The sequence below is a fragment of the Hyperolius riggenbachi genome, chromosome 3 (genome assembly GCF_040937935.1).
Source record: "Hyperolius riggenbachi isolate aHypRig1 chromosome 3, aHypRig1.pri, whole genome shotgun sequence".
In the NCBI taxonomy this organism is placed as follows: Eukaryota; Metazoa; Chordata; class Amphibia; order Anura; family Hyperoliidae; genus Hyperolius; species Hyperolius riggenbachi.
Genome location: NC_090648.1, coordinates 292,118,221 through 292,190,309, shown reverse-complemented (window position 1 = coordinate 292,190,309; position 72,089 = coordinate 292,118,221). Strand labels below are relative to the sequence as shown.

At 43.9% G+C, this 72,089-nt stretch overlaps 2 protein-coding genes across 3 annotated transcripts in view; one reads left to right on the top strand and one right to left on the bottom strand.

The window, feature by feature from the left end:
- The window catches only part of LOC137563701 (uncharacterized), a 103,184-nt gene extending 91,030 nt beyond the window's left edge, over window positions 1-12,154 (bottom strand). The window contains exons 1-4 of the mRNA XM_068276504.1: window positions 12,119-12,154; window positions 11,638-11,861; window positions 9,024-9,158; window positions 8,869-8,931 (exon numbers count right to left, since the gene is read on the bottom strand). Coding sequence (XP_068132605.1) covers window positions 8,869-8,931; window positions 9,024-9,158; window positions 11,638-11,856 — 417 coding nt within the window. The 5' untranslated portion in view covers window positions 11,857-11,861; window positions 12,119-12,154. The remainder of the gene's footprint in view (window positions 1-8,868; window positions 8,932-9,023; window positions 9,159-11,637; window positions 11,862-12,118) is intronic.
- A 17,815-nt stretch (window positions 12,155-29,969) lies between these two features.
- IFRD1 (interferon related developmental regulator 1) lies at window positions 29,970-67,546 on the top strand. Of its 2 annotated transcripts, none has more exons than XM_068276507.1 (12): window positions 29,970-30,283; window positions 49,120-49,221; window positions 49,302-49,383; window positions 50,799-50,923; window positions 51,966-52,123; window positions 55,145-55,195; window positions 55,288-55,451; window positions 59,399-59,507; window positions 61,001-61,135; window positions 61,807-61,935; window positions 64,816-64,911; window positions 66,588-67,546. In XM_068276507.1, the coding sequence occupies exons 1-12, from the start codon at window positions 30,247-30,249 to the stop codon at window positions 66,675-66,677; spliced, it is 1,278 nt and encodes a 425-aa protein (XP_068132608.1). In that variant the 5' UTR covers window positions 29,970-30,246; the 3' UTR covers window positions 66,678-67,546. The 2 variants fall into 2 exon arrangements, with proteins under 2 accessions (XP_068132608.1, XP_068132609.1); XM_068276508.1 differs by lacking the exon at window positions 29,970-30,283 and adding an exon at window positions 30,458-30,528.
- The last annotated feature ends 4,543 nt before the right edge of the window (window positions 67,547-72,089 follow it).

Sequence of the window (72,089 nt, the reverse complement as noted above, 5' to 3'; positions counted from 1 at the left end):
TTGTTTGAGCAGTTTCAAAGTAACGAATCTCTAGATTCATCTCCGTGTGCTTAAAAATTTAAGGTGGCCATACATCATGTGACTTGGCGATCGATTGGCCATCCGATTCAATGATTGTAATTGGATCTGATGAAAATCAGTGCCGCTAAGAGCATGCCCGATCGACGATGCCACTAATTTTGGGACGTAATTGTTCACATGTATCGATCGGACATGCTGCAAGATGCTTGATTGGGTGCACAGCGGTAGTGGCATGCAATATAGGGATGAGCGAGGAAAGTGATTGAACCCCTGGCACTGTAACCCTGGTGTAAAATATGCCCCCCTCCCGGTGCCCGTGCATCAATACTTTACCTGCCTGTGTCAGCCGCCCTCCGTTTCCATCCTCTTCCCACACACTTCACACTCTTCACACACACACACACACGCTGCACATAGTTACCAGAGTAACGTGGCTGCATGAGATGTCACGTGCATGTGAGAGTAAGAGCACAGAGACAACAGTGGACACCGATAGGTGAAGTATTCATGCACTGGGGAGACACATTTTACATTAGGGCACAGTGCTGGAGGTGGTGTCACTAGGCCGATACCTTAAATATTTCATGTTGAGGTCAATCGGGAATCGGCCTGCGGTTTATGGCGGCCACAGGTCTCTCTCTGAACAGTTCCGACCAGAGGAAGATCTGTCTCTTGATCGATCGACCACCAAAATCGCTAGATGTATGGGCACCTTCATTCTAATAAATTCCCAAATACGATATATGTACTGTTACCTTGTGATTGTAAGCAAACAATGAGTAACGAGGAGAACGAGTGTAGGATGTCCACTATCCCTTATTGAATTTAGTTTTGGTCAGATCATGATATAGTTATTTTGAGCAAGAAAAGCTATTTCGGTTTATTTTGCATTCTTGTGTTTGGTGTACATTATACAGGGAATAACGGAAACAGAGAGATGCATAACTGGAAAACGGTCCATAAACTTCAAAATATAATGAAAGAAGGAGTACTCTACAATCTCATCAGTATTTCTTGTGGCTTGGACTTTTGCGGTCATGTTATGATTCTGGGCCTGTTTAAAGGGAGATACCTGTATATACAGTATACTCAAGTATTTGGTTCGTTGATTGTATGAGTAATCGTCATTAACGAACAAACTGTATACACGTACTGTTCCAGCATAGTGAATCAGAAAATATTTAAGGGAAAATTATGTAATTTTTTTTCAAGTTGCTATAAAAATGGCTTAGGATGTGGTGGTCAGGCTTCCCATTAGTTTGGAGCTTGTTTTGAACACGGAACATCATGGGGCAAGGAAAGGAAAGAAAGATCTGGAGAGGTCAGAAGATGGCTTCAATTAATTATTATTATTATTATTATTATTATTATTATTATTATTATTATTATTATTATTATTATTATTATTATGTACAGTATTTATATAGCGTCTTGTCACTTAAAGCGGAATATAACCCTGCATTTCAACTTTGCTCTAAAACATTATTTACAGCATATTATATGCAAAAAGCATTTTTTTTTACTAGACCAGCATTGGAAGGGTTAAACACAGAGGTTTTAAGTTCCGTGCAGACGTTCAGATAGTTACATTCTATTTAGTTAGATGTATCTATTGATAAACAGTTACACACTCTTTGGCTGTCCTCCAAGCTCCTTCTCAGTGAGAGAGATGAGTCACAATAAACACTTAAAAGATACATATTTGTAAACAAAAAGTATCTAACTGAAGTTCGGATGCGTCTGCAGAAATCTCTAGGGACTTTAAAGCCCTGTGTAACCCTTCCAATGCTGGTCTAGTAAAAAAAAAAATGCTGATTGCATATAATATACTGTAAATAATGTTTTAGAGCAAAGTTGAAATGCAGGGTTATATTCCGCTTTAACTGTCTCTCAGAGGGGCTTACAATCTAATACCTTCCATAGTCATATGTCTATGTATGTATCATAGTCTAGGGCCAATTTATGTATGTGTCTGGGGGAAGCCATTTAACTTATCTGTATGTTTTTTGGATGTGAGAGGAAACTGGAGTACCCAGAGGAAACCCATGCAGACAAGGGGAGAACATACAAACTCCTTGCAGATAGTGCCCTGGCTGGGATTTAAACCAGAGACCCAGCGCTGCAAGGCAAGAGTGCTAACAACCCACCGTACTGTCCCATATCAACAATGTAAGATACTCCAAGCAAGAATTAAAAGACCAGGGTGTATCATTTAGATCTGTTAGAGGATGAAAATGACACTTATGGGTTCCTGGACAGAAAAATTCCAAAGGTAACATTAACACACTGGAAGACGACAGAGGCCCAAATAAACGTGTTTTTAAAGCCAGTGTGTTTTAGGTAAAGAGTACAATCTTTGGTGTGGGTGATTTTTATTTCTTCACTTGGGGAGGGTGAGTACATAAGGTCTTGTAAAGACCCCTCTACCACTGACCAGTGACTTATGTGGGGGCTATGTGGCATGCACAGAGCACATAAGCTACCCTCCCACCAGCTCTCTTTGCTCCAAAACACATATACCTAGGTACAATACTGTTTAACTGATATAGAAGAACCAAAACTGTATTGTAAATACAAATGTAAAAAATAGAAAATTCCTCATTACCAAATATGTGTGAAGGGTTCATCAAAAATTCAGTACTTCGGAGAGCTCCCACTGTGCAGTAACTGGGCTTATAAATTCAGACTGCCCTATCAGATTACTAGCAGTACACATCTTTTATTATGGCTGCTCACAAGTGGGATAATTATCACTTAAATTTTTTAATTGCATGCCCATTAAAGAGCATTGCCATGCGCTAATTAAATGTGCAGGGCATTGCTTTCTTTTGAAAAGTTAATGATGTAAATTCGACTTTGGAAATAACACATTTATTTAGTTTCCCAGCTCTTTTTAAAACTAATCACTTTTTACTTTCTCGCATATAAGGAATTAATGCCTTCTACCCGCCATACTTTCTGTGTAACCTTTTTAGCCTGCAATTATTAAGGCAGATATTTTTTCCTGATCTTTTTTTTATCAGTTCTGTTAGGGAAAAGCAAATAAGAGTGTTTATTAACAATTAGATAGGAATAAAGCTGCTTGACTAATGTTGGACGAGGCGGCTGATAATGACCGCCTCAGCCTCCTGACCAGAGACTGCTTCACGACAAGCTATTTGCCCAGCAGATCAACTTGGTGGCAGCCAACTTCTCCTTCTCCCGTTGTGTGACTTCACGCACACACCGTTCCATTGTCCCTCTGCCCCCCTCGCATAGCATCAGGACGCATTGTCCGCTACACAGCTGACATGCATCTGTACAGGACAGCCAAGCAATGGCACCCAAGGGGATCGGGTCCTGATCCCTTACGGGTGACATCAGTTGTTAGTTTTGTATGCTCCTTAATGCCTGGTGCACACCATGCAATTTCCATAAAGATAGACGTGTCGAAAATAATCGATTTGATCCATCAATCTGACGGGGAAGTTACGAGAAAGATATTTTGAGGATTACAATTTGACAGTTTATCAGCAATCAGTCTTTCTTCAAGAATGAAAGAGATGGGCCCATATGCAAATAACTTTTTTTTCCTGACTTTTCTCCTAGGACAGTGATGGCTAACCTTTCAGAGGCCGAGTGCCCAAACTGCGACCTAACACCGACTTATTTACCTCCGAGTGCCAATGGGGGGCGGGGATGCGGCGTGAACTATGGGCGTGGCCATGATATTGTATGGGCGGAGCTAACGTAATGATGTAACAGCGAGGCATAAGAAAGCAGTGTTTCCGCCATGATGTGGTGAAACGAGGATTCGCATCATGGGTGTGCAGAAACTGTATGATGCTATTTATACCCGCCGTAACCACCAAAGCAGCAAATATAGCCAACTATGACCATTAAGGGCTCATTCACCCTATGTGCTGCGCTGTCAGTTTTGACGCAACGCACATAATGTAAGATTCATATGGTAACATGAAAGTCAATAGACTTCCATGTTACCATTCACACTACAGGTGTACATTCCCATGCGTTACGTTGTAACGCATCTGGGAACATTTTAACGCATAAGTTTCCCCGATGGGTACAGCTGCCGACGTCCACGCTTTAGCGCACCACAACATGCATTCCGTGCGATCCCTGTGCGTTGGCAGCGCATGCATGAAATCGCATTCGTGCATACGTTCTGTACTGTGAATGAGCCCTTAATAATAAATGCAGCAACAGTTACCCCAGACACCAGAAAATAAACGCAATGTGTGCAACATTTCAGCAGAAAATCTTGCAATGTGGGCCACATTTCACCAGAAAACAAACGCAGTGGGCCACATTTCACCAGAAAACAAACGCAGTGGGCCACATTTCACCAGAAAACAAACGCAGCGGGCAGCATTTCACCAGAAAATAAACACAGTGGGCCACATTTCCCCAGAAAACAAACGCAACGGGCAGCATTTCCCCAGAAAACAAACGCAGCGGGCAGCATTTCAACAGAAAACAAACGCAGCGGGCAGCATTTCACCAGAAAACAAACGCAGCGGACAGCATTTCACCAGAAAACAAACGCAGCGGGCAGCATTTCACCAGAAAATAAACGCAGTGGGCCACATTTCACCAGAAAATAAACGCAGTGGGCCACATTTCACCAGAAAATAAACGCAGCAGGCAGCATTTCACCAGAAAACAGACGTAGTGGACCACATTTCACCAGAAAAGAAACGCAGTGGGCAGCATTTCACCAGAAAATAAACGCAGTGGGCCACAATTCACCAGAAAACAAACGCAGTGGGCAGCATTTCACCAGAAAACAAACGCAGTGGGCCACATTTCACCAGAAAACAAACACAACGGCAGCATTTCTCCAGAAAATAAACGCAGTGGGCCACATTTCACCAGAAAACAAACGCAACGGGCAGCATTTCCCCAGAAAACAAACGCAGCGGGCCACATTTCACCAGAAAACAAACGCAGCGGGCAGCATTTCACCAGAAAATAAACGCAGTGGGCCAGATTTCAAGAGAAAATAAACGCAGTGGGCCACATTTCACCAGAAAACAAACGCAGCGGGCAGCATTTCACCAGAAAACAAATGCAGTGGGCCACATTTCACCAGAAAACAAACGCAGCGGGCAGCATTTCACCAGAAAATAAACGCAGTGGGCCACATTTCACCATAAAACAAACGCAGCGGGCAGCATTTCACCAGAAAACAAACGCAGCGGACAGCATTTCACCAGAAAATAAACGCAGTGGGCCACATTTCACCAGAAAATAAACGCAGCAGGCAGCATTTCACCAGAAAACAGACGTAGTGGGCCACATTTCACCAGAAAATAAACGCAGTGGGCAGCATTTCACCAGAAAATAAACGCAGTGGGCCACAATTCACCAGAAAACAAACGCAGCGGGCAGCATTTCACCAGAAAACAAACGCAGTGGGACACATTTCACCAGAAAACAAACGCAGCGGGCAGCATTTCACCAGAAAACAAACGCAGCGGGCCGCATTTCACCAGAAAATAAACGCAGTGGGCCACATTTCACCAGAAAACAAACACAACGGGCAGCATTTCTCCAGAAAATAAACGCAGTGGGCCACATTTCACTAGAAAACAAACGCAACGGACAGCATTTCCCCAGAAAACAAACGCAGCGGGCAGCATTTCACCGGAAAATAAACGCAGCAGGCAGCATTTCACCAGAAAACAGACGTAGTGGGCCACATTTCACCAGAAAATAAACGCAGTGAGCCACATTTCACCAGAAAATAAACGCAGTGGGCCACAATTCACCAGAAAACAAACGCAGCGGGCAGCATTTCACCAGAAAACAAACACAGCGGGCAGCATTTCACCAGAAAACAAACGCAGTGGGCCACAATTCACCAGAAAACAAACACAGTGGGCCACAATTCACCAGAAAACAAATGCAGTGGGCAGCATTTCACCAGAAAACAGACGCAGTGGGCTACATTTCACCAGAAAATAAACGCAGTGGGCCACATTTCACCAGAAAACAAACGCAGTGGGCCACATTTCACCAGAAAACAAACGCAGCGGGCAGCATTTCACCAGAAGACAAACGCAGCGGGCAGCATTTCACCAGAAAACAAACGCAGTGGGCCACAATTCACCAGAAAACAAACGCAGTGGGCCACAATTCACCAGAAAACAAACGCAGTGGGCAGCATTTCACCAGAAAACAAACGCAGCAGGCAGCATTTCACCAGAAAACAAACGCAGCGGGCAGCATTTCACCAGAAAACAAACGCAGTGGGCCACAATTCACCAGAAAACAAACACAGTGGGCCACAATTCACCAGAAAACAAACGCAGTGGGCAGCATTTCACCAGAAAACAGACGCAGTGGGCCACATTTCACCAGAAAACAAACGCAGTGGGCCACATTTCACCAGAAAATAAACGCAGTGGGCCACATTTCACCAGAAAACAAACGCAGTGGGCCACATTTCACCAGAAAACAAACGCAGCGGGCAGCATTTCACCAGAAGACAAACGTAGCGGGCAGCATTTCACCAGAAAACAGACGTAGTGGGCCACATTTCACCAGAAAATAAACGCAGTGGGCAGCATTTCACCAGAAAATAAACGCAGTGGGCCACAATTCACCAGAAAACAAACGCAGCGGGCAGCATTTCACCAGAAAACAAACGCAGTGGGACACATTTCACCAGAAAACAAACGCAGCGGGCAGCATTTCACCAGAAAACAAACGCAGCGGGCCGCATTTCACCAGAAAATAAACGCAGTGGGCCACATTTCACCAGAAAACAAACACAACGGGCAGCATTTCTCCAGAAAATAAACGCAGTGGGCCACATTTCACTAGAAAACAAACGCAACGGACAGCATTTCCCCAGAAAACAAACGCAGCGGGCAGCATTTCACCGGAAAATAAACGCAGCAGGCAGCATTTCACCAGAAAACAGACGTAGTGGGCCACATTTCACCAGAAAATAAACGCAGTGAGCCACATTTCACCAGAAAATAAACGCAGTGGGCCACAATTCACCAGAAAACAAACGCAGCGGGCAGCATTTCACCAGAAAACAAACGCAGTGGGCCACAATTCACCAGAAAACAAACGCAGTGGGCCACAATTCACCAGAAAACAAATGCAGTGGGCAGCATTTCACCAGAAAACAAACGCAGTGGGCTACATTTCACCAGAAAATAAACGCAGTGGGCCACATTTCACCAGAAAACAAACGCAGTGGGCCACATTTCACCAGAAAACAAACGCAGCGGGCAGCATTTCACCAGAAGACAAACGCAGCGGGCAGCATTTCACCAGAAAACAAACGCAGTGGGCCACAATTCACCAGAAAACAAACGCAGTGGGCCACAATTCACCAGAAAACAAACGCAGTGGGCAGCATTTCACCAGAAAACAAACGCAGCAGGCAGCATTTCACCAGAAAATAAACGCAGCGGGCAGCATTTCACCAGAAAACAAACGCAGTGGGCCACAATTCACCAGAAAACAAACACAGTGGGCCACAATTCACCAGAAAACAAACGCAGTGGGCAGCATTTCACCAGAAAACAGACGCAGTGGGCCACATTTCACCAGAAAACAAACGCAGTGGGCCACATTTCACCAGAAAATAAACGCAGTGGGCCACATTTCACCAGAAAACAAACGCAGTGGGCCACATTTCACCAGAAAACAAACGCAGCGGGCAGCATTTCACCAGAAGACAAACGTAGCGGGCAGCATTTTACCAGAAAACAAACGCAGTGGGCCACAATTCACCAGAAAACAAACGCAGTGGGCCACAATTCACCAGAAAACAAACGCAGCGGGCAGCATTTCACCAGAAAACAAACGCAGTGGGCCACAATTCACCAGAAAACAAACACAGTGGGCCATAATTCACCAGAAAACAAACGCAGTGGGCAGCATTTCACAGTAAATAAACACAATGTGGGAAACATAGCATTTAGCAGAAAATAACACAGTGGGCCGCATTTCACCTGCAAAAAAAGTAATGTACTCACCTGACAGAAGTCTTCTCTCTCTGCTGGGCTCTGGCGCGCATCTCCCCCGGACGTTCCTTCTGCAGCTGAGTCTCCTGCGCTGCCGCTGACAGGCAGAGTGCAGGGCTACGGGAAGATGGCGCCCGAAGCCCTGTACTGGAGACAAATAGTCTCCAGTACAGGGCTTCGGCGGCCATCTTGCCGTAGCCCTGGTCTGCCTCCCGGGAGACTGCGGGGCTGCGGGCTATGAACTGTCATGGCGGCGTTCAATAGACGCTGCGGCCAGTTCATAAGCAGCGGTGGCGTGCCAGCAAATTAGGCTACGTGTGCCGGGCCTGGCACGCGTGCCATAGGTTCGCCACCGCTGTCCTAGGAGATACATTTTTGTCCTCTATTTAATATAACTTTTCTGCACTCTGCAATTGAAAAAGTATCAAAAAGTAGATGGAAAAGTACCATCAAAATTATTTTGAGAATTTTCTTGCCTGTTGATGGCTTAAAAGACAATTTATTGACAAGTTTGAAAATTTCCCCCAGGAGAAAACTCAGGAGAAAAGGTTAATTGCATATGGGCCATGGAATCAATGGAGGAGTGTAGCGATACTAAACTAAAATGTCCAAGAAGACAAGGTTTTATCCTTAAAATTGAGACAACAAGCAGAAAAGCTTTGGTCCCTTGATAAGGGGGTTGTCGGTGTTTATCATGAGACTTTACAATAGGGCACTATAGTCATTATTTCAATTTTTAAAACTGGATGTAGAAACTATCTAGGAAAATATGACAAAACTAACAATTACAGCCAATGGTAGCATTGAAGCAAACACCTACATAGAAATAGGTAAAACCATAATGATATAGAAATGTTACCTCATGGAGAGTATGGATGAATTTCCCTTGGCTGTAGAGTTCTTCAGGGAAGGGAACAATTCCCTACATTTTGAAAAAAAAGAACGTATTATTGTTATACTCAAAATAAAAATATGTACATAGAGAAAATGAATGGATACTCATAGAGTATTCACCTGTTCATCATCAAAGTACATCCTGATGCCATTCTGCGTAAAACATGTGTAGAGCGTTCCATTCTTGTGCTGAAAACTTTCAAAGGTTAGGGACACATCTTCTGTTTCCAGACCCCCATTTATGGTATGCTCATTCTTCTCACAGAGGAAAGATAAGTAAATGTCAATGATGTATCATGTACTGTATATATCCTGATGAATATCCTTTTAATATTTACAAGTTGATACAAGAATACTCAATACATACAATGAAGCATATTTATACAACTCTAGAAAGACTTGGGCACCAATGGATAGCAATTTTTCATCAGTTTTCTTTTTATATCTATAAATGTATAGTTTAACATATAAAGATTGTAAACATTTTCAGGACTTTGATTATTTAAATCCACTTCTAATCTAGAGGTTGGTACACCCCATGTACCACAGTAATTGTAATATTTAACTTCAATATGCTGTATCAATGACAAATTTATTGATAAATATTGCAAAGAAAAGGTTTCTAAAGAGTATAGTTATTTGGGGCAAAGTTAATGCGGATTGATAACCCAATCAATTTAACAAGAACTAAGAAAATATGTATTAGACATTCTTGTACTCTTATTTTCCAGTTCCCCTTGAAGCTTAAGCTTTTGCTCAGTGGAGTTTAAAACTTATTTCAGTTTGAAGAGTTGGATTGGCAGCTGGCACATACAGTGGGCAGTGTGTGGGTTTGTAAATCTCAAGATGTGTGCCATGTATTATGATGTGCAAGAGCATATGCATGCATACACCAATTGGTGCACAAAGGCTTATCTAAACTTGGTGATTCCCTGTGGCCAGTGCTGACGATATACCTTCATTGTCTAACTACCCAATTTGCTATTAACCCTAGCATTTTCTAATTACTTGATCTTCTGCATATCTTGCATTGCTTGCCTACCCAAGCAACTGCATACACTAGCCTATGCCACCCCATACACCACTGTCATTTTATGTATCTATTCAAACCATCAGGGTTTTACTGTCAGCTAACCTCATCACTCTTAACTTCCCAGGCCTGTGACCGTAAATACAACCAAATTATGTGCACTTCTGTGGCAGCCTATATAACTGGAACTCGGTACAAGCAAGTGGTATTTCTTTCACACTCTGTTTCTCCCAGCCGGAATAGACTGAAAGACAGTCCACTACTTCAACCACTACCTTCTTTGAGATAATGTCCAGCTTATATGATGTCCTACAGCAAACTGTCACTATTGTGTCAATGTTACCTAGTCTTTAGTACAGGCATTGCAAAGTCGAAGAAACAACTCTGCTTTAAAATACAATTTTGTTGTCAAAAGCACTGAATGATAGAACAAGCTAGGAATCCCAAAAACCCTGCTTTGTGGAGACCACAATTGCCACCCAGTAACATATCACCTTGCAATGTAGAGCACACACACTTTATATACACATAGCCAATGGATCTTTTAAAAGTTATTTTTGGAAACCATTCCATTTCCACATATACTATGTTCAGCCATCAGGAACTATCAAGACTGGGCATTGTTTCTTCTCCTCTGTACCCAATCATCCGGGGTTTATTCTGATTCAAGACTCTTAACATAACTATCAACTGGACCACTGATGAAATTAACATGTCAACTGTTAATTGCCAGCAAAACTGCATTGCCACAGAAGACACCACCCAGAAGTTCCTGAACTTATCACTTGCTTATTTTTATTTTATATAGAGCTTACAGATTCATTGCTCTCTGTATCAGTCCTATGACTTCCTGATGGAACTAATGCTTGGGGAGGAGGTCCTGTTTGATAGCCTTTCCCTTTATTCAAACCAGACATTATGTATATTACAGAGGACTCAATAAAATGGCTATTAAATATTACTATGCTTTACAGTTGGTCCTGGATTTTTTTTTTAGATATTACGTGATACCAATATTTTGTTTCCCATGTTAGTCCTACGTAGAGCCTATAATTTAATCAGCATTAGAGAGGTTTTTGATTGAAAGACTGTGTAATTAATGAATATTCTGCTTTTCCTGTGTCTGTTGAAGTTTTAGAGAAAATAAGAACAAGTTATAGCCTTTGTTTTGAATTGTGAGCTGCAAGAGATGCTGGCCTCATCACTCAGGTCTCCAATCTTCCAGGTACATATCCGAAAGGGTGAAATTAGGGGTACTATGTCCACCAAAAGTTATTATTATTGATTTATAAAGCACCAACATATCCCGTGGTGCTCAATAATTGGTGTAAGGTTTCAATGAATTCACATACCTCTGTGTAGCCAGAAAATGGTGGTCTTAATATTACCCTAAGAATCCACATTAATGTATTCTCATCTGCTTTTGAACATTTTTTTTCATTATATTGGTGTTTTTCACTATTTTTAAAGGCATAAGTGGCCTGCGGGTAGCAGGGAATAGGATATTATGAGAACACTTTCTTTTATAGCTTGGACTGTTAAATTGATTTTCTGAAAAACCACTTAAGACAAACTAGTAACACTAACATACTTGGCAAATTTGATACTGGTTGCATGTTTGAAGGCTTTGCAAATGATTCAAAAATAACCTAGCCAACGACAGATTTTAATATGCATTGATAGCATATACATTTGATAACGTACCTCCTCAGCATGGTTTTGTATTTGAATAGGTTGTGCCATCTGCTCAATGTCTTCTAAAACCTCATCATCCTCCAGTTTCAAGTGTTCAACCTGTGGTCTAATTGAAGTTGTATCAGGGAGGGTAGAGGCTGAACAATTCTCTACCACAGTGGATCTGGCCACATTATCTGTTTCATTTGGCTTTTCCACTGAATGTTTTTTTGAAGCTCCAGTACCCATTATTTCTAAAAAGCAAATAGTAAATGTTGATATGAAACCATTTCAACAATATTTTTTATTATTATTTATTTATTATTATAATTTATTATTTATTTATAATTTATTATTATTTATTATTATAATTGTTGACAAAAGTAAGTACATACAAATAGATCTGTAATTCATTACAAAGTTTATATAGAAAGGACAAATAAGAAGTACGTTTTTTTTCCTGAGTAAAATTAGCCATAAATTACTTCTCACCTATGTTGTTGTCACTTACTGTAGGTAGTAGAAATCTGACTGAAGCGACAGGTTTTGGACTAGTCCATCTCTTCTTAACCTCCTTGCCGGTTATCCCGAGCTCAGCTCGGGGTAACCTGCGCAGGAGGATATCTCAGGCCCCGCTGGGCCGATTTGCATAATTTTTTTTTTGTTACAAGCAGCTAGCACTTTGCTAGCTGCTTGTAACTTCCGATCGCCGCCGCTCGCCGCCGATCCGCCGCAATCCGCCGCGCCGAGTCGCTCCCCCCCGCCCCAGAGCCCTGCGCTGCCTGGCCAATCAGTGCCAGGCAGCGTTGAGGGGCGGATCGGGATTCCCTATGACGTCCCGACGTCCATGACGTCGGTGACGTCATCCCGCCCCGTCGCCATGGCGACCGGGGAAGCCCTGCAGGAAATCCCGTTCTCAACGGGATTCCCTGCATACTCTGATCGCCGAAGGCAATCGGAGTGGGTGGGGGGATGCCGCCGCTTAGCGGCTATCATGTAGCGAGCCCTTGGCTCGCTACATGATTTAAAAAAAAAAAAAATTAAAAAAATGTGCGCCGCTGCCTCCTTGCCGGATTTTTTAGACCGGCAAGGAGGTTAAGGGATTCTCAGCAAGGCTTTTGTTCTTTATAAAGATACTAGTAGACCCAAGCCTGTTTAAAAACGGGCTCTAGATCTTTTTCTGGCTGCCGTCGCCACTGCGCATGCGTGGGCCCGCCTCGCACGCACCCACCCATCTTGCTCGCCCGTCCGCACCTGCCCACCTTGCTCGCCCGCCTCGCTCCCTGGTCCCGTCCAGCTGTCCTTTACAGCGCACATGCACAGTAACAAAAAACCTGGGACACGGACAGCTGCTGGACGCAGTGACAGTTGGGGTTTTATTATAGAGGATTCCCTAAAAAGGTTTTAAACAATGATGCTGGCCACCCTCACTGCTCGCTACACAGTTTTTTGGCAGTTGAACAGAGCAACTGCCATTCACTAAGTGCTTTTGGAAATAAATAAATCCCTGAGAACCCCCTATGAAGAGATGGACTAGTCCAAAACCTGCAGACATCCAGCATTTAACATCAGAAGACAAATTAGGTTATTGCTGGGTGTTTGTTAATCTGGAAAATATATTGCATATGTATGGGTATTAGGTAGGACTTAATTTGCTTTATAAAGCTGCTATATTGAAATCTGCAGATATGTCTGTGAGTTTATATCTTGTCACAAACCATGACAGTATTGCTTTCCATGGGGTGTATACACTAAACTGCGTTAAGCAGAATAACATGCATAAAGTCTTGCGCACAATGAGTAGATCATAATGCATTCCATGTAATTTATTATTACTGCTCTAGTCCTCATGTGGTAAGACTTTATGCATGTCATTCTGCTTAACACAGTTTAGTGCATACATGCGTGCATACATACATAATACGGCTTAAGCTTACAGAAAAAGAAAAAAAATCAGTAGCTAGATGGGGTAAAGAAACAGTTTTCAGAATTCTTGTGAGATAATCCAATTGGTACTGGAACACCAAAGTAGAATTTAGAATTTTGTGAATTAATCTCATATATACACTACATGATGTAGTGAGCACAGCAGGAGACCTTGGCCTCAATTCACTAAGCTTATCTCCTGTCTTTAATAACTCTTCTAGAGTTGTTACCATGGTGATAAGGCATGTAGTATTCAGGAAACATTTTACCTCAGGCAAACCTAAAGTTAACTCTTCTGTCTTTAAGTTAACTCTTCAATCCTTAAAATAACTCCAGAGTTAAAGAAAGGCTGTTTATTAACTGCGTGTGAAAATAACTACAGAGGAGGTAAATTAACTACAGAGGAGGTAAAATAACTACAGAGGAGGTAAATTAACTACAGAGGAGGAAACTTAAGAAATGAAGAGATAAGATAACTCTCTCTTATGTTGAGGTAAGTTTTCTCTTGCCTTATTATCTCCAGCATGATCTTAGTGAATTGAGGCCATTGGCAGCGCTTCTAGACAGAGGCTGTACCTGAATTAACTACCTGCAAAGATGTGCAGATCTCCAGAATATGGACAAAATTACACAACTTGCATTCAAAACAGGTACAGTAAAGGAGGGCGTTAGCTTCAGTATAAATGATATGTGCACAAATTCTTCCCTACTAGACTTCTCCACGGCGATGACGGGCCCTCACAGGGAAGGCCTACTGCTAGTCTAACAATACATGATGTAATGAGACAGGGAAGCAGAGGTAGAAAAATCTGGCAAACTGTCCATACACTTTAAACCTCCAAACTCCAGTTTCCAACAAATGGACAAGGCTTTCCTGTTCAAAAAAATGATTTTGTACTTATTATTTTCTATTTAAGTGTGTGGGTGATCTGTTGCATGTGGTAAATACACCAAATTTTATGCAACAGCCACGATGAAGGGGTCATAGGGCTTTTCCAATGTTTTGCAATCAGGCATCTATTGGCAGCACAAAGTAGGGATATAAGCTTTTTTTGATATTTGTGAAGGCCGGGACAGCTAAACAAGGCAGCACCAATATCTTGACAGATCTATTTTTAAAGAAAATATTAAGCCTGTCGCTCCCCTTCATCTGGGGCATTTCTGACTGTGACTCCATCTTAAAGTGCAATCTTCCTCAGTACTGTTGTCAGAAATGATCTGTAGCCACCCAGTGCAAAAACAGCTTGACAGGTGACCACCACCAAACCAGCACAATGGTTCAGATCACATTTACACCAATTTTAATCCAATAAACATCTACATTAAAACAACAGGTAACATATACTCACATCCTGGGTCCTTGCACAAAGGACCCAGATGGATATATACACTTTCAAATAGTGTGCACATAAAGTGCTAAGTGCAACCGTCCTTGGAGAGTATTTGCCTATGTCTCCACTCGTGGAGACGTGGGCAAATACTCTCCAAGGACAATAGAAAAAGTCAAATACATACAGATAAAATGTACTTTTCTTCCAGCGTAAAATGCACTATAAATTACTTATTTCCTGTGTCACTGTCATTTACAGTAGACAGGAAGAATCTAAAGGGTTTTGGACTAGTTCATATCTACATGGAGGATTCTCATGTCTTTATATTTTACAAAACCCCTTCTTGGACTGTATCTATACAAACATTTCAGCCAGCCTCCTTACTCATTTGCAACTTTTTTGATTAACTGCTGTTTGGTAAGGGCCTGAGGCCACTAACGCAGTTGTAGCCGCTTCTGTCCGCTTTTCAGCATCTGTAACATTGATGTGTAACTGAAAAGCGGACACCACTGCGTCAGTGAGCTCAGGCCCTTAGTACCTTTATATACTAGCGTATAAGCCTAGTTTTCAGCACAAAAAAAATGTGCTGAAGAGTTACCCCCTCAGCTTATATGCAAGTCAGTGGAGCAGAACGGATGGTGGAGCAGGTTTGGTTTCTGGCAGAGGAACGTAATGATTGTGCACTAATGATCCTCTCTTGCCAGCTTGATTCCTTGGTGTACAGAGTGCGCTGCTCAAGACCACCTGTGTCCCCTGGCTTGTGGAGTGGAGTGTGCAAGCAATGTGTCAGCGGTTCAATGATTGGGGAATCTTCCTGTGTGGCAATCGCTGTGTCTCATATCTATGACACCATCTAGTGGCGCCTTGAGACACTGCTGTATCATCCTTGTGGCACATTTGGCTATGGGGAGGGGGCTTATTTGTACTGGGGGCACATCTGGCAACTGTGGATGGGGCTATACTGGAGAGGGGGCTTATACGCGAGTCAATCACTTTCCCCCCCCTGGTTTCTGAGGGGAAAGTGGGTTTTTATGTGGGTCGGCTTATATGCGAGTATATACGGTACCTGAAAATCCTCCTTGAGGAGATGGACTACTTCAAAATCTCCGATTTTCACTGTCTACTCTTAAAGAGACACTTAAGCCAGAAAAAAATGAGTTTTTTTCCGCATTCCCGACTGTAATTAGTGCTATTGCGGGTCGCAACCCGTACAAAAATACGCGTTGCCGCATTACAAATGCATAGATATGCGGCAACGCGTATTTTTTGGACGCGTTGCGGCCCGCAACAGCGCTAATTACAGTCGGGAATGCGGAAAAAGCTACGCGTGGCCAGTCCTGACGGGCCTGTTGGCAAAAACGAAACTAGCTGGCAGTGAGGGACCAGAGGATTAGTGAGTGGCTGCGAGGGCACAGGACTGCTGCAGGGGGCTGGTAGAAGCCCCAGGTGAGTAAAACTCATTTTTTTCTGACTTAAGGTTCACTTTAAGTAATTTATAGTGCATTTTAAGTTTCTGGGATAAATATACATTGAATATGTACGCATTTTAAATTTTACAATTTTTTACGATAGTGGCCCTTTAAATTTCTGTATGATGAAACAAACCACTTGCCAACAACCATAAAATGTGTCTATTGGGTATTTTGGCACCCAAACCGGGCAATATATTTATGCACTAAAACATTTAAAGACTGGAAAATTGATAGCTGATAGCGCCCTAAGTCTCCATGTCCTCATAGGTGTGTAGAAGGCTTCAATTTAACCCTACAGAAGCAGTAGGGATATCTTCAAAGCACATTATAAGGCAGACATTAGCAAACACTACAGCTTATTTACTTTAAATAAGAACAGTGTAAAGACTTATACACCTGCTAGTTAATTTTGTTAAGATGGCCGTCCAGCGCCATCTCGGTTGAGAACCTAGCATGCGTACTACTGACCCCTAATGTCATTTAGCTGGATCTCTAAAACGTAAACAACAAAAGAGACCATTACGCTCATTTTCCTGGAAGCCACTTAATAATAGCCTCCCACCTTTTTGTCCCTTTATTTCCCTCTTGACTGACAGTGCACGGTGCTCAGCTTTAGCTGAGCAGCTTGTCCATACAGCACTTACTGCCTGTAATATTGCCCTAACACTTGAGTAACAGTTGTTAAAGTGTACCAGAAATGGAGAGATGTAAAAATGTATACATACCTGAGACTTCCTCCAACCCCCTCCGGCCTGATCGCTCCCATGCCGGCGCCCTCCGCCTTCTGAATCCTTTGTAAAGGGTCCCGTAAGTATGGCCAGTTGGCACATGCGCGGGCTTCCCCTGTCTTGCTCCCGTGGCTGGGAGCGCTCTGCGCCTGCGTAGTAAGCCCCGACTGGAAAAACTCATGGTTCCCGTTAGCGAGTATCCTGAAAGCGGAGGACGGTGGAGTGGGAGTGATCAGGCCGGAGGGGGCTGGAAGAAGCCCCAGGTATGTATACATTTCTTCTATTTCCCCCCCCCCCCCCCCATCTCAGGTTCCCTTTTAAAGTTTACATCACACCAGCGTGTGAACTGGGCTTAACAGGTTATACCAGGCATGGGCAAACGTGGCCCTCCAGCTGTTGAGGAACTACAAGTCCCACAATGCATTGCATGAGTCTGACAGCCACAGTCATGACTCATAAAGGCAAATGCATTGTGGGATTTGTAGTTCCTTAACAGCTGGAGGGCCAAGTTTGTCCATGCCTGGGTTATACTGCATCCTAACAATTATTTAAAATAAAATACATTGCCATTTTTGTGAAGCTATTATTTTTTTTATTTTAAACACACATAAAAGGAAACTCCATTATTGCTGAGAAAAAGGGAATTGCTTAATTCAAACTCTATTGCAGAAAAACTTTATTTCAACTTGTTTATGTGTAAGCATGTAAAGTATATACATGTAAAACAACAAATCTGAAAACTATTTTCAACAATGGAAAAGTGTTGTGTAGTACTAATATATGTTTGAAGCAATATTAGATGAAATGGTGTTTCAATTTAACAATAAGTACACTAAGGCTGGTTTCACAGTGGGACTGTTACAGCAGCCAGTAACGCAGCCTAACTCACAGCACTGTAAAATCAATGTGCTGTTCACAGTGCACACGTTTGCACCACATAGTAACGCAGCACGTTTAAACAAAGTGCTGCATGCTGTACGTTGTGCTGGGCTTAAAGGATACCACAACTGACATGTGGCATAATGAGATAGACATGGGTATGTACAGTGCCTAGCACACAAATAACTATGCTGTGTTCCTTTTTTTCTTTCTCTGCCTGAAAGAGGTAAATATCAGGTATGTAAGTGGCTGACTCAGTCCTGACTCAGACAGGAAGTGACTACAGTGTGACCCTCACTGATAAGAATTTCCCCCTTTTTTATCTCTTTCTTGCTCTCAGAAGCCATTTTCTTCTAGGAAAGTGTTTTATAGTTGGAATTTCTTATCAGTGAAGGTCACACTGTTGTCACTTCCTGTCTGAGTCAGGACTGACACTTACAGGCACTGACAGGCACTTACATACCTGATATTTACCTCTTTCAGGCAGAGAAAGAAAAAAAGGAACACAGCATAGTTATTTGTGTGCTAGGCACTGTACATACCCATGTCTATCTCATTATGCCACATGTCAGTTGTGGTATCCTTTAAGCCACGTTAGACTGCTTGCACATGCTCAGTAATGTTGGAGGAGAAGTTCTCCCCTCCTCCTCCGCGGCCAGCCACATGGCTAATTAATATTCACTGCACTGTGGTGACTCGTGGTGGAACTGTAGTGTTGTCCGGATCATGAACGAATCCTTCATTTGATCTGGATCTTTTTTGTGAGTCGAATCATCCGGATCATCACAACGAAAGTTTTGGTTCACAGTGGATATCTGTCTGGAAGAAACAGGAACATACAGAATGTACAGTGCAGGGAAAGTCCTGTCCTGCTAGTCATTTTACCCAGTCTGCTTCCCTAGTAAAATGATTCAAATGATTCCGTTCAAAGATCCGGATCTTTTCAATGATCCGATTCAAATGATCCGAATCCTTAAAAAGATCCAGACTTCCTATCACTAACCTGCTGCTTTGAGAGCTGCATAACGCAGCTCAATCTGCCGTCCAATTTCAACACCACCATGCGTTGCGTTAGGGGCACGTTATGTGACCATAACGTCCCCTAAAATGCAACGTCTTGGTGTGAAAGTAGCCTAAAGGTGGAATTGTCGCCTGTTGAGGATCGGGTTCTGATTCCCTTGGGCAACATCGCCGGGCCAGCCAGTACAGACGTGTCAGCTATGTAACTGATGACGCTTTCTGATGCCATCAGGGGGGTGTGAACAAATAAATTGGCAGTTGAACGGGTGAGATGATCCGCCGGGCAGATCGCTCGCGGGTTGGGGTCAGAGGCTGCCGTACCCATGCTTGATTATCATCTAAAGCGGTCATTATCGGCTGCCTCAGCTGACTTTAGTCAAGCATATATATGAGCCTTAACACCGCTGAAGGATTTTTAACTTGGACCTTCCACCAATGGGGCTACTTATTATATCAGAAAAATAATGCATACGAGATAAGGGCTCCGCCTTGGGAGACCAGAGTTCAAATCCTGGCTAGGGTCAGTACCTATTCAGTAAGAAGTCCCGGGGCAAGACTTCCTAACACTGCAGGGTGGCCCTTGAGCGCATCCCTGTGGTTGCAACTCTTGAGCAATTTGAGTCCAACAGGAGAAAAGCGCTATACAAATGTTAGGATTATTTTAATTATATTTTGATAGATAGATAGATAGATAGATAGATAGATAGATGCACTCATAATGGCTACTTCAAGGGGATAGGTTGGGGAATTCCGGTCTCAAAAACATGTACAAAGTGTCCTCAAGAGATGCTAATATTTTGGCATTGACTGAAACATCAATGGAGAGTAATCGATGGAGAGTAATCGAATAGGACTTCAAAAATAGTTTTCAAATTTGCTTATATGCAGGAATAATTTTTATGAGGCTAAACCATTGGGGTCTGTAGCAACTACTTATACAGTACAATGCCTTTTCACCCATACAATACATATAGAGCCTGATTGTAATTTACACATTCATTGGTGCCAATGGCAAGCAATAAATTGGCATGTTTTTATTTCTTTATCATGTATTTTATACATCTTTCCCACAGTGTTCAGTGCGTTTTTTATTTTCAGTACCTGTACATTGTGAACAAATGCGAAATAATCTACATTCTTATACCATATACTAGGGGTAAGTAAAATTCCCATTCTTTGCATTGAAAAACATTTTGTGAAAATCACTGCTCCAAATGGTTAGTCAAATAGGACCTTTACCTCTTTGTGACACTGTGTCTGAGCTGGAATCTTGCACGGTGTACATTTCTATTTCAAAAGTAGCTGACAGAAACTCTAATAAAAATAATGATGTTTGGATTTCTTATGTACAGTATTACTATGGGTGTCGGTGGGATCCTTTTCTGATATAGGATCAAACAATAACAACATTGGAGATGATGTTTCCTATGTATCTATTTATAGGTGAAAATCTAAGATGGTTAATGAGGTGCAAATAACCCCAGCTTCCATTCAAGCTTTCTGTCAATTTTAACCAGTCCAATCCAAGCATGATACTACTTGTCTGAAATCTAAATGCAACCCAAGCCTCTCATTGACCAAATTAGGAGACGTTAGAAATTACATCACTGATTAAAGGACCACTATCACAAAAAAAATTAAAATATAAAATACCTGTAAACATATACAAATAAGTAGTACAGTATGTTTTTTTCCAGAGTAAAATGAGCCATAAATTACCTTTCTCCTATGTTGCTGTCACTTAAAGTAGGTAGTAGAAATCTGACAGAAACGACAGGTTTTGGACTAGTCTATCTCTTCATGAGGATTCTCAGAAAGGCTTTTATTCTTTATAAAAAAGGAATGAAGACCGGCACCATCCAGTAGATATAGCTCGATAAGTTTATTGTGCAGACATCATGACACAATGAACTGTTCATTGTGTCATGATGTCTGCACAATAAACTTATCGAGCTATATCTACTGGATGGTGCCGGTCTTCATTCCTTTTTGACAAGTTGGGTCCTGAGTGCTGCGGGACCTTGTGACCTGGCACATCGACTTTTAAAATTGGGGAGTGCTGTCTACTACAAAGTTTCATTTATTCTTTATAAAGACACTCCCTGAAAAGGATTTATACAATGACTAGTAGACCTAAGCCCGTTTAAATAGAGCTCTAGGTCTCTCTCTCACCGTCGCATGTCAGTGCGCATGCGTACGCTCCCGCCCGCCACGCGCAACCTGTCTGCCCCCCCAGCCCTGTCTTCCTCCTGTACCAACAGCTACAAATGCGCAGTAGCCAAAAACCATGGACACAGGGACAGGAGGATGATGCAGGGACAGTTAGGGTATTATTATATAGGATTCTGGCCAGCTTACCTGCTCACTGTACTCTTTTTTGGCAGTTGGACAGAGCAACTGCCGTTCACTAAGTACTTTTGAAAATAAACAAAACCCGGAGAATCCCCCATGAAGAGATTGTCTCATCCAAAACCTGTCGGATCTGTCAGATTTCTACTACCTACTGTTTGTGACAGCAACACAGGAGAAAAGTAATTTACAGCTCCTTTTAGGGCTCATTTCCACTATCGTGAATTCGCATGCGTTTTTCGCATGCAAATTCGCATAGTAATACAAGTGAATGGGACTGTTTCCACTTGTCAGGATTCCTTTGCGTATTTCTGTGCAGAAAAAATTTGCATGGCAGAGCCATCAGAATTCGCATACCGCATACCGCTATGCGAATCGCATACAATGTATTTAATAGGAAATTCGCATGAGGTTTGGGCATGTGAATTTTCATGCAAATTCGCATGGATCCGCATGCGAATTTTTACCGCGGCGATTCGCACCGCACAAGTGGAAATGCAGCCTTACTCTGGAAATGCAATACTTATTTGTTGCTATTTACTTGTATTTTAAATTTCACGAGTTTCGCAATAGTGTTCCTTTACCCCCTGAAGGGTCCATTCACACTGGGGCAATTAGAGGCCGTTTACCGCGGATCAACAAATCATCTGTGATCGCTAGTGATTTTAAAAGTGCTAGTGTAACTAAAAAATATATGGCAGTGATCTCACTTGCCTCATTTGCTGGTGATTTGCGGTAAACACAAATGCGGGGTATGGTGCCTTTTTTTCACGATTTTAGAGCTATTGTTAAAAAAAGCGAATCACGATCACTCAAAAATCGTAAAATGTACAATGAGAAATATGTGAAAATCGCCTCAAAAAATCTATCGATTTTGCTAGCGTTTTGCAATCCCTAGTGTGAATGGGCCCTTAGATGCACATAGCAAACATCTGTATTAATGTTCTTTTCTATACTCTGCTGATAACTGTTTTTGAAATTACTTGGACCTATCAATAGGTACATAGTTTCAGGGTCGAGATTAGTACTCATACATTTCAAAGAGGCTCATTACAGCTTCTGTCCTGATAGGGGTTAAAGGATACCCGAAGTGACATGTGACTTGATGAGATACAAAAATAACTATGCTGTGTTCCTTTTTTCTTCTCTGCCTGAAAGAGTTAAATATCAGGTACATAGTAAGTGGATGACTCAGTCCATACTCAGTCAGGAAGTGATTACAGTGTGACCCTCACGGATAAGAAATCCCCCTCTTTACCTCTCTCTTGCTCTCAGAAGCCATTTTCTGCTAGGAAAGTGTTTTATAGTTGGAATTTCTTATCAGTGAGGTCACACTGTAGTCACTTCCTGACTGAGTATGGACTGAGTCACCCACTTACATACCTGATAGTTAACTATTTCAGACAGAGAAAGAAAAAAGGAACACAGCATAGTTATTTGTGTGCTAGGCACTGTACATACACATGTTTATCTCATCATGTCACATATCACTTCGGGTATCCTTTAATGCAAATCTGTGAAGTGGTAAGTTTTCTCGAAACTAAAGGAAAAAGTCACTTTTTGAAATAAATATTATTTTCTATGAAAATATGCACCATACATTTCCAATCTGTAGGATTGTTATTGCATCTGGCTGTTCTAGATGCCTTAATGTGTCTTTCTGGTTTTATAATTGGAGTGTGCTTGAATGATTCCCTTGTCATTTTGGGAATGTTTAGATGTTCAAATTACATTCTAAAATTGAGTTTCTGTACCTACTGTATGGAAGATTAAAACAAAAGACATTGAAGATACATGGGGCTTGATTCACAAACCCGTGCTAACTGTTAGCACGGGCGTGCTAAACAGTTAGCCCGTGAAGTGCCGCTTGCAGACTTTTTGCGCGCGCAAAGTGCCACGATCGCGTGATCGCAGACATTAGCGCGCGATAACGCGAACTTCTCCATGCAAAAGTCTGGCGAGCGGCACTTCACGTGCTAACTTTAGCACGCCCGTGCTAACAGTTAGCACGGGTTTGTGAATCAAGCCCATTATGTTAAAGTGGACTTGACTGCAATTTCTAAATCAAGACAAACCATCTTCTACTTTTATATAAAGGGGAAAAAAATATAACTACTGCTTTTTGGTTTTAGTTTTATTTAGAATTACAGAGACTGGTGGAGTAAACATAACAAATTAACTGTCACAACATGTTACAGAATGCATAGTATTATATTTTTACCTTGTCTTCTTAACTCATTAAATGTCCTGAAATTGTTGGCTGTGATTTAGCAAAGACAATGGCAGAATTACACAGTGGTCTAGCAATATATTCCAGAGCATAGTAAAGAGAAAGGTGTGAAACTATAGCTATGCAGGTACTGTTTACTTTCTTTTACATGAGACTGGCCACTGTGTATTAATCCTGTCTCCAGGGCCGGCTGGTTGCCTTAGAGCTTTTGCTCCACCCATAAATAAACTGCATGAATCGCAAAGACACTGAATCTTTATGCACTTTTACATCAGAAAAATAGAATTCTACTGAAATGCTAAGGTAACTTCCGAATACTGTTACTTTATCCACACATTTACCCTGTATGTTTGTATATACATACATACAATGGAGGAAAGGTAAAGTGTGCTTCTTGCCTTCTGGGATAGGCACAGTGCAAAGCAAGTCCAGAGATTGTCCTCTGATTCACCAGCATCAGTGTTTATTTTGTACTGTACAGCCTGTGGCTATTTACACACTATTTACACTATATGCAGAAAACAATGGTAACTAAAATAAACACAAAAACCTAGAGGGTACTAACTTGTTGAGAACTCCTCTCTAGAAGGCTGATACTTGTCCCAAAGAAAAAGAATAATCTTTAGCAGCACACACTTGCAGATTTTCCCTTGTTTATCAGAGGAGCACAGAGCTTGTGCGCTGATTGATCAGGCTGATTCCAGGCTTAACTACTAATGTTGGGTACACACCATGCGTTTTCCCGCTCGATCCGTGGGTCAATCGGGATCGATTCAACTATTTCCGACATGCTGGATTTGGGCTTCGATCGTTCCTGAATCCTGCCGTCGATTTGCATGTTAAGTATGCAAAATCGACGGCAGGAACGATTGAAGCCCAAATCGAGCATGTCGCAAATAGTCGAATCGATCCCGATCAACCCGCGGATCGAGCGGGAAAACGCATGGTGTGTAACCAGCATTAGGGCCCATTCACACTGTGATGATTAGCCACAGTTTACGTTTACTGCTAATAGACAAATCGCCAGCGATCGCAAAAGCATTGGTGTAATGTTAAGTATATAGCAGTGAACTCACTGCTGTTTTCGCTGATGATTCGCGGTAAATACAAATGTGGTGCATGCAGCACTTTTTCACAATTTTTGAGCGATTGCAATGTAAAAAATATCTCTAATCATGATCGCTCAAATCACAAAAATGTTCAAAAAAAAAGTAAGCGCAAATTGCAAAATATCACCACCGAAAAACACTAGTGATAATCATTAGCATTTTGCAATCTCCAGTGTGAATGGGCCCTAGAGGTAGGCATACATTAGGCAACTTGCTGGCTGATCGGCCATCCGATTCGATTATTAGAATCGGATGAAAATCGGTGCCGCCAAGTGCGTGCTCCGACCAACAATGCGACTAATTTTCGGGCTGAAATTGGTCGCATATATCTGTAGGACATGCTGGAAGATGTCAGGCCGCCGTGGTCGGTCGGGTGCTCAGCAGTAACGGCGAGCCATGTTGGGACGAGCACTGGACGCAGTGAAATCCCCGACACTGTTGCCCTAATGTATAAATGTGTGTGCATTTATATATTACCTGTCCTGTGTTGTGGTGTCAATCCGTCTTCCGAATTCCTGCTCTTCCCTTATCCCCATACACGCCCCAGCTATATGCAGCTATGAAAGAGCGGCGGATTCAGAAGACAGATGGGCACCGCGACACAGGACAGGTAATGTATAAATGCACGCACGTTTATACATTAGGGGAACACCGGCAAGGCGGCGGAGGCGGTGGGCTCAGCCAAATCCCAAGAGATTTCATGCTGAAATTGATCAGGAATCGGCCTGCCGTGTATGGGCAGCCGACAGATCTCTCTCTAATCAGATTTGACCAGAGAGAGATTTGTCTCTCGGTCGAATCTGCCCATCATTGCTAGATGTATGGCCACCTTAAAGGAGGAGGATTAGCCATACTATGCCAGGGAAAGAAACACATATATAAGTATATAAATACTTAATCTACTTACATAACACATGTATTGTACTGTCCACGTTTTGATTTCAGTGAATTCTATATAGTAAATGAAGAGAATGCTGTTCCTGGTATTATTATTTAGTATTTATATAGCGCCGACATCTTACGCAGCGCTGTACAGTATATATATTGTCTTGTCACTAACTGTCCCTCAAAGGAGCTCACAATCTAATCCCTACCATTGCCATATGTCTATATTATGTAATGTAAGTACTGTAGTCTAGGGCCAATTTTAGGGGGAGGCAATTAACTTATCCGTATGTTTTTGGAATGTGGGAGGAAACCGGAGTGCCCCGAGGAAACCCACACAGACACGGAGAGAACATACAAACTCTTTGCAGATAGTGCCCTGGCTGGGACTCGAACCAGGGACCCAGCGCTGCAAGGCGAGAGAGCTAACCACTACGCCACCGTGCTGCCATGGTAGGAACCATGTCTTTTGCCCACAGCTGAGGCTAAATACTGAAGTAATTTCTTCCCTTAACTTTTTTTTCCTTTTCTCCTCCAATCGCTGAGTCACCTCAACCTTGCTTGTAAACACAAGTGAGCAGAGGATCATGTTTCAGCTAGGCAGGGAAATAAACGGAAGAGGAGGAATTTATTATAGATTAAAAACAACCCCCAGCATCCAACTGAATGGCAATGGCTATTAAAGGGCCAGTGCTCCTAAGGTATGTGACAACTCCAAAACATAACAGCAGAAAAAGTTTTGAATGCAGGATTAGCATCTGACCAGTTGCTGTTGAAATTTGATTTTTATGGTGCCAATCCCACTTTAAAGTACCCCTGAACTGCTTTATAATAAACATACTTTTAATGCTGATTTATTTGTGGTGCTGTCATTGCTGGGCGGGAGGAAATGTCTGTACTTCCTCCTCTCTGCCTCGTCCTTAGTCCCGCCCCCTCCACGCGCCGCTAATGGTTCCTATGTTCTGTTACAGCACACAGCTCACTGAGGAGGTGCGCTGTTTGTGGGCTTGTGGTAATTGAGGTCAGAACGATAGTGCACTAATACAGCTATAAGTACACTATCGTTCTGACCTTGGCTCTAGCACGCCAGATGGCTGGTGAGCCTAAAAACAAGCACTGAGGGCTGGTTCACACTTGGGTGCTTTTCAGCACTTTGCTGATTGCTGGTGATCAGCAAAGCGCTGCTGCTAATGTATCCCTATGGAACCATCCTCACTGCAGCGTTTGCGATTTGCAGAAATCGTGAATGCGCTACATACAGCGCTTTGGGGAATCACAATGCAAATCGTGGCAAACACAACACAAAATCAGGATTGGTGTTCTGAGTGTGAACTGGCCCAAGGGAACCCCCACATTCCAGAGGGAACCGCAGTTGTCTGTATAAAGCTGGCCATACATGCATCAATATTTTTTTGATTAATAGTAAATTCGATTAATGTTGCTATTAAATGCCCGACAAACAGACTTTCAAATGATTTTTTTTATAATCAGCTGGGGCTATTTATTAGTTTACATCCAATTACATGTAGTCTTGAGCCTTTTGAGCTGAATATTTATAATTTTTCCACAGAAAACTTTATTTTAATGCACTTATTTTGCGCTTTTTTTTTTTTAAACTATTACCGCTTTGTTACAGTTTTTCACCGACTCTACTCGCACTCTGAAATATTTTTGTGAATCTAGAAAAAATATTGTAATTACCACCAGCACAAATTTTATGAAAAATGTCTTTACCGCACATGTATTGTAAATGGAGGCCATTATATATATATAAAAACAACCTCTGACTTATTATATTGCCTACTTCTTGGATCCTACCATATTATTACTACTACCCAGTGGCGGACATACGGCCGTGCTGCCGCACGAGGGCCCCTGAAGTTCCGTTGCTTCAGGGGCCCATTAAGTATTGTTTTTTTTTTGTTTGTTTTTCTGGGGGGCCCTGACTCCTATCCTCCCTCCCTCCCTCACCTTGGGGGGGCCCCCCTCCCGGTATGCGCGGCGGGAGAGCGGCAAATACAGGAAGTCTCCGGGGCTCCAGGCAGGCGCTAGAGGCTCAGCGGCCGCTTGGTCTCCGATGTCTCCAACTCTAGATACTGCTCGCTACTAAACCAGGAAGTAGCGAGCAGTATACAGAGTTGGAGACATCGGAGACCAAGCGGCCGCTGAGCCTCTAGCGCCTGTCTGGAGCCCCGGAGTCTTCCTGTATTTGCCGCTCTCCCGACGCGCATACCGGGAGGGGGCCCCCCGAGGTGAGGGAGGGAGGATAGGAGTCGGGCCCCCCACCCAGATAGCTTCCCACCCACCCGGCTACCTACCTACCTACCCGGCTACCTAACCACCTACCCACCCGGCTACCTACCCACCCACCAGGCTTCCTACCTACCCACCCGGCTACCTACCTAACCACCCACCCGGCTACCTACCTACCTACCGGGCTAGTTACCAACCCACCCACCAGGCTACCTAACCACTCAGCTACCTACCCACCCACCTGGCTACCTACCCACCCACCAGGCTTCCTGCCCACCCGGCTACCCAGCCACCCACCCGGCTACCTACCCACCCACCCACCAGGCCACCTACCCACCCGGCTACCCACCCACCAGGCTGCCTACCTACCCACCAACCAGGCTACCTACCTACCGGGCTAGTTACCAACACACCCACCAGGCTACCTACCTACCTACCCACCTACCAGGTTACCTACCTACCTACCGGGCTGGTTACCAACCCACCCACCAGGCCACCTACCCACCTGGCTACCTACCCACCAGGCTACCCACCCACCTGGCTACCTACCTACCTACCCACCCGGCTACCTACCTACCTACCCACCCGGCTACCTACCTACCCACCCGGCTACCTACCCACCCACCCGGCTACCTACCTACCGGGCTAGTTACCAACCCACCCACCAGGCTAACTACCCACCCGGCTTCCCACCCACCAGGCTACCTACCGGGCTAGTTACCAACCCACCCACCAGGCTACCTACCCACCTGGCTACCTACCCACCAGGCTACCCACCCACCAGCCTACCTACCTACCTTCCCACCCACCCGGCTACCTACCCACCCGGCTACCTACCCACCCACCAGGCTACCTACCCTCCCACCAGGCTACCTACCCACCTGGCTAAGGGCTACCTACCTACCCACCCACCAGGCTGCCTACCTACCCAGCCACCAGGCTACCTACACACCCACCCACCAGGCTACCTATTGACCCAACCACCCATGGGAGCTGCGCGCCGGATGGAGGCTGGGACAGGAAGTCTGCTGCTGCAGGTGAGTAAATGTTTTTTTTTTTATTATTTATATTAGCAGGTGTATGTTCTGGGCAGGTCTGCCACATGAGTGCACGTATTTTCTGGGCATATCTGCCGACATGATTGCACGTATTTTCTGAGCATATCTGCCGACATGATTGCACGTATTTTCTGGGCATATCTGCCGACATGATTGCATGTATTTTCTAGGCATATCTGCCGCCATGATTGCACGTATTTTCTGGGCATATCTGCCGACATGATTGCACGTATTTTCTGGGCATATCTGCCGATATTATGTGTATTTTCTTGAGAAAACCTGCACAATTATGTGAATTTTCTGGGGAAAGGGTCACCAAAACTTGGGCCCACTGTCTTTGCGTTGCACTTTTCAAGGGAACCTGAAGTGAGAATAATATTGAGGCTGCCATATTTCTCTCCTTTTAAGCAATACCAGTTGCCTGGCTGCCGTGCTGGTCCTCTGCCTCTTACTCTTTCAACCATAGACCCTGAACAAGTATGCAGCAGGTCAGGGGTTTCTGACAATATTGTCAGAACTGAGAAGATTAGCTGCATGCTTGTTGCTGGTGTAATTCAGTTTATTACTGCAGCCAAATAGATTAGCAGGGTCACCAGGCAACTAGTATTGTTTAAAAGGAAATAAACCCTTACCCCGGGTTCGCTTTAAATTACAGTTAGCTCCGCCCTCATCCGGTCATTGCCACGCCCATTTTTTTTTGCTGCGGCGCTGCGCGCCACAGGTTCTACCCACACCCATTTTTTGCGAAGCACGCTGCAGGTAATAGCCACACCCATTTTTTGCCGCGCGCCGCAGGTCGTAGGGGCACGCAATTGCAATTTTGCACAGGGGCCCACTGCTGGCTGTGTCCGCCACTACTACTACCGGTACTAATACAAGAATGATTTTATATAGACATATTTATATTCAAGCCTGACTTGCAAGCACTTTAAATGGTATTGTTCATACTTCATATGTCTGAAAACAAATGATTGTTATTCATCTGTAAAGCCACGACTCATTTTCCATATTACAGAACAAGCTCTGCTGGTCACAGGCAGGCACCAGTTGCGCGCCGTGGTCATATGAGCTGTGTCGTCTGCGTCTGCTCGGGCATGACGTCACGGCTGTACTATATAAGGCCGAGCGGCTGCAATTCGCTTTTAATCCTGAGGTGTTCAGAGGTAAAATGTGTCGTCTTGATCTACAGCTATTCACCGGAATTCCTTTCACCAATTCCACTATCAGACACTTCGAGCCTTTACCGATAGCCCATTTTAACAGTATTCCGGAGAGACGCTTTAGTAAAAAGTGTTCTTCTATCGGCTGATTTCTACTGAAAAGCAACGTAACCGGAAGCCACCGGCGAGGCCGGACACCGGGATCTACAGGGAGGGAGCGGCAACAGCGTCCAGCAGCGATGCCTAAGCCTAAGAAGAGGAGCGCGAGAGCCGCGGGTGAGTCTCGGGCGGGTAACAGGCCCGGGCCGGTGAGTGAATGGTGAGGCTAAATGTGTGCCGCGCTGCATGGCGGGAGTGGTAGTTCTCCCGCGCTCACGTTGTACCTTCGCCACATGGTGGGATGTGTTGGGAAGGACTACATTTCCCATACATCTCTCCTCTTATCAAGCCGGTGTTCCAACATTTTAGCATACCCGACAGAATAGCATACAAATGCTACTGAGAACACCGGTATCTGCCCGGTTTGTAGCAATAGATGGCATCGTCATCTGATCGGATGTTTGTAGCGTGACTAATGTATCTGTGTTTGGTTGTGACTGCAGCAAGTGTGCTGACTTCTTCCGGTCAGGGCTTACCTATTGTATTAGTTGCTGTGTACACACAGCTGAGATCGCCTGTCAGTGTCTGCAACTACGTTGTGTATACGATAACCAGCCCATAGGGGCTGGTTATCGTATACACAACAGCTCACTGTATTGATTTAGACGAACATGTTAAATGTAATTGAAACCGTATGAAACTGGCTACAGCGTTCAGTCGTTTCAAAGTTCTACACGGAGCGATGTTCCAGCAATGTTACTTATCAATTGAGTTATCAATCGAGCCGCTGATGCGGCTCGATTGATAAGATCCGTCAGGTCTGATTTAGCCACCGCCGAGTCCCTGCTCGTTCCCCACGAGGGGACAATGGCAGGGAATCAAGCAGAAGATGAGCGGGGATGAGCGGGGGATTGAATTCGGTGGGGATGCGGAAGAGGCGATCCGGCGGCTAATCGAGCTGCCGGATCGCCTCGTGTAGACGGGGCTTAAGCTTACTAGTTGGTCTTGTTGGTTTCATGCATTTACCCCAGACTAGAACCATTCAGTTGATTTGTAACCATTCATAATCCTTGCTCTGGATTAAGAAAAGTACAGGTCTAGGGTCCTTCCTTCACTTCAGAAGTGGGGTCCCCTTTTCTGTTAAGAGGGAAGATCGGGAGCCCAATAGTGCAGTATCGTTAGTATCGCCTGATGGCTCAAATTCAGAAGAAGTGGATACTCGCAAACACAAGTTGCAGTCCTGCACCCACCGTATAGGCATGTGGGAAAAACTTGTTCCTGCTCAGTGTCCCAGACTACTCTGGAGTCGGGCGTGTGCGCTCCTCGTCGAGTCCTCTACTCGTGATGGAACTAGTCCATCGTGGTCGAGGTCATCACCTCTGTGGGTGGTGTGAAGGCGTACGTTAAAAAAGGGCCCCGGGAAAAAAGGGTGCACGGTTTTAAACGATAAGTATGAATAACGTTTAAAAAAAAAATTGTGCTATATTTCGTTTGAAAATAATGTGTATGAAATCGGCAATTGTAAAAAACGTTCATCTTCCCTGTTTAAAAAGTGATATTTATAATAACGTTTTATAAAACATTAATAAGAATGTTACTAAAGCTATACCTAACCCTACTCTCACACAGAACCCTCCCTGTACCTATCCCTAACCCCTAGACCCCCCTGGTGGTGCCTAAACCTAAGACCCCCCCCCCCTGGTGGTGCCTAAACCTAAGACCCCCCCTCCCCCCGCCCTGGTGGTACCTAAACCTAAGACCCCCCCCCCCCCCCAACCTGGTGGTGCCTAAACCTAAGACCTTCCCCCCCCCTGGTGGTGCCTAAACCTAGGACCCCCCCCCCCTGGTGGTGCCTAAACCTAGGACCCCCCCCCCCTGGTGGTGCCTAAACCTAGGACCCCCCCCTGGTGGTGCCTAAACCTAGGACCCCCCCCCCCTGGTGGTGCCTAAACCTAAGACCCCCCCCCCCCCTTGTGGTGCCTAAACCTAAGACCCCCCCCCCCCTTCCTGGTGGGGCATAAACCTAAGACCCCCTGTGATAAGCATTAATAACGTTTTAAAAAATATTGTGCGGGTTTTCGTTAAAAAATGTGTGAGAATTTTTTATAAATCATTAAATGTGTAATCATGAGAAGCAGTTATAAAACATTAAAAGTCTCCGGGCGCCGCTTTTAAAACTTTATTTTTCTCCGGCGCCCTTTTTTCCTGTTGGGCGCCAATTAAACGATATTTATTATGGGAGTTAATGGCGGCGCCCTTTTTGTCCACCTGCCTCATGCGCCCAAATTTCCTGCTTCCGGTGTGAAGTAACTGGATCAGGGTTGTAAGGAGGCGCCCAAAATGTGTAGAATTTGAAACCGTTATCTATATATTTCTGTAAAAAAGGTTTCTTACGTCCTACAAGACTCACAAGAATGGATTATCAGGGAGCCTTTATTAAAAAATGATGATCCATTCTCGTGAGTCTTCTGTAGAGGTAAAAAAAACACTTTTTTTTTTTTTTTTTTTTTATAGAAATGTATAGATACCGGTTTAACATTCTACACATTTTGGGCGCCTCATCACAACCCTGATCCAGTTACTGTGGATTATGCGGTGTATGACCACCATAAAGTTAGCAAAATTGATTTTTAGAATTGTTATAGTCCCTAATAACAATTAATAAACTTGCAGTTGACTGACTTGCGCAGGACAGGAAACCTGTGATACTCATTGGTATTTATTGGGCATACTCGATCCACACCACAACCAGCAACAAAAGCAGTTTGTCTGTGAATTTAGCAGAATGATGAATAGATAAGCACACAGACTATCAAATAACTTCAGTTTTGGTTGAGATTTGTCCCAGGACTTTGCATAGCTTTAAGCCCAATCTACACGATACGATTCTTTATTCGATAACGATTCTATTAAATCCGACATGTCCGATCAGCATTCGATTCGATTTCCATTGTTTTGCAATGGCAAATCGAATCCTGATCGGACATGTCGGATTTAATAGGATCGTAAATAGAATTGTAATCGAATCGTATAAAGAATCGTATCGTGTAGATTGGGCTTTAAGTTTGGGAGCTTACAATCCAAGCTGCAGCTTTATAAACTGATTAAGGCCTAGTTCACACTGGCAATTATGCTGGGTACACACATTACAGATTTCCGTACGATAGATGTATTTAGAGGCAAACTGATCTGATTATCAGCTGATCTGTTTGCTGTTCAGCCGCTTCTGTTCTGTTTCCCCATATCAACCCCAGACCCCCATCAGCAAAGTGAATTTTGCTGGCTAGAACGGTTCGTTTCATCACCAGTGAAATGTAACATTTTCTCATTGCTTCAATGCAGTTCTTCAGCTTCTGTTTTCATTCTGCTCTACTCAGCAGTCCAGAAAAATTATTGCTGAACCAGATTTGCGGCCTGTTCAGTGGATTGTGCAGAACGGATCTGTTCTAACAGACCAATATGAACCATGGGTTAACATTGGATTTTTTCACATCTGTTAGGATCTGCGAATGGACCGTTTAATGCTAATGTGAACCTGGCCTTAGCAGGGCTGTGTAGTCGGTACAAAAATCTTCCGACTCAGTTTATAAACCCACGACTCCGGGTACCCAGAATGGTTCCGACTACGATTCCTCGACTCCGACTCCTTAGTCTAATACTTAACAGGGCTTTGGATTTTGTGCAAAAATCATCGACTCCGACTCCTCAGTTTATAAACCCACGAATCCGACTCCGGGTACCCAGAATGGCTCAGACTCCTCAGTTTATAAAATCTCCGACTGCGGGTGCCCAAAGTTGTCTCGACTCTGACTCCACAGCCCTGGGCCTTAGCCATGCAAAGTGGTGTTTTTGATGGTATTCTTACAATAGCAAAACCTTTCAATAAACTCATGTATTTTATTTTTGGATAATTTACCAGGTCTGCTAATGGAGGTTTTCTTCTGACTCTTCTCTGTAAAGGTGCATACACGCATCCAATTTTGATTGGCTAATCACTGACCAATTTTACAACCTCCATGTAGTGTGAGTGCCAACAGATCCTGAACATTATGAACAGCTTGTGTAAGTAAGCTCCCATACTACATGGAAGAGGTGACATTAGCTGATCATTGCACAATCAAAATTGCATGTATGTACTTGTCTTAAAGCCTCATCTACACGGTACAATTTTCCATCAGAGAGATGGATCTATTAGATAGAGCTAATAAGAAATTGCATAGTGTGTAGACTTCAAAATTGTTTCAGATCAATTTTGTGATAGATTTTGTTTTAATAAGTACCCAAAATGTATTGTAAAATCTAACGCAATCTGATTGGACCGGTTTGAAATTATCTAATAGAGCTGATCGGATGGAAAATTGTACCATCTAGTAGGCTTGAACGATTTTAGGAAAATATTGAAATGCACGATTTCTGTCAAATTTTGGTTCACGATTTTCAATACACAACGATAGATCAGCACACTGATGGGGTAGTATGAGTTCCCCCAGTATGGGTAGCCACGTATAGGTGTCCCCAGTATAGTTTAGCCAGCTATAGGTTCCACAGGTCAGGAAGTGCATATGTGCCACAGTATAGGTTGGGCAGTGTGTCGGGGGGGCACGGGACAGGTTGGGCAGTGTGTGGGGGGGGCCACGGGACAGGTTGGGCAGTGTGTGGGGGGGGGGGCCACGGGACAGGTTGGGCAGTGTGTGGGGGGGGGGGGGGGCACGGGACAGGTTGGGCAGTGTGTGGGGGGGGGGGGCCACGGGACAGGTTGGGCAGTGTGTCGGGGGGCCACGGGACAGGTTGGGCAGTGTGTCGGGGGGCCACGGGACAGGTTGGGCAGTGTGTCGGGGGGCCACGGGACAGGTTGGGCAGTGTGTCGGGGGGCCACGGGACAGGTTGGGCAGTGTGTCAGGGGGCCACGGGACAGGTTGGGCAGTGTGTCAGGGGGCCACGGGACAGGTTGGGCAGTGTGTCGGGGGGCCACGGGACAGGTTGGGCAGTGTGTCGGGGGGCCACGGGACAGGTCGGGCAGAGTTGGGAACCAGAGTTTACAGCAGGGGTGCCCACACTTTTTCGGCTCGCGAGCTACTTTAAAATTTGCCGAGGCCAGGAGATCTACCAACGGCTCAAATGCTGATCACGCCCGCCCCGTGTAGGTTAGCCAGGTATGTGCCTGCAGCATAGGTTAGCAAGGTATATGTGCCTGCAACATAGGTTACGTGCCCTCTGTGCAGGTTAGCCAGGTATATGGGCCCTCTGTGCAGGTTAGCCAGGTATATGGGCCCTCTGTGCAGGTTAGCCAGGTATATGGGCCCTCTGTGCAGGTTAGCCAGGTATATGGGCCCTCTGTGCAGGTTAGCCAGGTATATGGGCCCTCTGTGCAGGTTAGCCAGGTATATGGGCCCTCTGTGCAGGTTAGCCAGGTATATGGGCCCTCTGTGCAGGTTAGCCAGGTATATGGGCCCTCTGTGCAGGTTAGCCAGGTATATGGGCCCTCTGTGCAGGTTAGCCAGGTATATGTACCTGCAGCGTAGGTTAGCCAGGTCCTCTGGACTCCTGGAACGCTCTGGGACTGGCACAGGCCGCTGGCCAATAAGGATGCAGGGGAGAAGAGGCGGCTGCTACGTCATGGCTGGGGGCGGCGCCGGGCACGTTACAAGCACGCACGTTGCAGGCTGCCCGCCGCCCCCAGCCATGACGTAGCGGCTGTGCCGCCTCCCTCTCTCCTCCCCTGCATCCTTATTGGCCAGAGGCTGGCAGCTAAACATGATGAGCTGCTGGCCGCAACATTTAATGAGACGTAGCCGAGAGGCCGCGATCTACCGAGAAGGCGGTCGCAATCTACCGGTAGATCGTGATCGACCTATTGGGCAGCCCTGGTTGTCAGACTGGAAGAGGCCTCAGGTAAGTAAGTTCCAGACCCCTGCAGACCTTCCGTGCCCATGGTGGTGTTCTGTGATACTCTAGTCACCTGCAGCCCCCTTCTGCCAGGCAAGCCAGCGCCCACTGGGCATGTGTGGCACGGCAGCATGCATCCTTTAACCAGCCGGGCGGTATGGACGAGCTCAGCTCATCCATCACCGCCGGAGGCTGCCGCTCAGGCCCTGCTGGGCCGATTTTCATCAAATAAAATGCAGCACACGCAGCCGGCACTTTGCCAGCCGCGTGTGCTGCCTGATCGCCGCCGCTCTGCAGCGATCCGCCGCGAGCAGCGGCGAAAGAGGGTCCCCCCAGCCGCCTGAGCCCTGCGCAGCCGGAACAAATAGTTCCGGCCAGCGCTAAGGGCTGGATCGGAGGCGGCTGACGTCAGGACGTCGGCTGACGTCCATGACGTCACTCCGCTCGTCGCCATGGCGACAAAGTAAACAAAACACGGAAGGCCGCTCATTGCGGCCTTCCGTGTTACTTCTGGCCGCCGGAGGCGATCAGAAGAACGCCTCCGGAGCGCCCTCTTGTGGGCTTTCATGCAGCCAACTTTCAGTTGGCTGCATGAAATAGTTTTTTTTTTTAATTTAAAAAAAACCCTCCCGCAGCCACCCTGGCGATCTTAATAGAACGCCAGGGTGGTTAATGTACTACATAAAATTGTTTAAATGTTTTTAGTAAAAAGTCATGGTTTTCCCTTTGCATAATCCTACCTCACCCAGACTTAGAGGAACTGTCGCAAAAATTTTAAAATTTCAAACCCATACAAATGAGCAGGGCAGTGGAGTCAGTACAAAAATCTTCCGACTCCTCAGTTTCTGAAACCACGACTCCGGGTGTCCAAAATTGCTCTGACTCCTCGACTCCGACTCCACAGCCCTGCAAATGAGTACATTTCTCCCAGAGTAAAATGAGCCATAAATTACTTCTCTCCTATGTTGCTGTTACTTACAGTAAGTAGTGGAAATATGACGTTACCGACGGGTTTTGGGTTAGTCCATATCTTCATGGGGGATTCTCAGCATGGCCGTTATTCTCTATTATGATCTCCCTGTGTCTCTGTGTCCAGCTGTCCGTTATGTATCACAAAGCATTGCCTCCTTACGGCAGCAAAATCCACTACCAAGAAAGTTGTGGATTTTGTCCAGGGTGTTAGGGGTGATTAGTTGAGTTTTCAGCTGCGGGGATGCAGCGTTTTAGGAGGAGCAATTATGTTAGAGGATTTTTTTTTTTTTTTCAGTCTCTAAGCTAGGAATAATAAAAAAAAATCCGTTTTACTTGCCTGGGGCTTCTACCAGCCTCCTGCAGCTGTCCTGTGCCCTCGTAGTCACTCACGGAGCCTCCGGTCCCCTGCAGCCAGCTAGTTTTGTTTTTCACTGACCGTGAGCCAGCGGGCTTTCTGTGCCTGCACAGGCCTGGCCACGTGCTTCCTTCATGTTCCTGTCCTGAATAGCGTCCTGCACAGGAGGGCTGCACGATTTTAGGGAAAAAAATGAAATTGAAATTTTTCTCTCAAATTGAGATTTTGACTTTTTTTTTTTTCACGATTTTCTTCAAATCAAGCTTTAGCACTAAATTCACAATGCCTCCAGTATAGTGTAGCCAGGTAGGCACCTCCAGTATAGTTGTCTCAGTATAGGTTGTTTAGGTAGGTGCCTCCAGTATAGGTAGCGGCCAGCATAGTTGCCCCCAGTATAGGTTAGCTAGATAGGTGCCTCAAGTATAGATAGCCAGTATAGTTGCCCCTGGTTAAGATTAGCTAGGTAGAGGCTGCCAATATTGCCCCATAGGTTAGCTAGGTAGGTGGCTGCCTCCAGTATAGGTAGCCAGGCAGCATAAGGAGTAGCAGCAGGGGAGAGCGGGCATAGTAACCACTTTCAGGATGAAACCGGCAACTTCTATCTTTTTCCCTCTCCCTCTCCCATCTTGTTAATATCAGTGCCCCCTGTGACGACTTCCAGTTTGTCATCACAGGGGGCGCTGTAATCAACGTGACTGACACCTGGGAGAGGAAGTAGGAAGGTGTGTTGTGCTATAATTATACGTGTCGGGTAGCGGTGGGATGTGGAGAAACATGTGCGTCAAAAAATCGCAATCGCCGCTTTCACGGTTACGCAATTGCCATGCCCCACATCGTGATTTCGACTTTAAAACTATTAATTGTGCAGCCCTACAGGACACTATTGGGGATGGAAATGCAAAGAAAAATGTACGTGGCCATGCCTGTCAGCGAAAATGGAACTAGATGGTGGCGGGGGACTGGAGGGTCCGTGAGCGACTGCTAGGGCATGTCCTAGTGGCTGCAGCTCTGGCGCTTTGAGTCCGCCAGGAGAAAAGTGCGATATAAGTGTTTGTCTTTATTCCTTGCTTAACCTCCCTGGCGTTCTATTAAGATCGCCAGGGCGGCTGCGGGAAGTTTTTTTTTTTTTTTTTTTTAATTAAAAAAACTATTACATGCAGCCAACTGAAAGTTGGCTGCATGAAAGCCCACTAGAGGGTGCTCCTAGTGCGCACTTCTGATCGCCTCCGGCGATCAGAAGTGACAAGGAAGGCCGCAATGAGCAGCCTTCCTTGTTTCCCTTTCCTCGTCGCCATGGCGACGAGCGGAGTGACGTCATGGATGTCAGCCGACGTCCTGACGTCTGCCGCCTCCGATCCAGCCCTTAGCGCTGGCCGGAACTATTTGTTCCGGCTGGGCTCGGGCGGCTGGGGGGACCCTCTTTCGTCGCTGCACGCGGCGGATCGCCGCGCTGCGGCGGCTATCAGGTAGCACACGCGGCTGGCAAAGTGTCGGCTGCATGTGCTCCTTTTTTTATTTGAAATGAATCGGCCCAGCAGGGCCTGAGCGGCACCCTCCGGCTGTACTGGACGAGCTGAGCTCGTCCAGACCGCTAAGGAGGTTAAAGGCACTCAAAGCTCAAAATAGTAAAAAGATTGGACTGGAGGAACCCCCAGGTATGTATAAATATTTTTATGATTTTGAGCTCTGGTACCCTTTTAGTACTGGCAACATGGTATAAAAGCTAGGGTTTTCCAAACACTAGGAAGTTTTTGCAAAAAAACCTGCCATCTGCAGTGGTGTAATTTATCACAGCAGCAATGTGCTACCACTTATAGAGGTAATTACCGTATATACTAGAGTATAAGCTGAACTTTTGGGGCCAAAAAGTGGTCCCAAAGTGGGGGTCTCGGCTTATACTCGAGTCACCTCTGTTGCTGACCCCCCCTTCCTTCGATGGCTGTGTTCCCTCAGCGTGTACAGAGCACCCTCTGCTCTGTACCATGGCTGTATAAATGGAATAGCCGTTAGATTACCGCGTGCCGCCCCGCCAGACCAGAGCAGGATACGACGCTCAGTGTTCCTACCCAGTATCCCCTGGCATAAGCACAGCGCTTTGTGGTTCCTATAGTTACCGGTCCCGGCCTTGATGTTTCCCCTCTAGCTTGTAAGTCCCAGTCTGATGATCACTGCAGATGTGCCACTAACGGGAGTCATAGCGAGAGACTGCTGCTAGAAAGGAAACAGCCAGGACCATTAGTAAGGGAACCGCAAAGCGCTGTGCTTATGCCAGGGGACACTTGGGAGGAACAGAGTGTATGTGTCACATCCTGCCCTGGCCTGGCGGGGGGTTTATACCCTTGGCTCATACTTGAGTCAATCATTTATTCCCAATTTTTTTAGGGAAAGGTTGGGGGGGTCGGCTTATACTCTAGTATATACGGTAATGTTGTCCACAGAAGGTGCCAGGAAACTTTCCTGTTATGAATGTGATCTGTGCACTTTTGCTGTATGGTAAAGATAAAGACCTTGTGCAGACAGCTGATGTCTGACTTTGCAGAATCACCTGATGAACAAGCAAAAATCTCTTGGATTATATAGAAAGGAGTTTGTTGCTAGTGAGACTATTGCCTCTATTGCTGCAAATTTCAAAAGATGGCCAGGTGTAAATTGCTATGGTAAGCATTCTATTCATCATCTGAATTTTTGTTTAGAAAAGCCTTTTGGATTGTGGAAACATTATGATGTAGGAACTGAAGTACAAGTCTACTTTTTTTTTTTTTGTGGGCGGGGGGGGGGGGGGTTAATGTCTTGATCAAATACTGAACAGGTTGCATTAACAGCCCTGTATTCTTATAGGAATGATAATCAAAATGCTTAGTTTATCAAGTAAATAAATCTGATTAAAGCTTGAAATTACAGCAATACCGTGCTTTTGCTACTACAAGCCGTTTACTTGAGTGAATGTGCTTGGCATTTTATTTTCTATATTCTTGACCAGTTTATAACCTTATGCCCATGTTTATGCTGATAGTTCCATGGGCATGATGATGCAGGGCATGTAGTCTTGTTATGGACCAGGTTCTTAGGGGTGTTTGTGACTTACCATGTGACACGTGCTTGTATTTGACCATTAAACAAATCATGTGATGTCTGAGGTTAGTTGGACCAAATCTTGAAGGACACCTGCAGTGAGAAGGCATATGGAGGCTCAGGCTGCTATTTGTTCCCTTTTAAGCAATACCAGTTGTCCTGCTGATCCATGATGCTGGGAACTGAAGTTATGGGAGTGTTATTAACATTTATAGTTACTTCAGGCAGAGAGGTGGCCAGAGACAGGGGAAACCTTATTAGTTCTGTTTAACTCATATTAAGTTTTAGGAAGTGAGAGGATATGGAGGATATAGCAGACAAGCAGTCAGGAACACGTTAACACGTTTGAGGAGGGAGTTAAGGTCTGGGTCCGAGAGGTACAGTTGTGTATCGTCTGCATACAGGTGGTATTGAAACCTGAATGAGTTGATTAAGTCACCAAGATCGTGCATGTAAATGGAAAAGAGGGGACCAAGAACAGAGCCTTGAGGAACCCTGACAGACAAAGCATGAGAAGAGATCTGATCTGAGTAGGAGACTGTGAAGGACCTTCCAGTGAGGTAGGAAGATAACCATGTGAGAGCGAGGCCCTTTATTCCTACATTTGAAAGTATTTGTAAGAGTAAGGTGTGGTTGACCGTATCGAATGGTGATGACAGATCAAGAAGGAAGAGTATAGAAAATTGACCTTTGGATTTAGCTGTAGTCATTGGCCACTTTAGCAAGGACCGTTTCCGTGGAGTGGTTGGAGCGAAAAGTAGTGGTGTAACAGCCTTTTTGAGTAGCGATGAAAAGATGCCAGTGGAGAGGGGCAGGTTAAATAGCGATTTTAGTGCAGGCATGAGAGATGAGGATAGCTGTGGAATTAAAGCCAATGGGTACCGGTAAAAAAAAAAAGTCAGATACTCACCTAAGGAGAGGGAAGGCTCGGTCCTAATGAGCCTTCCCTCTCCTCTCCCGGTGCTGCGCTGGCTCCCCCGTTCGTGTCCGCCGCCGCAGGGACTTCGGAGGTCTTCGGAAGCACTCGGGCTTCCGAAGACGAGCCGCTCCATACTACGTACGCGCGAGCGCGTCATAGAGGGCGCTCGCGCATGCGTAGTATGGAGCGGCCGCGTCATCGGGAGCCCGAGTGCTCCGGAAGGCTTCCGAAAGCTCCCGAAGGCATGCGGCAGTGGCAGTATTTGACCGAACTGGTCGAATACTGCCACGGGGGATCCTGCGCGGGACCGGGCATCGGGAGAGGAGAGGGAAGGCTCATTAGGACCGAGCCTTCCCTCTCCTTAGGTGAGTATCTGACTTTTTTTTTTTTTTTACCGGTAAACATTCACTTTAAATGGGAGGGAATAGGATCCAGAGAATTGGTTTGGTTAGCTTTGGACATTATAGAGGAGAGAGACTGTTCAGAGAGTGGAGAGAAGGCAGTTAGAGAGCAGTCAATGAGAGGTGTGGAGGTGGGATTTGAGGGCTGCGTGGAGAATTCACTTCTGATTTTGTCAATTTTATCATTGAAGTATGTTGCAAATATTTCAGCTGATAAGCAAGATAGAGGGGGATGGAGAACAGAGTTGAAGGTGCTGAACAAGCGTTTTGGATTGTGTAAATGGGCAGATATTGGGGAGGAAAAATAGGACTGTTTTGCCACAGAGTGCGTTTCTGAAATTGTTCAAGGCTATTTTAAGAGATGAAGTCCTCACTTGTGTTACTTTTTCCTCCAACGCCTTTCCACTGCTCTAGAGCATCTTTTTAACTGTTTAGTGTCTTTGGTCATCCAGGGTTGACGACTGATAAGGTGAGGGCGGACATTGACGAGGGGGGTGAAGTCATCCATGACTTTTGTAATGGAGCTGTTGTAGTGTATAGCAGCTGCGTCTGGGTCGGTGAAGGATTGTGTGAGGAGAGGTGCCAGGGCATCAGACAGATTGCGATAGTTTCTGCAAGTATGTGAGCGTGCTTGTGCCAGGGTGGTAGGAAAAGAGAGGAGAGAGAGCGAGAAGTTAAGTAGGTTATGGTCAGAGTGGTAGTGGATCATTAGTAAAGTCAGTGACAGAGCAGAGACGAATGAATACGAGATCAAGCGTATGGCCATCAGTGTGGGTTGGGGTAGAGGACCACTGAGACAAGCCATAAGAGGAAGGGAGTGATAGAAGTTTGTTGGTTCTTGGTATCAATAGAAATGTTAAAATCACCCATAATGATGGTAGGGATGTCAGAGGACAGGAACTGGAGAAGCCAGGCAGAGAAATGATCTAGGAAAACAGCAGGGCCTGGAGGGCGGTAAATAACTGCAATCTAGAGGTTCGAGGGAGAGTATAGTCTGACTGCATGGACTTCAAAGGATGGCAGGGAGAGAGAAGGAATAGGAGTGAGAGGCAGGAATAGAAGTGAGAGGCATTTGTCTGAGAGAAGAATGCCCACCCCTCCACCATGTTTATTCCCACTTCTAGTAGTGTGGCTAAAGTGGAAACTTCCATAGGAGAGGGTGGCAGGTGAGACTGTATCAGAAGGGGTCAGCCAGGTTTCAGTGATCCCAAAGAATGTGAAAGCATTGGAAATGAAAAGATCATGGATGAAGGGCAGCTTGTTGCAGACTGAGCAGGCATTCCAGAGGGCAGCCAAGATAGGAGGGGGAGTGAGTGGAATATTAATAAGGTTACAGTAAGAGGGAGGGAAATTTGATTTGTTGCAAACAGTGTGATGAGCAGGGGGGAGTGGGGGTCCAGGGGTAGGTGAAATGTCCCCAGCAGCAAGGAGGCGGAGTAGACAGAGCGGAGCAGAGGTTGCGGCGTAGACTTATATTTACATGTAGTGTGACATGGAAGGTGAGGCTGTAAGTATAACAAATCTCATGAGGCGAGCTGTGGAGTGGATAGGAGGGCTGGTGAAATGTACAGCATAGTGCTGACAGCAGGAGGATGTAGTGTGTGAAGAGCTTTGAGGATGGCTGGGGAGAGCAGGCAGATAGTAACGCCAGATTAAACATTTTTGCAACTAACCAGAGAAGCAGAGTTTTGTCAGTTCCTACTGCTTTGCACACTCTTGGCATTCTCTTGATGAGCTTCAAGAGGTAGTCGCCTGAAATGATCTTCCAACAGTTTTGAAGGAGTTCCCAGAGATGCTAGCACTTGTTGGCCCTTTTTGCCTTCACTCTGCAGTCCAGCTCACCCCAAACCATCTTGATTGGGTGCAGGTCTGGTGACTGTGGCGGCCATGTCATCTGGCGCAGCACCCCATCACTCTCCTTCCTGGTCAAATAGCCCTTACACAGCCTGGAGGTGTGTTTGGGGTCAAAGTCCTGTTGAAAAATGATGGTTCAACTAGACTCAAACCGGATGGAATAGCATGCTGCTGCAAGACTCTGTGGTAGCCATGCTGGTTCAGTATGCCTTGAATTTTGAATAAATCCTAAGTGTCACCAGCAAAGCGCCCCCACGCCATCACACCTCCTCCATGCTTCACGGTGGGAACCAGGCATGTAGAGACCATCCGTTCACCTTTTTCTGTGTCACACAGACACGGTGGTTGGAACCAAAAATCTCAAACTTGGACATTAGACCAGTGGAAATCTGTGCTTTGGTCTGATTCCATTTCTTGTGTTCTTTAGCCCAAACAAGTCTCTTCTGCTTGTTGCCTGTCCTTAGCAGTGGTTTCCTAGCAAATATTCTACCATGAAGGCCTGATTCAGTCTCCTCTTAACAGTTGTTCTAGAGAGGTCTGCCGCTAGAACTGTGTGACATTGACCTGGTCTCTGATCTGAGCTGCTGTTAACCTGCAATTTCTGAGGCTGGTGACTCGGATGAACTTATCCGCCACAGCAGAGGTGACTCTTGGTCTTCCTTTCCTGGGGCGGTCCTCGTGAGATTTTTTTTTTATTTATTTATTTATTTTTGTGGTACTTTTGATGGTTCTTGAGACTGCACTTAGGGACACTTCAAAGGTGTGTGTTTTTGTTTTTGTTTGTTTTTTTTTCCCAATTTTTCGGACTGACTGACCTTCATTTCTTAAAGTAATGCTGGGCACTAGTTTTTCTTTACTTAGCTGCTTTTTTTCTTGCCATAGTACAAATTCTAACAGTCTATTCAGTAGGATTATCGGCTGTGTATCCACCTGACTTCTCCACAACGTAACTCCCAACCCCATATATAAGGCAAGAAATACCACTTATTAACTACTTAAGGACCTCCTCATGCCAATGGGTGTGACCGCGGCAGCCCCAGGACCGCCTAACGCCAATTGGCGTCTAGTCCTGGGGCTGCAGTTTCCCAGGGAACGGCCGCGCACATGCGTGATCGTTCCCTGCCGCTTCACGGAACGGAGTTCCGTGAATAGCCTGCTAGCCGCCGATCACAGCTAGCAGGCTGCTTGTAAATCTAAGGGGAAAGAAATCCCCTTTTGTTTACATGCGTACAGCGCTTCCGGGGGCCGCAGTGCTGTAAAAGATCGGCGATCCTCTGGCCGAGGAGCGCCGTCCTCTCACAGGCTGATGCCTATGAGAGGCGGAACAGGACGGATCGCTGTCATGTTCCAAATCAGATGCAGGAGGGAGGCGTACATCAAAGAGCGTCGGGGGGGGGGGGGGGGGGCACGTGGTGTAAACGATAAGCAGTATTATCGTTTGTAAAAATATTGTGTAGAATTTCGTTTACAAATAGGGTTTTAAAAATCTATAAATCATTAAATAATGTGTATGAAATCGGCAATTCTTAAAACGTTAATCTTCCCTGTTTCTAAACTGAAACTTTTTATGTTTGTTAAAAAAACAGTAATATTTGTTTAAACATTGTAATTATATATTGTTATGAATAATCTTGATTTATCGTTTATTATAATAAAATGTGAAAATATTGTTTAACAATATTAATAGAAGTACATTCATCATAACTGTTGATTAGTATTAAAATTGTACTAAAACTATACCTAAACCTACTCTCACACAGAACCCTCCCTGTACCTATCCCTAACCCCTAGACCCCCTGGTGGTGCCTAAACCTAAGACCTCCCTGGTGGTGCCTAAAACTAACCACCCCAAAGCCCTTCCTGTACCTATCCCTAACCCCTAGACCCCCTGGTGGTGCCTAAACCTAAGACCCCCTGTGGATAATAATGTTTTACAAACATAAATGGAAAAAAAATGTATTTTTTTGGGTGGATAATGTGTTAGAAATGTTTTACAAATAGTGATTGTAAAAAATATATTGCAATTTACGTTCTGTACTGATCGCTTTATTTTGTGAATAATGTTTTACAAACAGTAAGGGTTAAAATGTTGTGTTAATTAGGATAAATATGTTTAGTATTTTTATAAACGTTATTCGTCACGGGCTCATTTTCTAAACGTAAATCATCACAAGCACAGTTATAAAACATTAAAAATCTCCGGGCGCCGTTTGTAAAACGTTAATAATCTCCGGCGCCCTTTTTTCCCTGTTCGGCGCCCATTAAACGATATTGATAATGGGAGTGAATGGGGCGCCCTTTTTGTCCACTTGTCTCATGCGCCTAAATCTCCTGCTTCCGGAGGGAGAGAGAGCCTCCGAGGCTAAGGAAAAAAAAAAATACAAACTGCCTCAGCAATCAGACCCCTCCGGCGGCATGTCCCCTAAGGGACAAAAAAAGTTGCGTCCGATCGCTGGGCTCCTAAGCTGGGCTGTGTTGGTGGCTGAAAAGCCTGCACAGCCCAGCACTGCAGGAAACTACCTGGTCTTAAGGGGAGGTTGGCACTGTGGGCATGAAGTGGTTAAACCTGACAGTGCACACCTGTGAAGTGAGAACTATTTCAGGTGACTACTTCTTGAAGCTCATCAAGAGAATGCCAAGAGTGTGCAAAGCGGTAATCAAAGCAAAAGGTGGCTACTTTGAAGAACCTAGAATATGACATTTTTAGCTGTTTCACACTTTTTGGCTATGTACTATACTTCCACATGTGTTAATTCATAGTTTGGATGCCTTCAGTGTGAATCTACAATGTTCATAGTCATGAAAATAAAGAAAATTCTTTGAATGAGGTGTGTCCAAACTTTTGGTCTGTACTGTAACTTGCAAGAAATTTGACCGCAAGGAGAAATTATTTGCATCTCATTGATTATCCCTTTATTTTGTACTCCGAGGGACAGTTGGTGACCTGACTATGTACTGTGGAAGATGTTAGCGCTATATAAATAAAGGCCAGCCCATAAGATGGGAGAACAAGGTCCTATAGGAGGTTGGAGAGTAGGCTAAAATAAAAATGATCCACAGAATGTGAAATCAGGACTAGCAGGATTGGGTTCATGACATTAACTGGCCTTTGTGAGAAATTGTGTAGTCTGCATCCTTAGAGGAGCTGTCAGCCATACTATCTCAGGAAAAAAAAACACATGATGCATAGATAAATACTTGCTCTACTTCCATAACGTGCATTGCACTGTCCATGCTTTGATTTTAGTGATTTTACTACAGTAAAGAGAAAATCCTTCTTAGCATTTCCCATTTTAACTGTGGCTATTTTGAAACCAATGCTGATGTCCTTTCTCTCTGCTGCCTGATTGTATATGCATTGCCCGCCCTTCACTGTAGAAAGTGCATTGGCTCAGCATGAGCAATATTGGCCCATCAGAGAGGAACAGGTGTGGGAGGGGAAAACAGGAGGGAAAGAGGCTTCAACCAATTGTGCTGCATTAGTTAAAGCGGAATATAACTCTGCATTTCAACTTTGCTCTAAAACATTATTTACAGCATATTCTATGCAAAAAGCATTTTTTTTTTTTTTTTTACTAGACCAGCATTGGAAGGGTTAAACATAGAGGTTTAAAGTTCCGTGGAGAGATATGCAGAAGTTCAGATTGTTACATTCTATTTAGTTGTATCTATTGAGAAATGTTACACACTCTTTGGCTGTCCTCCAGCTCCTTCTCAGTCAGTGAGTCACATTCAACACTTGGATACATTTATGTAAACAAAATGTATCTGTCAGCTTCGGATGAGTCTGCAGAAATCTCCAGGAACTTTAAAGCCCTGTGTAACCCTTCCAATGCTGGTCTAGTAAAAAAAAAAATGCTGGTTGCATATAATATACTGTAAATAATGTTTTAGAGCAAAGTTGAAATGCAGGGTTATATTCCGCTTTAAGTCTGAGGGAATTAGAGAAGCAAAAGGACAACCCAGTATGCCCTGCAACTTCCTTTTTGTGTACCAAATAAGTCTGGTAAACTAAGGAATGATCATTTACAACAAGAAAAGTAATAAATATTTAAAATTTTGGGTTGCCTGGTTAGCATCCTTATTACTTGTTTACCAGATAGACATAAATTGACTTTTTTATTTTCTGCCCAACAGTTACACTTTAATTGGTCTGAGCATTCTGCCAGGTCATCAGAGGGTAAAGCGTGTGTTTTTTTTTTTTTTGGGGGGGGGGGGGGGGGGGGGGGCATCGGTAACAATTTAAAAAATTTAACAATGCGGGCCACTTCTTTGCAAGAGATTCTTTATAAACTTATTTATAGTGCTTATGGAGAGATAAACCTCTAGATTGTAAGCCTTCGGGCAGAGTCTTCCTTATGTCTTCTACCTGATCACGCACCTCCATTACTGTAAACCCATCATATGGATCTGAGTGAACTCGACCTGCCTAATCTCCATGATCCCATTCAGTGACTAAGCATTACCTCCTACTTGTACTGTGCTGCGTGATAGTCTTATTGCTGTATGTCTCCCCTAAATATTGTTTGTAACCTTAGACTCTGAAGCGAGAATAAATCTCGCTTCAGAGCTTATAGTTAGCAGGGGCATGTGTGCCCCTGCTAAACCACCGCTATCGCGCCGCTAAACGGGGGTCCCTTCACCCCCAAACCCCCCACTGCAACACTTGGTCGTAGACTTGGCCGCTCCTGGAGGCAGGGCTAACGGCTGCAGCCCTGCATCCAGTCGCGTCTATCAGCGGCGCATCGCCGCCTCTCCCCCGCCCCTCTCAGTGAAGGAAGACTGAGAGGGGCGGGGGAGAGGCGGAGATATGCGCCGGCAGACGCGCGTGGGACAGGGCTGCGGCGGTTAGCCCTGCCCCAACCAGGAAGTGCTCCCCGGCTGTACGGAGGAGATTTGGGGGATCAGGGACCCCCGTTAAGCCGTGGGATAGCGGCGTTTTAGCAGGGGCACACATGCCCCTGCTATCTGAGGTCTGAAGCGAGATTTATTCTCGCTTCACTCTCTTTAAAGTAAACCTCTGGACTAAAAATCTGCTCAGCAGAACTGCAAAGGCTTGGTGTTTAACAGTTTCACAGCATCAGAACTTTGCTTTTCTTACCAAAGCATAATTTTTAGCTAAGCTCCATCGATCAAAGAAAACTGCTGGGCTTTTTCCCCTGATGCTGTGCAAAGCATGAAGGGATTTCCTATGTTATTTACATTGCCTAGCAACTGGGAGGGGTGATCAGCACACAGGACAGTTGGAACTGTCTCATGCTCCCTGTCACCTCCTTTCAACCAAAAAGATGGCTGCCCTCATGAAATAAAACATTTGCCTGTTCTTTTAAAACAGGGTGGGTAAGAGATTATATTACCCATCTATTTTAATTAACATAACGTAACTTAATGACAGTGTTTGTGTAGGCTGAAGTTCCTCTTTAACTAATGTACAGCGCTGCATAATATGTTGGTGCTTTTATAAATACATTTACATTAATCAAATGAGTTTATACAATGTATGTATATTATATAATTTTTTTTTTTTTTATTATTGATTTTATTTTTTTTGAAGGTGGACGGCAGAAAAATCTGCCACTAAGTGATGATGATTCATCGGCTGAAACCATGAGCCAGTGCAGTAGCTTTAGTGATGCTGCCAGCCTTCAAGAGTATGGTGAGTTTTAATGCCAACGGAAAACTAAATACTGAATATTCACTGGCTTGTTAACGCAATAGTATATCTCCCCTGAACAGGTGTAGAAGTTGATGAAATGGCTGCCCAGGAAGACTTTGAGTTCAAACTTAAGGGTTTCATCGACCTTGCAATGGACAAAAGGTATCTAGAAGTCTTTTTGTTATGTTAACAAAGATCTGTTTTTCCACTAAGCATTTTAAGTGAGCTTTGCTGTTACTAAATGCGTAGTCACAACAAAGGGAAATGTCTGCAGTTTCATATTTCATCACTAAAGGATGTCCTCTCTGGTCTACTTAAAGGGGACCTGATGTGAGTAGGATATGGAGGCTGACCTATTTAATTATTAAACTCTTGTGTGATCAGCATCCATGCGGTTGCAAAAGTGAAGTGCCTAGGCACAGCCGTCCTTCAGTACCCCTCAGACTGTGGTCAAGGAGTCCAGAGTGGGGCGGCACCTCCAAAAGTAGACCTCTTTTATGAACAAAACATAGCTCTTTATTTAGTATAGATTAAAAATCCATACAAGGTGTCAAAGTGTAGGGCTGCTTATAATTATTATGATTTACCAGAATCGCTGCATATGTGAAATGGGCCTTCAAGTATGCAGGGGATGGTGTTGTGATTACTACAGCCAGTGTAGATTGGACAGGCACTGGGCCATAGGGGCCAGAACTCTGTATTTGGACATCCTTCCCTTTTCATTTTTTTTAAATGAAATGCATCTGAGAAAAGATTGTGGTAGCCTGTACAGAAGTGAACACCTCACAACACTGTACTTGAAAATCCTTGCTCTGAAAGTGTTGTGGCAGGCAGCCTTATTGTGTGAAGTGGATTAGTAGCTGCACATCTGTAAATGCCTGTTAGCAGTCTTGACAGATTGGATGAAGGTCACAATATACAGGTCCAATATTGATGACCAGTTGTAATGCTGCCCCAAACTCTCACCTGTCAGTTCAGCCTGAGACTGTAGTTTGTGACCAGTCACTGTACCATTTTGCCAGTGATCGGCTAGCTCTTTAAAAGCTGGGAGAAAACTGGAAGGAAGCCAGAGTGGGCACTAAGAACTTGGGTCAGCACTGGAAGGTTCGAAGCTTCTGTGTTGCACAGGTACAACAACCTTCCACCCATCTTAAAAATTCTAGTGAGAACACTAATTGTAGCTAAAGGCAAAGCTAATTGAAACTGAGGGTTGTGGGGTAAAAAAAAAAAGACCCCCACCTTTCCCTTCCCTCTCCTCCATTCTTTCTCCTTCCTCCTGGGCCCTTGCAATGGCTCTTCTTAGAATCTGAGACGTCGAGCATTGTGATCCTTGTGTCTATTGTGCATATGAGACAGTGTTAGTTACACTTCCTATTGCTTTCTTCTAAAGTTTGTATAATACCTCTTTATCTGCGGAGGTTAGCCACCTTAGTGACACCTGTATTTGTACATTTACCTCTGCTGATGGTAACTATGCTTATGGGAGACTCCGTCACCCTGCTTAATTTATTTGTTTTTATTTATTTTTTTGTGCATGTGATTGAATATTATGCTAACTTACAAACTCCTGTGTTTAGTGCTAAGACGAGGCAAACTGCCCTTGAAGGACTGAAGAGTGGCATGGCGTCAAAGATACTATATGATTTCCTTCTGGACAGAAGGATAACTATCACCGATAACCTTGAACGCTGCCTAAAGAAGGGTAAGTAGAAGTGCTGTCTGTCTAAATCCTTAAATGATAAAAAGGACAAGTTTAACCACTTAAGCCCGAAGGGTTGAAATTTTTTTTACATCCGAGCATCTTTCACCCCCCATTCATTTGCCAATAACTTTATCACTACTCATCACAATTAATTGATCTATATCTTGTTTTTTCCGCCACCAATTAGGCTTTCTGTGGGTGGTATATTTTGCTAAGAGCCACTTTACTGTAAATGCATTTTAACAGGAAGAATAAGAAAAAAATGGAAAAAATTCATTATTTCTCAGTTTTCAGCCATTATAGTTTTAAAATACATGCCTCCATAATTAAAACTCACGTATTGTATTTGCCCATTTGCCCCGGGTATTTCACCGTTAAAATTATGTCCCTATCACAATGTATGGCGACAATATTTTATTTGGAAATAAATGTTTAGAAGCCCATAATTTATTAAATCATATTGATATACTCCTTTGACATGAATATTTAAAAAGTTCAGACCCTTAGGTAACTATTTATTTATTTGTTGTTTTTTTTTTATTATTGTAATTTTTTTTTTTTTTTTTTTTTTTATGTAAACTTGTATGTGGGTATTTTTTGGTGTGGAAGGTAAACAGGTTTTTTTTTAATATATTTATAGGTTTATTCTTAAAACTTTTTTTTTTTTTGGGTGTAATTTGCTATTTGGCCACAAGATGGCCAGAATCAAAAAGTCCTGGGAGCGATCGATCTCGCTCCCAGGCAGAAGAAAAGAGACCAGAGCTCAGAAAAGCCGCAGCGTCTGAAGAGACGCTGTCTGCTTTTCTCCGGGGGGGTCCGATCAGCGAAAGGGATTTATAATCCCTTTCACTGATCGGTGGGCTAGCGGCCAGTAGCGGGGGCGCGCACGGGGGGGCCCGCGGGCGCCCGCGGGAGTGCGCGCAGCCCAACTGGACGAGAAATCTCGTCCAGTTGGGCTTAAGTGGTTAATTTTTGTAGATTCTTTAATAGCATGCAGCTTGTTGATCTGTCCTTGAGTTTTTTTTTTCTTGTAACCTCTTAGGAAAAGGTGAAGAACAATGCGTGGCAGCAGCCTTGGCCTGCCTTCTCTGCTGTCAGCTTGGCTCTGGCATTGAAAGTGAAGAAGTGTTTAAAACCTTGGCTCCAGTTCTTAAGACTATTATTTCTGACAGAAGTGCAAGTACCCAGGCACGTCAGGCTGTAAGTACAAAATCATAACTACCCTACACAAAACTCAATCTTTGAGACCACCAGAAGACTGAGTTTAAATGACTTTCAGAAGCAAAAAGAAAACTAGACACGTCCTGCCTCAAAGAACATGGCATGCTTTCTTACTGGAACATATTTTGTTGTTTGTTACACTGTAGGCTGGGTTCACACAGAGTGCAAGACCCATTCAGACTTGTCCGTTGCATTGTGTAAAAATCATTGGTAAAGTGTTCTGTGCAACAGATGGCATGGACACTGGACAGACATTACATGTGAATGGACCCTATGTTTACATGGGATCCAGCATTCTGTTGTGTACTGTGGCATGAACAGTTTAAAGGTTGTGAACCAGACCCAAGTGGAGCTTTAAAACTGGCAGCGTATGCTTTTGTCATATGCCTACCCCTTTTCCAAGTGGTAGACCCATAGATTCAGCCTCCTGTGACATGTATTTCCCTGGTTTTCCTTAAAGGGATACTGTAGGGGGGTCAGGGGAAAATGAGTTGAACTTACCCGGGGCTTCTAACGGTCCCCCGCAGACATCCTGTGTTGGCGCAGCCACTCACCGATGCTCCGGCCCCGCCTCCGGTTTACTTCTGGAATTTCAGACTTTAAAGTCTGAAAACCACTGCGCCTGCGTTGCCGTGTCCTCGATCCCGCTGATGTCGTCAAGAGCGCACAGCGCAGGCCCAGTATGGTCTGTGTCTGCGCAGTACACTCCTGGTGACATCAGTGGGAGCAAGGACACGGGCGTGCAGGCGCAGTGATTTTCTGACTTTAAAGTCAGAAATTCCAGAAGTGAACTGGAGGCGGGGCCGGAGCATCGGTGAGTGGCTGCGCCAACACAGGATGTCTGCGGGGGACCATTAGAAGCCCCGGGTAAGTTCAGCTCATTTTCCCCCGACGCCCCTACAGTATCCCTTTAAAGAGGAACTCCAGTAAATATGTAATAAAAATGCTTAATTTTTTACAATTATGTGTATATAAATGTCAGTGTTTGCCCATTGTAAAATCTATCTTCTCCCTGATTTGCATTCTGATATTTATCACATGGTGACCTTTTTACTGCTGGCAGGTGATGTCAATGGAAAGAGATGCTGCTGTTTCCCACAATGCAACACTGCTCCCACAGTGTGATGTCAGGACCTCAGAGCTGTGAGGTGTTGACATCACACTGTGGGAGTGGTTTCACCACAAAATCAGCCATACAGAGCCCCCTGATAATCAATTTGCGAAAAAGGAATGTTTATCATGGAAATGGGGGTATCTGCTACTGATTGGGATGCAGTTCAATTCTTGGTTACAGTTCTCTTTAAAGGACAACTGAAGTGAGAGGTATGTGGAGACTGCCATATTCCAGAGCTTCAAGTTAAAGTGGACCCAAATTAAAAATACAAGATTTCAGAAATCATTTTCTAAATTATAATAAATAGCAGCCTTTTTTTTTCAGCTGCATGACAAATATAAAATATTTTACATTTTATTGGAGGAACCCCTCCCTTCCTTTCAAATTGCCGGGATTTTTCCGGCAAACTGGTGGAGTAGATGGTGTCCGGCAATGTAGGAATTGCTAATGGCTGCCCCCAGTATAACCCTAGCCATGAAAAGAGAAGGGTGAAAAGCATGTACTGAAATGCTCATAGGTTTGAAGGAGTGTTTATTTATCTTTGTATGTGTCAGAGTGGTGCAACTAAAATATTTTTAATTAAAAAAATGTTTGGTTTGGGCCCGCTTTAATACAGAAAATAGAAGTAAATTGTCATAATAGGCTTTATTCATACTAGGTGTGGCAAAGTAGTGTTGTCCAGTGATGATTTTTTTCAGTGTAAATGTTTTACATGACTTTAACAAATTTTAAAGGATACCAGATGTTAAAAGGAAAAAAAATGTAGGGGAGTAAGAGCTTATGCTTACCGATCCTTCTGTCCCGCTCAGTCAGCTCCTGTAATCCTTCCAGGTCTTCTCGGCAAGTCAGACGACTTTCCTGACTTGTCTACCAGACATGCGCAATATGTCCTTTCTGCTTACCTGTGGCCGCGCAGAATTACGTAGCAGGTTGCTATGCAAGTTTAAGCTCTTACTTCCCTACATATTGATTGCATTTCCATAAGTGCGCTATATGGAAACGAACATTGCAGAATCCCCAGTTTAGGCTCAGGGCCTAAACTGGGGTGGCTCCACTGCAGCAATTGCCATTGCAAGAGTATTACATGCAGCATTTTTGGAGCAATTGTATTAAAGGGAATGAAGGATCCTTAAAGGATACCCGAAGTGACGTGTTTAACATGAGATAAACGTGTATGTGCAGTACCTAGCACACAAATGACTATGCTGTGTTCCTTTTTTTTTTTTTTTTTTTTTCCCTCTGCCTGAAAGATTTAAATATCAGGTATGCAAGTGGCTGACTTAGACAGGAAATGACTACAGTGTGACCCTCACTGATAACAAATTCCAACTATAAAACATTTTCCTAGCAGAAAATGGCTTCTGAGAGCAAGATAGAGATAAAAAAGGGGAATTTCTTATCAGTGAGGGTCACACTGTAGTCACTTCCTGACTGAGTCAGCCACTTGCATACCTGATATTTAACTCTTTCAGGCAGATAAAGAAAAAAGAAACCCAGCACAGTTATTTGTGTCCTAGGCACTGTACGTACACATGTCTATCTCATGTCACATTTCAGTTCGGGTATCCTTTAAAGATTCTTCAAATCCTTTTAAGATTGCTTTAGTAATCTTGCACATTGCATAGCCTGGCAATTTTGCAAATATTGAGCGGTTTCTGATTTCCAAAAAGCACTGCTAGTGGGCTCCCAGGCGTCTGGTTTTTGGAAAGTCTGTCCATAAATTTGTCACTTCAGGCAGACCCCTACTTTCAAATGTCTTGTTTCAGACCTGCAAAGTTGTCTCATGTACAAAATATACAGTACTGTTTGTTTGTTACAGGTTACAATATTGTATAAACTTTATTTAGCAAATGCACTTTTTTTTTTTTTCTCCTCTTCCATCCCAGTGTGCAACATACTTGGGCCTTTGCTGCTTTATTGCTGCTGATGATGTTGAGGTAATTGTTCTAATCTTTTTTTTATGAAAAATATTATATATTTCTAATATATTAATTTTCTGTTAAATACCTTATATGCCTCTTTCCCTCAGGACTTGTATGGAACTATGGAATGTCTGGAGAACATATTCTCTAAGCAGTATCGTTCAGATGGGGGGACCGACACCTGTTCAGCACTTCACAGCCAGGCTCTCCAGTCATGGACACTTCTGTTGACTATCTGTCACACAAGCGAGGCAAAGAAGAAAATGGAAGTGTAGGTGACTTTTTTTTTTTTCTTTTTTTGGCAACAGGATTTACCTCGTACGCAGTATTTCTTTAAGGTTCCTTGATGTCAGGTTTATAGGACAACTGAAGAGTCTGGGGAAGAGTCTGTGTGCATGGATAGGGAACTGGCTAATGGACAGAAAACAGAGTTGTGGTCAATGGATCGTACTCAAAATGGGAGACTGTTGGCAGTGGGGTACCACAGGGGTCTGTTCTGGGTCCAGTGCTCTTCAATTCATTTATTAATGACCTAGTAGATGCAGTAGTGAGCAATGTTGCTATTTTTGCAGATGATACAAAATTGTGCAGAATCATCAACTCTCAGGAAGATGGTGTCATATTGCAACAGGATCTGGATAGGATGGCTATATGGGCACATACATGGCAGATGAAATTCAATGTTGAAAAATGTAAAGTCATTGTGGTGATCTGCTCGGCTGCCTGTGCAGGCAGGCAGCTTTTTGACCATTGTTTAGGTTTGCATGCTGCAGGACTCTGGAAAGAAGAGCTTCTGTCAGTTTTGCAGCTTGTGCTTGCAGAGGAATTTGCATATGTTGTCATGCAAATTGCCTGGCCACATTCATTGGAGGCGTGTACTATAAGTACTATGTGTGTCCCACAATGATTGGCTGTTCATAAGGAGTCTTCCTGTGAAAAACTCTGGAGAGTGTCAGCCATGCTCTTTGTTTGAAGATCAGCTTAAAGTAATTCCTGGAAACTGTGCTAGGCAGGTTCCCTAGTGCAGTTAGGATTGTTTATCTGTTTTGTTTGTCTGTTGCGATTGTCCTGTCCCAACGGTGGTCGACAAGAAATCGTTCTGATCTCTGTTCTTGGAGTATAGCTGGTGCAGCGGTTACTACCAGCTATCTCTTCTGATCTGTCTCACTTGGATCGCACTAGCATCTTGCGCTAGCCCTGTGGATCCTTATGTTCTCTCTCCTTGGATCGCGCTAGCCACTTTCCGCTAGTGCTGTGGATCCTTCTGTTCTGCCTTCCTGGATCGCACTTGCCTTGCGCTAGTGCTGTGGATACTTCTGTTCTGTCTGCCTGGATCACACTCTCTTCGCGCTAGTGCTGTGGATCCTTCTGTTCTGTCTTCCTGGATCGCGCTAGCCACTTTTGCTAGTGCTGTGGATCCTATCTCTCGCTTGTCCCTGTTTTCGTGTGTCTTGTCTGCTGTCAGTCTTGTCTGCTACGATAGCTTGCTGGAGGCTCGGTGAGGTAACCGTTAAGCGAGCGCTCGCGTCCTGTTTCATGTTTGTCTGTCGATGGTTAGTTAGGCGTGCTTGTCTCTATTGTGCTTATCACGTGGAGACCGCGCATAACCGCGTGCACTGTTGCGAATGAGTGCGGTGTTCGCGGTTAGCTAGCATTTGTTGTTTTCCGCATCTCATTGTATGATTTGCTGTGCCTTTGCTATCCTCGTATTCTGTTCTGATCTGCCTTGTGTCACGTCTGGCGATCGCACCTCTCGCGATCGCGTTTCTGTTTCGTATCTGCTGTTGTGTGTGCTGGGTGGCGACTAGATTGGCGCACACACATACAACCTGTCCCTTTGCTCGTTCTCATTCGCAATCGCTTCTCTTGCGATTGCGTTCTGCGCTTCGTACAATTCCTGTCTGGCATTTGTGGAGGTACAGAGGATTGCTTCCTCTGCACTCCCCAGCGCCATCTGCCGACAGGAATTTCCCTCTACGGGTGCGTAGCACCTTTTTGCTGGGTGCCTGCAATTATACGCTTGTGGAGGATTTCCGCCGTATCAGCGCACGCGTTGTGCGCTGCTCACGGAGATAGTTCCACAATCGTTAGTCATGCATTTTGGTCGTACCAATGGTTTAGCACCATACAAAATAAATGGGAGACAGTTAGGGACATCAAACTTGGAGAAGGACTTGGGAGTACTCATCGACAACAAGTTAAATAATCGTACTCAATGCCAAGCCGCTGCAGCTAAAGCTAACAAAATTTTGGGATGCATTACAAGGGAAATAAAAACTCGAGATGCTAGCATAATATTGCCTCTGTTTAACTCTCTAGTAAGGCCATATCTGGAATATGGAATTCAGTTCTGGGCACCACATTACAAAAAAGATATTGCAGTTTTAAAGCAGGTGCGGAGATGAGTAACAAAATTGATACGTGGGATGGAAGGTCTCCCTTACCAAGAAAGGTTAGATAAACTGGGTTTATTTAGTCTAGAGAAAAGACGCCTTATGCTACGTACACACATGCGACAACGATCGTTCGCTGAGAACGACGAACGAACTTTTAATTGATGAAAGAACGACCTAAATAAAGTTTTTAAATGTGTAACGATCTGATCGTTAGAACGAACGTTACATCACGTAAAGCAACTATTGCGCTTGCGCATAAAAATGAGAAGTTTCATGGAGAAATAGCGAAATGCGCATGTCAAGCCTAGTACGAACGACTGTTTCCAACGATGTACTACTTTTGCAAACGATCGTCGTTGGTAAAAATCCGCCAAGCTAGATTGTTTGTTAGTTTTTAACGCTCTAGCTCGTCCGTCAGACTTAATGATCGTTGGTTGCTTTTTTTTAAACGATCGTCGTTTGAAACGATCGGAACGATCGTTTCAAACTACTATAGTCGCATGTGTGTACGCACCTTTAGAGGGGATCTAATTAACATGTATAAATACATCAGAGGGCAATATAATAGCTTGGTGGATGAGCTTTTTGTCCCTAGGCCTTCTCAAAGGACTAGAGGACATGATCTGCGCATGGAGGAAAAATGTTTTAGCCATTTAGTTAGGAAAGGGTTCTTTACAGTAAGAGTGATTAAGATGTGGAATGCATTGCCACAGGAAGTCGTTATGGCAAACGCTATACCTGCATTTAAAGGGCGCTTAGATGCTTTCCTTGCATTGAAAGACATCCATGGCTACAATTACTAGGTAATGCCTAATGATGTTGATCCAGGGATTTAATCTGATTGCCATCTGGAGTCGGGGAGGAATTTTTCCCTTTTGGGGCTAATTGGACCATGCCTTGTAAGGGTTTTTTCGTCTTCCTCTGGATCAACAGGGATATGTGAGGGAGCAGGCTGGTGTTTTACTTTATACTGGTTGAACTCGATGGACGTATGTCTTTTTTTTCAACCAAAATAACTATAACTATGAAGTGAGATATGGAGGGTACTCTCTGCCCCTCCCCACATGTAAAAAAAAAATGAAGCAGGTACTTAAAGGACTTACGAGGCGAATAAGGTAAAAAAAAAAGTTAAATACTAATTCTGTTTTATGACCCTTAGTGGACGCCAACCGCATTTGTATTCCGCTGCATTTCTATTTCAATGTCATGGTGGGGGGGGGAGTATCCGATAGTATTAGCTTCCCTACTAAAGATGGCCGCCAGGTCCGGCCACAGCTGCGCAGTTCTCATAGCTGGGGGAGGACATAGAGCTGCGCAGCCGCACTTGCGGCTATGAGAACTGCACAGCTGCAGCTGGACCTGGCGGCCATCTTTAGTAGGGAAGCTAAGGACGACCCGAGCAAAGTACAGAGCCTGAGTGCGCAGGCAAAGTACAGAGCTACCCGTCTTTGGGAGCAATCACGCAAGCACAGTACAGAGGTACCTGTCCATGGGAGCACTTGGCTCCCAAAGACTTCCAAAGTCCCCCGCGGTGGGGGATTGAAACGGGAGAATCAGCGCTGCAACGAGGTCATCGTAAGAAGAGTGGGAAGGCTCTATAGGAGTCAGACTCTTCCCTCTCCTTAGGTACTGTAGGGGTCTGCTTCATTTTTTACATGCAGTTCCCGTTGACTTTAAGGTATACCAGTTGCCTGGCTAGCTTACTGATCCTGTAGCCATAGACCCTAAACAAGCATGCAGCAGGTCAGGTGTTTGACATTGTTAGATCTGAGATTAGTTGCATGTCTTTACCCTTTTCTAATCCTGAGACGTTTTGTTACAGGCATTTACCCAAACTTCCACGGCTGTTATCCTGTGATGATGTGAACATGAGAATTGAAGCTGGGGAAACTCTGGCTGTCTTGTTTGAGCTAGCACGAGAAGCTGATGCTGTAAGTAAAGACTAAATTATCCATAGAGAAACTTTCCAATTCCGAAATAAGAAACCTTCTCCAGCCATTACTTGGCAGTCTGTCTTGTCGTGTTTGTTTTTTTTTTTTTTTTTTTTTTTTTTTTTTTTTTTTTTGGTACAGGGTTTTTTTTTTTTTTTTTTTTTTTTTTTTTTTTTGGTACAGGGTTTATCTAAACTAAATATATTCTAATTTGGTCACACACACTGCAGCCTCTGAATAAGGAACTGCAGAGTCTGTGAAAAGAGAACATAGAATGATCCTCTTACTAAAATGTAATTGGAAGGGTTGCATACTTTGTACTCAGATGTCAGTGTGGCCTATGGCCCTTTCTTGCATCATTCCATCCATTGACTCATTTTAGATTCTATACATTCCAATGTGGACTTTGATGTGAGAACAAATTAGCACCTTTAGGCCCCGTTTACACTTAATCAGTTGCTCTGTTATAACTGAAAGAAAACTGATTTTCAAAGTAATGACATGTTTTCCTATGGCACCTTTAAAGGGAACCTGTACTGAGTAAAATTATTTAAAATAAACACATGAGGTAACTTAAAATTAGGTGGCTGGATGGTGTAATGGTTAAGGGCTCTGCCTCTGACACAGGAGACCAGGGTTCGAATCTCGGCTCTGCCTGTTCAGTAAGCCAGCACCTATTCAGTAGGAGACCTTAGGCAAGTCTTCCTAACACTGCTACTGCCTATAGAGCGCGCCCTAGTGGCTGCTGCTCTGGCGCTTTGAGTCCGCCAGGAGAAAAGCGCGATATAAATGTTATTTGTCTTGTCTAAAATGACCAATACATAGTTACCTTGCCATCAGTTCCTCTCAGAAGCTCTCCGTTTTCTTCTGACAATGATCCCTTCCAGTTCTCACAACATTTTGTCAGAACTGAAATATATCAGTTGCTGTCAGTTACAGCTGAGAGGAGAACTGATGTGTCCATGTTTCCCTATGGCTCAAGTGGGCGATGTTACAGTTTAACTGTGTGCTGACCAGGAAGCTGTTATGGTGTAATGGCCATTTTCAAAATGGAGGATGGAGTATTCCATTGATCACAGTGGACAAACAGGACGCAGGAGAGGAAAAAGATTGAGTAGACTACACGGGAGGTAAGTATGACTAGTGTATGTTTATTTTGACTTAATTCTCAGTTCAGGTTTTCTTTAACACTTAACGCATTTTAACTGAAATCTTTTTCACAATGCACTGCTATGGGGAAAAAAGCGTACTAACGCACACCAACTGATTAAGTGTAAATTGGCCGTTATGGTTTTAATGGACTCTGGGGCCCTCTGTATGTCCAACACGTCTTTTGGCACACTGTGAATTTCCTCAACTAGTCTGACTCTGCTTCATGCATTATTCTAATTACAAGACAGACTACCTGTATTCAAATTCTGGTGCAGTACTCTCCAATACTGAGGTGTCTTAATGGTTTCAGTACTAATATGATTTTTTTTTCCCTGCTTCAGGACTTCTACTATGAAGATCTTGAGCCCCTTACTCAGACATTGAAGGCTCTGGCTACTGACTGCAATAAACACAGGGCAAAGGTAGACAGACGGAAGCAACGGTCTGTTTTCCGTGATGTGCTCAGAGCTGTTGAGGTATGTCACATTCACAACTGTAAGGCAAATATATCTGGCGCTTAATTTTGTAGGACAGATTGCATGGTCTTGTTCACAATAGGAATTCTATATCATTTGTCTCATTACAGACTTTAATGTTTAGAGGTGTTTTTCAAGTTCTGTGTTTAGTTTCCATTTATATTAACAAAATGACAAACTTCCCTGGGAAGAAACACATCTTTGAGCAGGACTACTTAGTGTAGGTTTGAATCCTATCAGATAAGTAAGGCTTATTTGATATTCTAGCTCGGACCAGGTGAATTCTGCTTCCTGTGACGTAAATGGCCGCAAAGTGTGAATTACAGTCCTTGTCACTGCAATGTGTTTCAAAGCATCCCTGGATTGAGCTAAAAGAGGGCCCGGCCACCAAACTGGGATTGTAGCTCTGTTGTGCCCTGCATAGTGTTCCTATCATTGCAGTACATCTCAACCTGCTGATTCTCCCATTATCGTATTTACGTTTTTGTGCCCCTTCATTAGCATGTTAGCACGATAATGTAGTATTCCCTCCATTTAAATACCCTTTATTTTAGTTTTTTTTTTTTAGTTTTTTTTATGCATTCTGAAGGTCTTGGAATTTCTAAAATCTTGACATTTTTCTGTATTTCCTGTGGCTGTTGGCTTAATGTAATCTAAACTTTCATGTGCAGGATGGAGAATTCCAGTCTGAAACTGTTCGGTTTGGCAGAGAACGTATGCACATTGACTGCTGGGTAAAAAGACTTACATATGGTGTTTTCAAGGAGCTGTTTGGTTCTGGAATGCAACTACATCTGCTGGTAAGATTGCTACAGAGTGCGCACAGACTTTCTTCAGTGTTAAACTTTTATTGGTGTCAATTAAGTACTAAATAAGGCCCAACAGTGAGAATAAAGGCCGTAGTAGCTGCTATTTTCATTTTAATCAGAATTACTGTTGAGTAAAACTAGCCACAGATCCCCATAACCCTGTTTTTCATTCTCCATACAGCAAAGTAGGGAATTAATTTCACAAAACCATCCCCAATGCTATGAACTGCCAGTTTTACTTGAATCACAAATTCTATTAAAATTGTTTTTGTAATCGTGTGCTGTATATTTAATTTCAGCATTCTTATGACTGAAACATGCACCACCTAGATTGTGAAATGGATTGGACAGGGTCCTTTTTACCATAGTTTAGCCTTTATAAATAAGAGCATTACAAACAGGAGGAATTGTAACCAATAAAACATTGGCTACAAGTGGAAACCCTACATGCAGTATACACTCATTGCTGAAGCCATAATGGGTTATTGCAGTTTATTCCTCGTAAATTTCCCTGGGAAGTACTGTAGTATTTGGAATATAAGACACCACATAATAAAGGACACACCTAGGTTTAGAGGGAAAAAACCCGGGAAAAATATATCTCCTGGCGCATCCATGTTCCAGGAGCGCCTAGTAGATTTTCTTCCACCAATCATTGTCCTTCTGTCCACCATGTGTCATGTGGCTGTATAGTGTAATGGTTAAGGGCTCTGCCTCTGACACAGACATGGGTTTTTAATCCTGGCTCTGCCTATTCAGTAGGAGACCTTGGGAAAGTCTCCTTAACACCGCTACTGCCCAGAGAGCGTGTCTTAGTGGCTGCAGCTCTGGCGCATTTAGTCCGCCAGGAGAAAAGCGCAATATAAATGGTCTGTGTTTGTATGTGTTACTGTGTCCTCCTGTGTGGTCCTGGGTGTTGCCTTGTTTCCCTGTGGCATACTCCTGTCCCTGGCATGTCTCCTCTGCTCACCTGTGTAAGAACCAGTGATGAGCTCCAAATTAATTTTGACTTGAAATCATTTGGTATCCAAGTGCTAATTAGTGCACCTGAAATGGCTGGTGTGGAGGAGTTAACTTACCCAGGGTTCCTTTTTTCTTTAAGCCGTGGCTAATTGCGTGTCATGTTGCGTTCCTAGTCGCGTCATGGAACTAACTCTTCCTCCTTCTGGGTTGAAAGAGGAAGCGTGTCAGTCACATGATGCGACTTGGAAATCGACGTGACACGCAATTAGACACTCCTTGAAGGAGAACCCTGGGTACGTTTTTAACTCCACACCTAGACAAAACATTTATATCGTGCTTTTCTCCTGGCGGACTCTAAGCGCCAGAGCAGCAGCCACTAGGGCGCGCTCTATAGGCAGTAGCAGTGTTAGGGAGACTTGCCTAAGGTCTCCTACTGAATAGGTGCTGGCTTACTGAACAGGCAGAGCCGAAATTCGAACCCTGGTCTCCTGTGTCAGAGGCAGAGCCATTAAAGGGGTTCTTCTGTGAATAAATGGTTTCATCAATACAACATGTAATGTAAATTGTGAAGTATGAAGGACTGGGAGGCTAATCAATTTGTTATGGTTGTGAAAAGTAAAAAAAACACCCTTAACTCCTGCCTAAGTAGTTTTCAGTGGTATAACCCACTTCTAGCAGGAATCCCGTGATAGCCCTAACGGCTCCACTGAGCTGCTGAATGTGTTTACATTGTTGCTAGGCAACCAGATGCCGTGCAGAGACTCCTTTTGTGGAGTCATAAGCTGCTGGGAGAATGAATCGGTCCCATCTACACCATATGATTCTTTGTCAGGTTCGATTTGATTCAATCTGACATGTCAAATTCATGATTCAATTTGATTTAAACTGAATCGGACATGTCAGATTGAATCAAATCAAGGAATTGAATATGACAAAGAATCATATGGTGTAGATGGGACGGATTCTCCCAGCAGCTTATGACTCTTCACAAACTAGTCTCTGCCCCCGGGGTCTGGTTGCCTAGCAACAATGTAAACACATATTTAGCGGAGCTAAGTCAGTAGGGCTATAATGGCAAGTCCTGCTAGAAGTGGGTTGTACCACTGAAAACTACTTAGGCAGGAGTTACGTTTATGAAAAGAGAGTTTAAAAAAAAAACACCCCTAACAAATGGATTCGCCTCCCAGTCGTCGTCCGTCACTATTTACATTACATGTTGTATTGATGAAACCATTCACTTTTTATTAAAAAAAAAAACTTTTTACACTATTTTAGAAGGATGTTTAATAGTTTATGCATAAACCACTTTTTATTTTCCTCATTTGTGGAAGAACCCCTTTAACCATTACACCATCCAGACACTAGCCTACTCAAGTGCAATAATTAGCACTTGGACCCAAAATTATTTCAAGTCAATATTCTGAATCCATCATAGCTAATAGCTGGTAAAAACAATTAGCTGCAGCACAGCTCACTTCACCAGCAGCAATCAGACCCGTGCGGCCCCCCCCCCCTAGGGAAGTCTTCTGTTGCTTGCGTCAGCAGAAGCCTTCACTAGGGGGACCCACGCGGGAAATGAGGCCTGCTGATCGCCAATTGTTCTTACACAGGGGAGCTGAGAAGACGTGGGGGATGGAGGACCATGCAGGGAGTCTCACACAGCATGGCGGTTTGTATCGGCAGACGTGCACAAGTTGTGGAATCCCTGACTTTTGAATATGACTCGAACGGAGTTCTGCAAGTTCAGGTTTTTTTTTTCCTTTTTATGCAGCTGCTTTAGTTGCTTTTCATTTTTCACACTTGTAAAGTGTTCATTTAAATTGGAAAATGTTACACAAATGGTAAGCATGTTGGATTCTTGTAGGCATTGCTTAATTGTAAATTTTTTTTTTTTTTTTCTTGCTCTAGGCAAATAGTTTTTTGCGCAGTATCTTTGAGCTTGGGCCACCACTGTGTTTGAGTGCAGCTGATATTAAAGCAATGAAGACATCAAGGGTTGAGAGAGTAAGTTGTATAATCTAATTGGTATAAAAAGTCAAATGTAAACATTTAGCATATGGATGTTGAGAAATTACCATAGTCTTAAACTGTAATAAAGGACAAATATATGCAAGTGTATATAGATGTGCAGATTTGACAAAATCAGTTTTTTGTTTTTAACAATGTTGTATACCTTATTCTTTGAAGAGCTTAGTCTAATTCTAGACTTGAAACCTTATCAGTAACTACTGTCAATTGCTAGGGTCTTTGTAATTTCATTGCAACTTATGTGTAGAGCTAAAGCCGCATCTACACGAGTAGATGCGGCCGCGATGCTCCTTATCGAGCCGCTGATGCGGCTCGATTGATAAGATCCGACGGGATGGATCTCCGCACCGCCGATTCCCTGCTCGCTCCCCGCGAGGAGACAATGGCAGGGAATTAAGCGGAAGGTAAGCGGGGAATCGAATGCGGGGCACGCGGAAGAGGCGATCCGGCAGCTAATCGAGCCGCCGGATCGCTGCAGCATCTGATCGTGTAGACGAGGCTTAATGTTCCCAGTAGCTTCGTGATGGCTAACCTTGGCACTCCATCTGTGGTGGAACTTCAAGTCCCATGAGGAATTTCAATACTTTCAATACTTTCACAGCTCTAAGGATAACTCGAGGAGGCAGAGGTATGATTGGATTTGTAGTTTTGTCACAGCTGGAATGCCAAGGTCAGCCATCACTGCAGTAGCTGAAATTATTAGAGATGCTGCTGTTCCATTTTTTTCTGAAAACACATTTCTTTAACTTAAATCTTATAAAGTCCGTCACTAATATTGCTTGTAGCCTTCCTGTCTATTTATGTATCAGTCAGATATTGACTTTCATATTAGCTGCCAATGGCTTGTAAGCAATCATGTATGCCTTCTTGGTACAGGTAATGCTGCTTCAATTATACTGTACTGATGATCCAGGTGTGCTAGTAGGGTCAGCCTAAAGGACCTCTATTGATTAACTTTTTTTTTTCTATATGGTACAAGTACCAGGAGCTGTTTCTTTCCTCACTGCTCTGCCTCTGTACTGTAAAATTATCCCAATACATCCTGATATACAAATGTGTCCATTCTGCAGGACAGACCATGTTCCTGCACAGGTGGAGTTGCTATCAACTCATCAGTATATAATCTAGTAATCATCCAGCTGAAAGAATCCTATTCAGGTGGTAAGGGGTTATATTAGCAGAAATGTTTGCAGGGCTGAGGAGTCGGAGCAATTTTTGGGGACCTGGAGTCGAGGGGAAAAAATGCTGAAGCTGAACTAGTCCAAAGCCTTTCACTTCTGTCAGAGTTCTACTACCTACTGTGACAGCAACATAGGAGAAAAGTAATTTATGGTTCATTTTACTCTGGAAAAAAAATGTACTTCTCATTTGTATGTTTGCACATATATTTACATTTTACAGTTTTTGCTGTAGTGCCCCTTTAATAGGAGTTGTTCGCCAAAACTTTTGAACTCTGCTAAAAGAATAAGGAGGCAGTTGTGATTCTGACAATCTTGATATCTAGACTAATATAAAACCTACTCCTAGCAAAGAAATACAATTTGTACAAACTGTAAAGTTTTTTTTTAGATAGTACTGTAATCGTTTTTAGTTTATCTGAACTAATAAAGGTTCTTTTTTTTTTTTTTTTTTTTTTTTTTTTTCCTGTCTAGCATATGAACAACTCTGCTGCATTCAAAGCTCGCACAAAAGCTAGGAGCAAACTGCGTGACAAGAGAGCAGATGTTGGCGAGTTCTTCTAAATATTCAGGATGGGATCCAACCTGCAAACTTGAACAATGCAAGTGAAAAGCGCCATTTGCTGACCTGACTTTGGCTGTTCTCACCAGTGGAAGAGTGCCTCTCAAAGTTTGAGTGAGTGTGGTGTGGAAAGGAGTCTCTTCCTGTACAGCTATTGTCAGTCACATTTTGTGTGGCAGTATTTATTTCCCTTGCATGTGGCAGCTTTGCACTTCAATATGTGCTATGTAATGCTATTGCAGAGTAGCATTAGGCTTGTACACAAGTATTCTGCTTTTTAATCTGTGTAGTGTGGTGGGGTTTTTTTTGTTTGTTTTTCTGTGCAACCTCACTTGAATTTTTATGAACTATTAACTGCACATTATCTAGACAAATGAAAAATGTACCCACCTACTTTGCCGCTGTTGCAGACCCTTTGTGCTCCCTTTGTTTCTATATCCACTTCTAAAATGTGTTTTGTACACTGAATATTCATTTATGATTTTTGTGCTCTAAAGCCTAACTATGTGTAATGGGATGTCTCCTCAGTAATCAAGTGTTCAGGAATTCAGTTCCCAACCCATAATGTGCTCTTCCTGTGCAGTAGCAAAGATATATCTTGTAATGAATTACTATGTAGAGAAGTGGAAACTTGTAAAATCTCTTACGTTCTGTCCATTTTGCAAAGCAGAATGTATGGATTTATTTTTGGTGTATATATGTACTGGGTGGGTGAGATTTTAGGAACTTTCTGCTTCATATAAGGGTAAGGTTGCACATCTGTACACATGTATAAATTACTATTGTGCTAAGAATGTACATGCCTTTTTAATAATAGCTGTGTAACTGTATCTTACGATTTAAAGTTATGTATTAAAAGTAACTAAAAATTGTTTGTCTTTATTTTTTTTTTTTTTATTCAAACTGTGTAAAGGTGGGCAATGATATGCTAATAAATCCCCCCCCCCTCCAAAAAAAAATTCTAACTTGACAATCTAAATTGTGTGTCAAAAATAGAGGCAGATAAATACATTTTCCCTTGTATGACACATACAAATAACTTTAGCTACTGAAACTAGCAATATAAGGTTCAAACAAAGTTCTACATTAAATGCCAATATAAGTAGTATAGAATGAACATGCCCTAGTTTGATGGTGGTTGACACTTATTGTTTCAGTTAATACAGTAAAATCCTTTAACCACCTGAGCGGTCTGGACGAGCTCAGCTCGTCCAACACCGCCGGAGGTCGCCGCTCAGGCCCTGCTGGGCCGATTTTTATCAAATAAAAAGCAGCACACGCAGCCGGCACTTTGCCAGCCGCGTGTGCTGCCTGATCGCCGCCGCTCTGCGGCGATTCGTCGCGAGCAGCGGCGAAAGAGGGCCCCCCTAGCCGCCTGAGCCCTGCGCAGCCGGAACAAAAAGTTCCGGCCAGCGCTAAGGGCTGGATCGGAGGCGGCTGACGTCAGGACGTCGGCTGACGTCGATGACGTCACTCCGCTCGTCGCTATGGCGACGATATAAGCAAAACAAGGAAGGCCGCTCATTGCGGCCTTCCTTGTTTATTATGGGCGCCGGAGGCGATCGGAAGATCGCCTCCGGAGCGCCCTCTAGTGGGCTTTCATGCAGCCAACTTTCAGTTGGCTGCATGAAATAGTTTTTTTTTTTATTTAAAAAAAACCCTCCCGCAGCCACCCTGGCGATTTTAATCAGAACGCCAGGGTGGTTAATAGTAGATTCCAAGAGACTGGAAAAAGTACCATATATTAGTGTAAACTACCCCCACCAACACACACTTTTTTTACCTTAAACAGAAAAAAGTTTGACGAGTATAAGCCAGGGGTTGCAAAAACCACAACACCACTCACAGCCATGGCCGGCCACAACCATATGTTAAAAAAAGCAGTATAAATTCAGCAGATTGCAATAAGCCAGAACATATGCCTACAATGGAGATTAACATGCTGATAACTCCTATTGCAAAGTTTAAACTGGCATAAAGATAAAGTAAGGAATGTAGAGCCACATAATCCTGTATCTAAAACTTGATATAGGAATGCAAGGATTCTCACCACTGTCTCTTTATGCCTTCCAAGGCTACAACTCAAGACTACATTTGTGTGTGTGTGTGTGTGTGTTTTGTGTTTGTGTGTGTGTGGTCTCCCTCTCATGCACCACTGCATATAGTGGGGGTTACTCAAAGTAGTGACTTAAGTATAAGCAGAGTCCCCCATTTTTGGCCCACTTTAACCCAAAAACTAAGCTTATACTTGAGTATATATATTTATATTACAGTGGTTTACTATATCAGCAATAGTCATACTCAAGACTTTGTATTTAAAGAGAATCTGTATTGTTAAAATCGCACAAAAGTATACATACCAGTGCGTTAGGGGACATCTCCTATTACCCTCTGTCACAATTTTGCCGCTCCCCGCCGCATTAAAAGTAGTCAAAAACAGTTTTAAAAAGTTTGTTTGTAAACAAACAAAATGGCCACCAAAACAGGAAGTAGGTTGATGTACAATATGTCCACACAGAAAATACATCCATACAAAAGCAGGCTGTATACAGCTTTCCTTTTGACTCTCAAGAGATCATTTGTGTTTCTTTCCCCCTTCAGCTCACTGAAGAGTTACAAGCTGATTGTTTGTTTACTCTTGCAGACAGCTCTGCCTGGTTGTCTGTAATTCTGCAGTGTGTGACTCATCAGTATGTGAACAGAGGATTTATCCAGCTTGTAAAAGATAAGAGAGCAGAGAAAAGCCGGCTAATGTAAATAACACACACACAGGGGAGTGTGCATAGAGGGGGTATGCATAGCAGATCACACTGAAGAGTTGGCAGCCTTCCAGACACAGGATGACAAGTCCGACAGGGGAAAGATACGCTGATTTATTACAGAGATGGTGATCGCTATTGCGGCACTCAGTAATTTGGGTGCTGTGAAAAAGCCAAAATTACTTTAAAAACAGTAATTCAGCCACCAGCAATAGCATCCATTGCAGCCTGGAGGGAGAATAGTAATTAACACCACTGGGACTTTTGCAGAAGCAGGGTGAGACGCTTTTCGGCTTCACCCCACACTTAAATTTCCCTGCCCCATTTTTGCATGTATGCCCACAGGCAGGCTCTTGTGTCCAAAATAACAAATTAAAGGTGGCGCTTGTGGATCCCAACCTAACCAAACAAGAACAAAAATCCTCTATATTGGCCTGCTGCCTCCTCACTATGTTGGGGTATAGTAGAGTCTGTGAAGTTCTACCTTTTTATGACATTTTTTAATGTGGTTTTTTATTTTGACTCTATGAATTTTTGATACATACAAATTAAAGTGCACCTATATATTTTTGAGGGCTCATCAGCATACTCTCAGGTTGGATGGGTGTATGAGTGGATTGAGAACTGGTATGTTGTATGCAGTCTTATGCTATTTTAATTTTATGTTAATTGAACAATAAAGATACCACTACCATTGTGGAAAGTGCCAGCACTCTTCACATTATTTGTTGAAAGGCTCTTATGTCCCCTCCTATGCTTAAAGAGAACCTCTTTCAAAAAAAAGGTCCCCTGGAAGGTACTTGCCTCAGGAGGGACAAGGGTCCCAATGAGGGGTCCCAATGAGACTTCCTCCCCTGTAGCTGCAGGCAGTCCAGCGCTGGCTCCCCCGAAGTGTCCCGGAATTCTCCATCGACGAGCATGATAAACGCTGATTTATTTACCTCTCCTGGCTCCAGCAGGGGCGCTGTTGCAGCTTTCTGCATGGAGATAGGCAAAAATAGCCGATCTGTCGGGTCCGCTCTACTGCGCAGGCGACTTGCGCCTGGGCCGTAGAGCGGCCTGACAGCGATCAGCTATTTCCGCCCATCTCTGAGGCAGAGAGCTGATACTGCGCCTGCGCTGGAGTCGGGAAGGTAAATATTTACAGCCCTGCTGTTCAGGGAGCCTTATCTCTGCCGCCGTGGGACCAAGGAGGACTGGGGAAGCCTCAATAGGATCCGGAGGCTTCCTCCACCCAGGTGAGTACCCCTCAGGGAAAGTATTTGTCAATGCAGGTTTTCTTTGAAGTACCCCTAAACTGGTTTATAAATAAAATGATTTTAATGCTTTTATATTAGCTGTGCTGTGACATTTGAGTCACCGCACAATCCTCTCCCTTTAGCGCCCCTACTCCGCTCAGCTGTGGTGCAGAGCTTGTTGATGGGCAGGGAAGAAGTGTCAGTACTTCCTCCTCTCTGCCTGTCATTATTAACACCCCCTTCACTTGCCGCCATTACTTCCTACCTGCACAGCGCACTGGAGAGCTGCGCCGTGTGCAGTTTTAAGATAATTTAGCTCAAAACGATAGTTTACTAATACAGCTATTAGTACACTAACTTACTTAGGTAAGTTAGCTCATAACTTACCTCAGTACCGACACTGTGCAGATAGGAACTAATAGCGGCGAGTGAAGGGGGTGTTAATGACATGCAGAGAGGAGGAAGTACTGACACTTCCTACCCACCCATTATCCACGTTCTGCTCTGCGAAATATTTGACTGTAGCAGTATGGGGGGGTTAAAGGGGGAGGAAAGTGCTGTGATTTATGTCACAGCACAGCTAATAAAATACACATTAAAAAAGTATGAAATTTTAAAGCAAGGTCAGGGGTACTTTGTTTAAAAATGACTTTATTTGGTAACGTGCATACAAATCGTGATTAAGGAGCAAGCTTACCAAAAAAAAAAGGGGTGCAGCTCCCTAAGTACTCTCCTCACTCTGGGATGTTGCCTAAAACTGCAGTAGTAAGAACAATAGATATAAATGGGACTTCTACCAAGAAACAGACAAGTAAACTACAGGATGCAAAAAATACAAAAGTGTACATTTATTAATTTCGTGAGGCTAGCAAACATGAAAATGCAATTGCACATCTCTGGAAACAAACCTATATTGAATAAAAGCTGCAGGTAGGCCAAATGGTGCCCCGAGATAGTATCATAATATGTAGTTCATGGCTGTAAACTCTAGTGAGTGCAGCAAAGTTGTCATATTCCACGTGAATATAAGCGCTCAGCAAGAGTTGTCAGTAAGTAGTGATAAACAACGGATGAATTCCGAATAGGTTTTACTTGGAATTCATCCAGGTAATTAGCACACTTAAGTGGGGTGGCACAGAGAATTATACTTACCCAGGAGCCTTCTGCTTTAACCTGTTGCACGCTGCGTTCCAATTCAGTCATGTAACTACCGCACTCCTTCCTTCAACCTGAAAGGAGGAAGTGTGTTAGTCACATGACTGAATTGGAATGCAGCGTGGGACGGATTAAAGCAGAAGGCTCCTGGGTACGTTTAACCCTCCCACACCCCCCTATGGTAGAGGATTGTGGACAATCCTCTACCACACCCAGGGGCGTAACTAGAAATATTTGGATTGGCCCCCCACCCCGGGTCTGC

Bases quoted from the DNA above. Each gene is read 5' to 3' on its own strand.
- IFRD1 (XM_068276507.1), top strand. From the start codon at position 30,247: ATGCCTAAGCCTAAGAAGAGGAGCGCGAGAGCCGCGG. The intron at 49,384-50,798 runs GTATCTAGAAGT...TCCTGTGTTTAG, and splicing joins GACCTTGCAATGGACAAAAG to TGCTAAGACGAGGCAAACTG. The intron at 59,508-61,000 runs GTAAGTAAAGAC...TCCCTGCTTCAG, and splicing joins TAGCACGAGAAGCTGATGCT to GACTTCTACTATGAAGATCT.